This window comes from Adiantum capillus-veneris, chromosome 30, assembly GCF_014529385.1.
Source record: "Adiantum capillus-veneris isolate H3 chromosome 30, ASM1452938v2, whole genome shotgun sequence".
Lineage (NCBI taxonomy): Eukaryota > Viridiplantae > Streptophyta > Polypodiopsida > Polypodiales > Pteridaceae > Adiantum > Adiantum capillus-veneris.
In genome coordinates, this window is record NC_140960.1 from 66,930,043 (window position 1) to 67,002,131 (window position 72,089).

Consider the following 72,089-nt stretch of genomic DNA (forward strand, 5'->3'; position numbering starts at 1 on the left):
TGCCCCACATTTGGAGCAAACAAAATCTAAGCTTCCGAAGTCGTGCAACACACACTTTTTGGATAGAACTGGTGCCATAGACTTGTGACGTAAAAGGAGAGAAGTTGGATATACAAAGCGGATGGACAAACAATGCTTTTCTACTTTAGAATAGTTTCCCTCTCCAAAGATAATAATAGGCTCTATAGTCTCTTGATTACATTGCAATGCTATGTTCATTGTTGTCCCAACATCAATGGCTTCAGAGTTTCCTTCATGTACATCATGCATACTCTGTCTTTCATTGCACTCTGACAAAGTTCTAATAGTACTTTGTAGTGAATGCCTTGTTCTCTCTCGTGTTATTTGGCATCTCGCCTTTTGGGAATCATCACACAGTCGGCTACGTCGTGTATGACCAGGTGCTAATATACATGGTCCAGATACCATCTATGAAATCAGGTGCAAAAAGATCTCATATAAATATAATATACTTGCTATAATTTTCATCAGTCACTAAAAGGACATTCTTATGCATAATAAAAATCAATATAAACTGGGACATCTAATTATATTCTATAAACTAAATATTTGACACATTGATAGTGACTCAACTAAAAAGTACAGTTTGATGAAGATACAACATAGCATTACACAATTCTTCCATTAGTAGGATTAGGTTGTTGAGAAACTTGACGATGCTTTGGTCGAACTAATCTAGCCAAAGCACTTAATTTATTTGAGGTAGCTTGGATATCTGAAAGTCTTGAACTTTGAACCTTGAACCTTTGTCAAAGCACCCAGCTTGTTGATGATACTTCTCAATCCTGGCATGATTTGTCGTAAGAGTATTGTCTTGAATTCATCCTTTTGATTCGCGTTGATTCCGTGAAGCCTCTTTTTGAAGATTCTCAATAGATGCCAATATCATCTTTTGAGAATCCTTAACTTTGGAAAGTTTCTCTCTCATGTATGCATCACTCTCTTCTCACAATTTCCATAGTATCTCACTTTCAATCTCCAAAGCAGAGCTTAAAGTTTCAACCACATCGGAGACATTGGTTTGGATTGTCTCCATCCTATTGCAAGAGGCTTTGATCTCTAGCAAGGTCTCAATAATTTTCTTTTTAGAATTCCTCTCGACATTTTGAGCTACTCTCTTTGCCGCATGCACATTGCGAGTACGAAGAGATGAAAGTATCTCCGTTCATTAGCTGATGCACTATTCCTCCCGACATTTTGAGCCGCTCTCTTTGCTGCACGCACATTGCGAATAGGAAGAGATGAGAGTATCTCCTCTTCACCCGCTAATGCACTTACAGCTATTCCAGAAGATATCAAGCCATTGGTTGCAATAGCGAGTGGAATGGCATGACTAATCTCCATTTTACTGTACACAAAAAACTACAGTGGTTGCAAAGAGAAACCAAAGAGAAAGGTTTGAATGCTTGTAAATTAAAAAATAACCCTCCCATAATATTCACTTTTTAAGTGCTTGCTATTTTAGAATCAACAAAGTACATAATCTCTATCTCGATGTGAAAAACAACAAAGGATTGCATGAGAAGTGGAAAACAAACCAAGATGCTCATGAATCACTTTTGTTAGGAGATAAAAGTTTTGCTCAATACATGATCAACCCCATCTACATTTGAAAATGGGAAAAGAGAGTTTAGCGCTAGGACGCTTGAAAATAGGCTCCTTATGATTCTCTATCTTATCAGGTCCTACAATTCTCTTTAAAGCATTAATTTTGCTATAAACTTCAGATATAGAACAACAACCTAGCTCAGAATCAAGGTAGAGGGTATCTGAATATCCCAACTTTACTCGAATTTGCAAAAGACGTAGGTTGTGAAACTATTGACTGGGATCATTATGGATTCTAACAAACACTTGGTGAAAGGGTACCCCATCTCGAGTCATGGAAGTGGGATCATAGGTTCTCCAAGCTTCTTCTATAGTAACACCCGGAAAGAAACCTCGAACAATGTTTTGAAAGAAGTTAGCTTTGTCTTCTGGAGAGTAGTGGATCATTATATGATCCAATACTATCTCCATCGCTTCCAATCCATGACCAAAACATTCAGCAGATACCCTAGGTGCCATAAAGTTCCTAAGAAAAAAATAAGAGACACTGTAAGTGTAGTTGCTCTTGGACTTCATCCACAACACTTGACTTTACAGCATGTCTCTTTAGATAAGTGCTCGAAGCAGTATAGATTTCTAGATTTGTTTCCCATCCCCCCCTCCCCCTCTCTCTCTCTCTCTCTCTTTCACTATGTATCTAAAATTTGTAGGGTTCGAAAGCAACACTGTATCTTTCGATCACACGTGTTATTCTCTCTATCTAACCCTTTTTGAAATCTATCTTGGTTTTATGTGCTCGACTATCCATGTGGTCACCTTTTGGTGATCAGACTATGGTTTATTTTGAAATGTAATGCATATGTAACTGCATCAGGAGAGATGCCCTAACTTCGCATCATATGAAATACAGACCAATCCTTGTCTCTTTGGGACATGTTCCACTGTCATCTCCTCCCATAATTATCAAGCACGGCATGATGTATAGAATAATCAAGTGTATTATCTTATTGTTAAGAATAAGATGTTGATTGTTCAAATTCCCTCTTGAAGTTCATGCCTACATTTAAAAACTCGTCAGAGTTCTTTATGAATAATAGTAGATAAATGCTAGTGTCATGGCACTTACATCCTTGGGATCTTCCAGTGACAAACTGGATTATGTTAATTATCACTGGAATAACATAGCTAGATTTGGAGCCCTATCATTAGATAGATCTTTCAATACTTCCATAGACAGGACCCTAAAACCTCTTTCTTATTAGGGTGAAGACAAATATCCCATCTCGGTACATTATCAAGGCTCTCTTGGGATTGCATTTTGAGTATCATGCCTTGATTTTCAAGACTACGCAAGAATTTATGAGTTCTACTGGAATTGCTCTAGGCATTTACATCAAGCCCGAGATCTATGGAAACCCTCTCTATGACAATAAAATCTACATCTTTGGATGGAATTGTCACTCACATTAAACTCTCCCTACGTCTCTCTCTCTCTCTCTCTCTCTCTCTCTCTCTCTCTCTCTCTCTCTCTCTCTTAAGAGCTACGAAGATCCAGGCGCCCACAATTGAGGAGTGGAGCTACATAGCATTGACAGAGAGTACAGAAGAGGATTCGAGTCATACTCTCGATATCTAGAGTGCAAATGAGGATGGATTCTAGTAGTAGTAGTATTTTTTGTTCTAGTCTTTTAGCACCCAGACATGGTATCAAATTCACAATTTTGTAACAATTTGGTCTCATAGGTCATTTTGGCCTTTTAAAGATGCTAATATAACATTTCATCTCTCTCTCTCTCTCTCTCTCTCTCTCTCTCTCTCTCTCTCTCTCTCTCTCTCTCTCTCTTTCCCCCCCCCCCCTTCCTCTTCTAGTCTCATAGACCATTGTCGTCTCTCTCTTTTTGAAAGAAGTTAAGTGATTGATTAAATCAAAACTTAAATTAAATAAACAAAATATCTAAACTACATATGACCCCCAAACATATATCCATTTCATTTCATTGTCATCTCTCTCTCTCTCTCTCTCTCTCTCTCTCTCTCCCCCCATTTTTTCATACTCTTTGGTCTTTTTCTTCTTCTCCTCTCTCTCTCTCTCTCTCTCTCTCTCTCTCTCTCTCTCTCTCTCTCTCTCTCTCCCCCCCCCCCCCCCCCCCCATTTTTTCATACTCTTTGGTCTTTTTCTTCTTCTTCTTCTCTCTCTCTCTCTCTCTCCGTCTCTCTCTCCCCCTTCTATGTGTATCTCTATAATTTTTTTTGAATAAGGTTAATCTCTCTCCCTCTCTCCCTCTCCCCCCATTTTTTTTCATTCTCTTTGGTCTCTCTCTCTCTCTCTCTCTCTCTCTCTCTCTCCTATGTGTATCTTTATGCATTTTTTTGAGGTCAAGGGTTTTTAATAAATAAATAAACAAATGATTAAATTTTAAAAAGTTACCTGGAACTTGTGTGTGCCTCGAACCTGTGTGTGCCTGCACTTGCCACAAAAAATATATAACATTTCAGTTCTTGTGTTATATAGCTAGTATAATAAAAGCCTCTCAAATCGTGAGTTCAAATATGCAGTGAGCAAAAACAGGTGCTCGGTGCGTGTATGCATGAGACGAAGGAAGCGGCGGGGGCGTGCAGGAGATGCAGGCAAGGTTCAAGCGACACCACAGGCAGCTCAAGCGATAGCACGGGCACGCGGCTTATGCGACAGGTGGCGTTTAGCTCGACACGTGGAATTAGGCGGTGGGTGGATAGCACAAGGGAGGAGGAGTCCACGAAGTTGAGGAAGGCAAAGCAGGAGGGCCCGTGAAGTAGCAATGACGATGGCGATGACGGGCAGTGCCTGCTCGATAGTGCCGTAGGAACCCAACCGGCAACCAGCTATGTCGACGCCCTTGAATCTGTCGGCAGCGCAAGACTGCAGCGGAGACACCGGCGTAGTCTTGACGGTGGAGACCCTTCAGTAGGCTAGTCCATCGTGACTGCTGTGGGAGGGGAGATTCAAAGGCAGCTGGACGAGCAATGAGCAGCATCAGTAATGCAACAGACGTGAAGGCGACACCATGGGCAGTGAGCAAGGCTGGCTACTCACAACACACAGAGAATATGAGCAAAAGAGAAAGGATACCTGCAGACCGAGTCTCGCGCTCTCTCTCTCTCTGTGTATCTGGGAGCACGAAATATGAGTGAGCAAGGAGCTATATGAGCACGAAATATGAGCGAGCAAGGAGACACAACTAAAAAACATTCAAAGCCTTGCAGAGCCGCCACCAAGTTGCCTGGAGAAAATTCATTCGCTTTTTTTGGATGTAGCCTTCATTTCGCAAAAGTCGACAAGTGGGAAGTAGAAGTTTGGCCGCCATATTATGTTAGTAGATGTGTGTGTGTGTATCTAAATGCCACAATTGATAAGGCTTCTCTATTTGTCGTCAAGTTAGATGCACATCTCTTTTGCTTTCTATTCTTCCCCCCCGCCCCCGGAAAGATTGAGACTTCAACTTCTTCCAAAAAATAAAAATAAAAATACATATTTTCCAGTGGACTGGATATAGTGTGAGCAATTATCATTCTCCTTCGAGAAGATGGCCATGGTGTACTCAACGGCCGCGTCTACTCTTGTCAGAGCTTCGCTCTCCCCTCCAATAGCGGGAGCTGCATTACAGCAGCAGCAGCAACAACAACAGCCGCAGCAGGATGCAGCAGAGCCGCGTCTCTCGCCCCCTCGGAGAGGCCCCCGCCAACGCTGGCAATGGTCCAAAGGCGATGGCCCTGGTGAGTATGGCGGCCCTCCCCTCGACTTCCGCATTCGAAAAACGTGGGGTGAAGCCATCCCTGACCCCATCACTTCCTCCGATGGCTTCATTTGGAACAAAGATTGGCAATCCCACCTCCCTTCTCTTGATGAGGAGCCTTCCATTACGCCTCCATCATCGGTCAGTAGAGCTCTCTTCTTCTTGCGTATCAATGACGCACACATGCAGGTCCACCCATACCCCTATCCTTCCCACCGAGAGACAGCTCTCTCTCTCTCTCTCTCACACACACACACACACACACACACACACACACACACACACACACACACAGCGCCCAGAAAGCTGCTCACACAAAAAAATCAGAGAATTGTGCAAGAGAAGAAGCATTCTCCCCTCTCAGCTGCAATCTGAGGTTTCTGAAGCATGTGGATGCTTTTTCGAGAACAGAAATAAAGAGTAAATCTTTTTAGAGAGAAATTACTCTGCTTTAGAGTGAAAACCTGCCAATAGTTTTGGATGGAGAAAATTTGTTAGAGAGAGAATATACTGGTAGAAGAAGAAGAAGAAGAGGATTTTATCGTCGTAGGAAACTATCCTAGGAGACCTCAAAGATCTGAAAATGAGAGAGAGAGAGAGAGAGAGAGAGAGAGAGAGAGAGAGAGAGAGAGAGAGAGCGATCTGGGAAAGGCTCTCCATGCTGATAACAAGTGACCAAGGGTGGTCCAGCATAGAATTGACATGCCCAATGGATAGACCGGAGGCACTCACAACTGCGACTGCTACTGACACTACCAATTGCTCGAGACCACTGACACGGCCTCGGCATGTGCATCACCTCCAACATGCTCTGAGAGCATAAATCTACTGCATAGATCTTGGTCAAGGAAACGTGCTTACAGAATGGCCAGCTAGCCTATGGAAGGCTGCCCTGAGAGGTGGTAGTGCACCGTAGAGCTGATGACGTGGCAACCGTATGGACAGCCCGGAAATTGCGCTGACATGTTGACGTGGCAGCCTGTAAGGATTTTCGCGATTTGCGTTGCTGATGTGGCAATTGTACGGATTTTCGCAAATCACGCTGGCATCTTTTGGACATTGCTTTTGGACCAGATGCTTTTGAGTTTGAAGGCTTTTCTGCTTTTGGGCCTAAGGCCTTTAAATATGAGGCCATGGGCTCATTCTTTGGCATGCTTCTGGACGAAGGTGCAGAGCGTGGAGTACGGGCTTGTACTGTGTTGATGCAATATAAAGAAATACCGAAAGGGGCGCCAAGGTTTGGGGCCAATACTCTCTAGCGTAAAATTCTGCCACTGCGTGTCGCGTGTCGTCTCTCTCTCTCTCTCTCTCTCTCTCTCTCAGAGTTCAGTTGTTATTGATGTGCTAAAAGTCTGTTGAGTCTATTCTTTTCTATTGGCACTGGTGCTTGTCTTGTGACATGTATACCATCCAAGCGCGACCCTCGAAAGACGTCTGGGAAGGATAATGTTGTCTACTCAAAGTAAATCCATCTCTATCAGGAACCTCCTCAAGCCTACCGATTGTGAGAGTGTGCGTGTGCGGAAGCGTTATATATATATATATATATATATATATATATATACATATAGAGAGAGAGAGAGAGAGAGAGAGAGAGAGAGAGAGAGAGAGAGAGAGAGAGAGAGAGACCACAAACGCTAGATGTAGGAAGAGGGGGCGATCAGCCCCCATGATTATCATAGCAAAAGACCCTGCAATACAACGTATCAGATGTGTGTGCCTATGACTCTCTCTCTCTCTCTCTCTCTCTCTCTCTCTCACGCTTTTGCACACGCTCTCTCTCACATGGTATGAATCGCCAGTATACATGGTATCAAGAGCTTTAGCTTTCCATGGTCTCGAACCGGGCGCACCACCTTCTGCATCAGGTTCTTCTCCTCCCAAGGGCTGGATTAGCGAGGCAAGCGATGGAAACTGGAGCTTTTCTGTCGCGGAGAAACCCTTCTCCACTTGCGTTTTTTCTCTTGCACATGGCGATCACCTTCACCCAACTCTCGTATAGGGTGGTATGGGACGCTGCTAGTGAGAGAGGAGGGCAAGGGGGGACACATGCCAGCCGGTGGTGAGAATCTGGTAAGTCTTTCCTCATGGAATCTCGTGTGTGGAATGTTGATTGTCAATGGAAGTCACATGGATGCTTGGTAAGTCATTTTGGCCTCTCTGACGGCTAAATGTGCTTGAGGGTGTCATCGAGAGCTGCCACTTTGGGGACATGGCAGCACCCCTCCGTAGGCACACCACGACGAGAGTGTTTTTTTTCCCTTTTGGAGTACATTTTGCGCATAATGGAGATGGAGTTTACTTTTTGAGATGAAGGAGCTTTCGAGAACTAGCGCTTAATACAATTTGAGAGTAGGCGAGCACCCTCCAGGGTGGTTGCAGCAACATGTACCAATAGCTACTATGACAATGCTACAGGTGTGACGATATGGCAACAATGCAAGGGCGGCGTTGCTTGGTCAGCTAGCTACAAAGCGGTTGTTCTCAGCGGGTCAATGCCATTGCAGGTGCGCAAGAAACCAGCCAGCTCGGCGTGCAGGGTTAAGTTAGGGCGGCGCACAGGTGGTGCCCAAGGCGGTACAGAGGTATATAGGACTAGGGCGGCGATACAGAGGGCAGTGCTGAGGGTGGCTCCAATCGAGTTGGCACATCGATGAACGAGGGTGGCACCACGCACAAATCAGTTTGCAGAAACGGCCTGTATGTGTGGCCTGTAACACGTTAACATTAAAGGTTTGTTTTTAATCTCTTCCCACTTGAGTGGACGCCCAACATTTTTTAAGTGTGGCCCGTAACATGTTAACAACGCCCAACATTTTTTAAGTAAAGGGCCACCCACATTTGTTTAAAAAAAGAGTATGAACTCTTGTAAAAACAGTTGGGCAAACCAAGTCTTAACACTCCGGGTTAAACCTATGGTGGTTAACCCGCTCTCCTCTATATAAACCACACTGATACGTGTGGGCGTGCCACTTATGTCACAAACTGCTGACGTGTCAAGCCACTGAACGGAGCCAACCTGCAGATTCCGACCGAGGGGCCTAAACCCTAAGAAGAAGCAGTAGAAGAAGAAGAAGTCCTACCAACTTATGGGACCCCATTCGATGGGGCCCTAGTGACCTAAAGAGATCAAATAAAGTGGGACCTCTACACACATATACACACAAAGCGATGACGTGATAGTTGTACGGACGCCCGCATTTTGTTCTGACTTGCTGACATGGCAGCCTATATGGAATTCTACGTTTCACACTAACTGCACTGACGTGGCATCCTATACGAATTTTCGTGATTTACACTGGGCAGTTTTCAACGCCGGCTTTTGAGGCCAGATGCTTTTGAGTTTGATGCTTTTCATAGGCCAAGGGCCTTTAAATATGTGCCATGGGCTAATTCTCTGCCACGCTCCTGCATGGAGGTGCAGAGTCTGGAGTACCGAAAGGGGCGCCAAGGTTTGGGCCCAGTGCTCTCTTGGGGTGGAATTTTGCCACTCCCTGTCTCGTGTGTTGTGCATCTCTTTCTGTTCAGTTGTTATTGAAGTGCTAAAAGTCTGTTGAGTCTGTTCTTTTCCGTTGGCACGTGGTGCCTGTCTCATGACAACTTACATCGCCACCATCCTATTTTGCACGTGAAAGCAATCTCTTTCTCCCCCTGTGTCTCCTATACTCTCTCCATCTCTCTCACTTACTACTACCTACTTATTCTACTAATCCTTGGGCGCATTTTTCAAGCGAGCTCCTGCTAAGCGCCATCCCATCACACAATGCTGCTTTGCACGAGAATGGCGCTGCTAGCACGCATCAACCCATGGAGGAGGTGCCTCTTTCTCCTCCTGATTCCACACACTTGCATGGGCTTCGTCTCGAGAGTTCTTCTTTCCCACCATCTACCTCTAACACATCTCTCGTAACTATGTTGCAACAACAGTTAGTAGAGATGCAGAGGCAACTGTGGAGCTATGCTCTACACGTCCCGTTTTCGCCCGTCACCATGGTTACTTTGCCTCTTCAACTTTATCCTGACCCCTTCAACGGGGAAATGAAAGAGTGTGAAGAGACCGCTATAGACTTGTGGTTGGCGAAATGGACAACCTTCTTCGTTATGCATCGTTTTACAGACGCCCAATGTCTTGGGCAACTTCCGTTCATGCTAAAGGGGAAGGCCTATTCTTGGTGGGCTGCGTTACGACCGCAAACACAACTTGGGTAGAGTTCCAACCGATCTTTCGAACCTGCTTTGCGCAGGTCGATAGGATCTAATGCTTTAATAAGCTTTTTCGTTGCAAGATGGGAAAACGAACTTTAGACGCTTACTCTCACAGGCCTTCAAGGATCTTCTCCACAATATGAAGGCTCTTGATGATCCTAAGGTCATTGTGCACATGTTGTACTTTTTTGGATTGCGGCCAACACATTATAATGTAGTATTACGCAATCCGATAACATCTATTGAGGACATCTATAAGTTCGACAAGAATTATGATAATACCTTGGCGGCTTCCGAAGGTGGCCCGACGTACGGGGAAACTCCTCGCCGTGGTCCCTCCACGTCAAAGTACAAGCATTCAAATGCTTTAGCAACCACAAGTTAGTCATCGGACCCTCGCAGAAGAAATCAAAGAATGAAGGCAAATCAAAGGCAGCTCGTATAGAGGATCAGAAGAAGAACCGTTGTTTTGATTGCCATCAGACTGGCCACTTCCGCGGCGACGAGGCGTGTCCTATGCAAAAGAGGAAGCGATCTACCTCCGCACCGACGACTACTTTGGTAAACGTCGTTGACAATCCAGGTACTTTGTCTTTTTTTGATTCAGAGATTTTTCATGTAAATGCACGTAGCTGCCCGAGTTGTCGCTCTAATAAGGCTGTATTTGGCCCGCACGATCTCCTCCGCATTAAAGTAGAGATCAATGGCCACGTTGTGATAGTCTTATTCGACAACGGCTCCGCTCATAATTTTATTTCTTCTCGTGTGGTACAGGCACTTGAGCTCAACATGTCACCCACAAACCATCCGTTTGTGGTCCGTTATGCGGAATGTAGGAGCGACCAATGGACCGAGTTTGTGCCACGACTCGACCTCCGAATCCAACGTTACCACGAAGTCTTGGACTTCTGCATCATGGGCCTTGAGCATATATATGTTATTTTAGGCATGCCATGGTTTTACGATAAGACAACTTCTCTGTCTATCGAGTATGTCCCTACAATCTTTTTTCCATTAGTTTTGATAATATCTCAGCGGATGCAATTTGAAAAACTAAAAGAAAAGGATTAGAGTGGAAAGGGAAAGGAAGGCTTTTGAGTAGAAAAGGGCGAGGAGGGCACATGGAGGAGAGGGAAAGAGAGACAGAGAGATTGTTTTAGATCTTTTTTAGGGGCAAAAAAAATCTCTTTGCAAAATTGCGAGAGCCTCTCGCTCTCTCTCTCTCTCTCTCTCTCTCTCTCTTCAACTGTGCATGCACATGCGACTCCTCTCTCTCTCTCTCTTCAACTGTGCATGCACATGCGACTCCTCTCTCTCTCTCTTCAATTGTGCATGCACATGCGACTTCTCTCTCTCTCTCTCTCTCTCTTTGTTTCAATTGTGCATGCACATGCGACTCCTTGAGGCAGGTGAGGAGGAGAATGTCATCTGTGTTGTTGGGTGATGGCGATCATGTGAAGTAGAGCAAGACATAGAGAGAGAGTTGGGCGGGCCCATGAGTTAGAGGCTGGTGATGCTGCCCTAGCCAGAGGTGGAGGAAAGTGCGGAGATTTGGGGACGGCGAAGAGTGGAGAGGATGGACGCGCAGGCCGAAAGTGCCTAGAGGTGGAGGAAAGTGCCGAGAGCTAGGGAGGTGCAGAGTTGGGAACGAAGGGGGTGAGAGAGCGAACATAGGCAGCAAGTGAGAGTAGTGACATAGTCATGCGTAGGCTTTGGCTGGCCATCTACTGCCCATATCTCATCTTTGCTTTCAGGCTCAATCCGGGATGGCAAGGGAGATAGAGGAAACCGAAGAGGGTGATGGGGAGGGAGATGGTGTCGAGGAAGGCGTTGTTGAAGGAGAAGAATGTAGCGACTACTCAGCACCAATGAGGTTACCGTGTGTCCGACCTCCTTGGGATTGTCCTGGTTTTTGAACCTTAGAGATAGAGAGAATCTTAGAGACAAATTAATGAAGAACTTTAGAATGGACCAGTATGGCCCATTAGATTGCATTGCATGCAGTTTTCTTTGAACTTGATGGTGTGTACCATGTGGTAGAGGGATCTCCTGTTTCCTGACCGCGGATTATAATGTAAATTTGCTTTCAGCTACTGAATTCAATGTGTTGTCTCATGATTCCAGTGTCCAACTTGCAGTTTATTGGGTTAAAGATTCTGTCGTTAATTTTCCGTCTCAATGTCATTCTCTTCTTTCAAAAAGTGAGATTATTGCACTGAAAACTTCTGAGTCTTTGTTTGATCATGATGTAATTGTTAAATGTTATTTGGATTTTGTTTTGGTTGAATTTGCGGATGTCTTTTTGCCGGATTTACCAAATGGCTTCCATCGTCTCGTGGGCCTGATCTTGATCATAAGATAAAGCTTTTGCCTGGTAGCCATCCCGTCTCTCGGCAACCTTATAGGTTCAGCCTGACAGAGGAAGACGAGATAGCTAGGCAGCTTCAAGCTTATCTTGTCAAAGGTTGGCATGATAAAATCATCAACAATGGGCTGCTGTACATCATTTTCAGCATTGTTTTGTGGCTGCAAATGCCCTTCAGGAGCCTCAATTTGCTGCCCAACATCTTCTGGCTCAAACACCACTGGATCATCTACATTTTCAGCCATATGTGGTGCATCCTGAGGGTCAAGAATAGGCCTAACAGGTGGCTGGTCATGCTGAAATTTGACCCTTTTATGGTCATGCTTTGAGGCACAATTGTTTTGAAGCAACCTTGCCTCATTAAAAACAACATCCTGGTTGCGTACAACCCTTTTGAGCTGAGGTAACCAAATCCTGTAACCCATTTCACCTTCTTCACCATATCCCATGAAGAGGCCTTTAATGGACTTGGCATCTGTTCGCTTCTCAACTCAGGTGTAATATGCACAAAAGCTTCGTAACCAAAAATGCATAAGTGATCATATGAAGCAGGCTTGCCAGACCAAACCTCTTCAGGGATGTCACCTTTCAAAGACATGTGAGGGGACCGATTGCATATATGCATTACAGTTTTCAAAGCTTCTCCCCAAAATCCATGAGAGAGATTAGCTGTGGACAACATGCATCTCACCCTCTCACAAAGTGTCCTATTGAATCTTTCAGCCACACCATTAGAAGAGGGGCTGTATGGCACAGTAAGCTCCCTCTTAATGGCCAAATTTTCACAAAATTTGTTAAATTCAGCACTTGTGAACTCCCCCCATTGTCCGTACGCAAGCATTTCAGCTTTCTACCTGTTTGGGTGGTCACAAATGTATGAAATTTCTTAAACGCAGCAAAGGCTTCATCCTTAGATTTAAGCAAATAAACCCAAATTTTCCTAGAATGATCATCAACAAAGGAGACAAAATAGCATGCACCTCCCATGGACTTAGTAGGCATGCTACATACATCAGAATGTACAAGATCAAGCACACAAGATTTACGAGACACCGGAGTAATAAGAACGCTTTACTTGCTTGCCATATTGACATTCATTACAAAGTCAAGCTTTGTGCCTTTAGCATCAAGCTTGTTCAAAGTACAAAGCTTAGAAAGGCCCTTTTGGCTCATATGACCGGCTTAAGCCTCTTGTGCCATAACTCCATGTGAGAGTTAATTTCAGCCAATGCAATAAACTTGCCCAACACGGCCTTTCCATGCATGCAGTAAAGTGTCCCTTTCTTTGTGCCCTTTACAATCAGCCTTGAGCTTTTAGTCATTTTCCATGATCCTCTCTAAAACAAGATGCTGTAACCATGCATATCCATCTGACCAATAGAAAGCAGACTCTTCTTGATTCTCGGCACATATCTAACATCATGCAAGACAAGCTCATTTGTGCCCTCTATGGAGAGATGTACTGTGCCAATACCCTCAATGGAACGTGCATGATTGTTTCCAAGGTATACATGGCCATGCTTGCCCGCATCATCAGTAGAGAAACACTTCTTGATAGGAGTCACATGAAATGAAGCACCGGAATCAACTATCCAAGTATGGGATAATGCATCATTGACAGTCAACAAAGCATCAATAAGATCACTCTTGGTGATCGGCATGTCCTGTGAATGAACATTAAGAGAGGCATCAAGGTCATAAGCATCATCATTTGACAAAGTGGCACACAAGATGTCCTCTACATCTGACAGCTCCTCAATCACGACACTAGAAGCCACATTGGCCTTCTCTTTGTCCTTTGAGCTATCCTGTGCATCGGTCTTGACTTCCTTCTTCTCTTTCTTTTTGTCTCTGCCATTCTTTTTCCGTTCTAACTCGGCTTTGTAGTACCTGCAAATCAGGTTTCTTGTGACCTTTCCTACCACATTGATAGCAAGTCACATCACCCTTGCCTTTGTTGGCGTTTCCCCTTTCCTTACTCTTACTCTTACTCCTTTGTGCATAGACATTCTTCTTCTTTGTCGTGCCTCTAATCATGTTGGCAGAGCTGCCTCCCTCTCCACCTGCTTTCCTCCTGATTTCCTCATTCAAGATAGAACCCCTAACACCATCAAAGATAAAATTGGGGTTATTCGACAATGAAACCACCAATGTTTCCCATGAATCAGGTAAGGTCATAAGCAAGAAGATAGCTTTCAGCTTATCATCAAAAGGAAGCAAACTTGAATCTTGTAATTGCGACAAAGTACCTGTAAACAACGACAAGTGCTTTGCGGCACTCTTGGACTCATCTAGCTGCATGCCAACAAGTTTTCGCATCAAATGCACTTGGTTGACGGGCGTTGTATTCTCATACATCGCCTTTAACTTCTCCCACACATCAAAAGCATTTGTGAGACCTTTCAAATCAATGACTGTCTCATCAGTCATGGCCATTTTAATGTATGTAACTGCCTTCCTATTCCGGCTAACCCATGCTTCATCCGACATGTTCTGTCGCTTTACCTGTTCAAGTGCCCCTTCACAATCTTCAAGAAATAGGATTCCGTGGATTCTGTCTTTCCAAAGGTCGAAACCTGTTCCATTGAACCTCCAAATCTCGAAGAGATTCTTCACTTCCGAAGAAGATGAGGCCATAGTTGCACGAATAAGAGGGCTAATACGCTGAATTTTTGGGCAAAATGTACCAAAACCGGAGTATAGCCTCAAAGAAGTGTGCACTACAGCTCCAAATGGTCACAGGAGCAATTTGGGGCAAAATGGGTCAATTTAGGCGCAAAAAAACAATTTCTGAAATTTATGCGTAGGAAATTTCAGCGAGTGAATTTGTGCTAAAAAACAACAATTTTAGTTGTTTTTAGTCTCACAGGACATACATAAAGCTAATGCACAGCCTTTAGAAGCATGTATGAGCAAAAGCCCCAATTTATAGTATCAAATTGCAAAAATTGAGCCACAAATGGTCATACATAGCCAAAACTTGTCAAATGTGCATAAATTGCATCGATTTGCACTTTCCTCAATGTAGATGCATTAAAAATACACTTGCAAAAACTTTCGTAAATCTGAATTTTACTGAAAACGCCTGTTTTAGGACCTGTTTTCCGGCAATTTTTTTGTTTTCGGGTAGCAGGGACCTAGTAAAGATGTTTCCATACCTTAATACATGATTTGCAAAACCTGTATTTTCCTGTCATAACTTGTAATTTGCTGATTTTGACCTAATTTCAGCTTGTTTTAGGTCAATTTGACTAGCCGGGAGCCCTCTAGTGTTTGGGGACGAGTCCTTTGGCGATAAAATTGCAAAATTTCGCGTAAAAGTTGACCTCCTTGGTTGAAAATCAGCGTTTGCAGGTTTGGAAGCAAACCCTAATTTTGCTCTGATACCAGTTGATGAGCACGCAACAATGGGTGCCAGTGATAGAGCACGAGAGGTGTGCAAGTCTTGAGGCTTGGAGAGGTGGCAATGACCTGCAGAAATGGGGCGCTAGGAATCGAAGAAGGAGAGAGAGAGAGAGCTGCACGATACGTAAGGGGAATAGTTGAGAGAATAAGTTTGGCTCTCATTCCCTTTATTAAAGTATAGGACCATTTTTAAGTTAGTGGCCAAGTTCAATGTGAACTTGGCCAAAGGTTAGTAACCTTTAAAAATATACACTAAAGGGGTCATTTGGGCCTTTAATCCAACAGTCAGCATGCCAGTATAAAAGCAGGAAATCCGTACTGTCCTGCCACTTCTGTAGCCAGTCAACGTAAAATTAGGAAATTTGTACTGTCCTGTCATGTCAGCAGTCAACGCAAAATCACGGAATCCATATTGTCGGCCACGTCATCCGCGTGTGTGTGTCCGAGCACTGCCACGTCATCAGTTTGTGACATCGTGTCAGATTCCCGACTTGGGGTGTCCAAGTCTATAACCGAGAAGATACATTCTGTGCTGGATTGGCCCATTCTTCGCTCGATTAGGCAAGTAAAATCCTTTTTGGGTTTTACTCGCTTCTTTCGGAAGTTTATCAAGGACTACGCTCGTATTGTCGAACCCTTTACTCGTCTGCTAAAGGGCATCCAAAGCAAAAAGTGTAGTGTTAGTTTGTTGATTCGATAGATCGATGAGCTCGAGCAATTTTTCCAAACTTTGAAGCAGCTTGTTACTACTACACAGATGTTGCAGATAGTGGATCCGAACGGCGAACAAACCCTTTGTGGTGGAAACGGATGCCAACGATTATGCAATTGGCACTCTAGAAATATCCTTGGTTATAAAACCGGGGAAACGATTGCTTAACGATCTAACTGACTCCCAAGTGGCTTGGGATCCAGGACGACACCTCTAGTTAATCAAATACTCAAGATACAGGACTTGTGGACCCTTTGAACGAGAACCGATTCCGGTTCAAGTGGAACGTAACGGGTGGTATCTTGCAAGTTCGAGACTTGCTCATGAGGAATTACTAAGTCATCCCTCCCCAACCGTTCTTTCAGATGGGTCACGTGGAACACGGGATTAACAGCAATGCTTGAAGGCAAGTCCAGCTTGTAAGAAACCCCACTTATCCTCTATGTGATCTGAAACGGACCACAATAGCGAGAAGATAATTTCGAGCATGGATCAGTTCGGATCGTGTCGAAATCCTTCGACACTCTAAGGTATACCCACATGCCCTCCTAGAGTTCGTGGGGTTGTCGATGTGGCACGATCTTGTGCTGTCTTTATGCTCTCTTTCGCGATCTGGAGCATTTCTTGCATATCATGTAAGAAATTGGCTACCGATCGCATCTTGATCCCCTTGAATCCGGTGGCAATTGGTGGTTTCGGCTCTTAACCATACATAAGCATAAACGGGCTATAGCCAGTAGCCGAGTGCTTTGTACTGCCATAAGCAAACTCATTGTGTGGAAGATAGTGTTCCCAAGTAGATTGGCGACGAGAGACATACGCTCGGAGCATGGAAGTCCATCAGTTTTAGGATGATCTGAGGACGACATGCACAAATAGGTCTCCAATTTTTTGAAGACCGTCTGTCAAAATTTACCTGTGAATTTTGGATCACAGTCGCTTACAATTGCGTAGGGCAAACCATATAATTTGTATAAATGTTCCACAAAGAGCTGAGCTAATTTGTGGCTCTTTACGATGGAGCGTGTATAAATAAATCGCGCCATCTTCGTGAATCGATCAACGATGACCCAAATGGCATCGTGACCACAGTTGGTTCGAGGTAATCCAACTACAAAGTCCATAGAAATGCTTGCTTATTTATTATGGAGAATTTGCAAAGGATGTAGCAACCTAGCGCACTTTTGATGTTCAGCTTTGTTGAGTTGACATTGTACGCATTCCTGCACATACTTTTTTACAAAAGCTTTCATGTGCGCAATTAAAAAATAAGGGGGTAAGTGTTACGTCCCCAGACATCAGGATGGGCGCTTGCAGTTATGTCCGTCCAGTGTGAACTTGGCCCTTTGGTTATGAAGTCCTATTCGAGTCTCATTTGTGAGACATCTTGTGTGATCACCACACTTGGACTCTTGGCCCTTGGCAGCTCTGCCCGCACACCCGTACTGGTGTGGGTTTGGTGGTATGGGACACCGGCCCTTGTGGTAGAGGCTAGCTCGCTTGGCTGCAGGCTCCTAGGCTTGGGGGTGAGCCTGTATTGCTCTATGGCTGGGAGGTGAGCCGGATGTCCGCCCACTATGTGTGTCTAGTTGTGAGTTTGGCTTGTGTCATGTCATGTTTGCACAATGGATTCGGCGTGGGACTTAGAGAGAGAGAGAGAGAGAGAGAGAGAGAGAGAGAGAGAGAGAGAGAGAGAGAGAGAGAGAGAGAGAGAGAGAGAGAGAGAGAGAGAGAGAGAGCTTTATTAACGTCTACTAGAGGCTGAACTCGACCTATGAGACAAAATCGATGTACAACTGTCAATGCCCTCTGGGTGACCAGAAAAAGGACAAAATATAACATGAAATAAAATAAAATAGGATTGAACTAGTAGGATAGGAGTGATGAGTGGAGTGGGGTGGGAGATGGAGCACTAACACTAAGGGTATGTGAAATATATGCGTAGGGGTGTACAAGAATGCAATGGAAACTAGCTAGCTCCATCCAGTCCCATAATGAGGATGTAATATGTGATACATAGGCGATGGCGAAGTAAAATCCCCTGTAGCATGATCTCTAGATGTAGATGTAAATGAGCGATCTGCTCCTGGATACGGCGCTGATGACGAGCCGGAATCTCTGTAATCTCCCTCTCATGTAGTACAGGTGTCTGGTAACCAGATGCTCTCGGTCTCCGTCTGGCTCGGAGGTCCTCAGGTCGTTGGAGGGTAACCCTGTCACAAAGTGATGACGTGGCGGACAATAGAAACCCTAATTTCTGCCAGAATCCCTAAAATTCCTGCAAACCCTAATTTTTGCCAAAAACCCTAAATTTCGGAAATCGCGGAGGCGGATTATTATTTAAAAAAAAATTAAAAAATTGGAAAATGATGAGCGACGCGAATTTTGCTTTTGCTTTTTTTTTTTATAAAAAAGAGAAAAGACTCTCTAAGAGAGAGAGAGAACTGATGCTTTTGATTTTAAAAGCTTTTGGGGCTCTGCTTTTGGGCATCCCTTGTAACCTTTAAATTAGTGGTGAGGGCCTCACTTCTCAGAGCATCTAGACGCAGAGTCTGAGAGTGAAACCCTAACCGCTCTCTTGTACTTTGATGATTGATTAATACAAAAAGAAATACCGAAAGGGGCGCCAGTCTTTGGGGCCAATATCTCTAGGCACGGAACTCCGCCGGGCCAGTGCAAATCTATTGTGATCTGTGAATTGTTTTGAAGTGGTTATTTGGTGCTGTCGCGGTTGATTCTTGACTTGGAGTGTCCAAGTTTGTTACAGTGGTATTAGAGCACGGCCGATTTCTCTTTTACGGGAAATCCGATCCCCGAATTTTTTTTTTCCGCGGCACCTATGGCTTCAGGCAATGATCAGTCGACTCCCTCTGCATCTGGAGATGCGGGCTGGGATCACAACGAAGATTCAGACAGAGAGTATGGCCCGCCTCGGCCTACTCAGGCGGAGCAAAGAGAGATGGAGCGTTGTCAATTGATTGGTGATGCAACAAAGATGATGCTCAATTTTGCCAAGGACCCGAAGATGGCAAAATATATGAACCAGACCTCTTTGAAAGAGGTACAGATGGAGTGGCAGAGAACCACAACACCACTCCAAGAAACCTTCTGCCTCCAAGAAATATACGGAGAAGGAACTGGAGAACGTGGTTGATGCACGGATTGCTCATCTTTTCGACGTGCAAAAGAAAGGCAAAAAGCACGGCAAAAAGCAGAACAAAGGTACTGACTTCCCGGGATATTTGGGTCATCAGTCGACATTCGACAAAGCAAAGAAACGGAAGAAGCGTGTTCGATTTGAAGGAGTGCCCAGTTCTTCTTCTTCTTCTTCTGACAGTTCTTCTAGCTCCTCGGATTAGAGCGAAGAAGACAGAAAAAAAGCAAAAAGCGAAGCAAGACACAAAGCTTCGGAACGGGTAAGAAAAAGGCAAAGAAGGCTACATCTCGCCCAGAGACTGACAGTTCTACTGAGGACTCGTCTACAGACAGCTCAGATTTCGATGATGGAAACTTTTATGCGAACAAGAAGAACTTTTTACAAAGCCAACCAGTATGACTTTCTCGAAGATGAAAGCAAGAAAGTCCGAGAGTTTAAGGAAGGTGGCCACTCGATCAAGTTTGATACTTTTTCAGGATACTCAGATGCTTCGAAGGCTTTGTCTTTTATACAGCAGTTTGACATCCCTTTCGCGGGAGGACGCTATTCAGAGCACTCCAAGATTCGGAGAGCTACCTCTTACTTTAAGGGGAATGCTCGTACTTGGTGGTCCACGCTTCTATTAAGCAAGACTGTGCCAGTTACATGGCTGAAATTCAAGAGGCTTTTTATTTCTTCTTGGTTGACTCAAGAGTTTGAGCGAGATATACGAGCTGCTTGGAACCATCTCTGGCTGACCAAGAGCGATACAGTGAATTCTTATTGTGAAAGATTCTGGAGCTCTTTTCTACCCGCCTCTTATTCAAGAAGATCTCGTTCAGAGAACAGATTGAGCGGTTTACCTTGGGTCTACCTACAGAGATCCGAGATCACTGCTTGGAACAGAAGTCAGCTTCTATTCAGGAGTTGATGAGTCATGCGAAGCGGGGGCTTTGCCATTCACTCTGGCAGTCTGACCTACCCCACAGATGAGGCCATGACACAACGAGCCGAACAGACTTCTGGGAATGAAAGTAGAATGAAAAAGAGCAACCCAGAGAAAAAAAAAAGGATGCACGACCCAAGCTTACTCCTGAGGAGAGAGCTCGCTTCATCAGAGAGGGGAAGTGCTTTGGATGCGGGGAACATGGACATATTTCCGCAAAGTGCCTTGATAAGGCACAGAAAGAACAGAATGATAAAGACGACGACAGGTCTGAGAGTTCGAGAGCAGCTGAGGAATGTGGCAGAAAAGGCAGATAGAAAAGCAGAACTGGTACCACATGGCGTGGGACCTGCACCGAATCTAATGAATGAAAGTACAAACTTTGCCGCTTTCGGGGCAAAGTGAAGGATCAGGAAGCTCTTTTGAAGGAACCAAGGCCAACTTCTTTTCACTTGGAATTGGCGGCTCGATTTGGAACTACGCCCGACAGACTGACGCCACAGGCGGAGGTAGTTCGACTGGCACCCGGATGGGATGTTGCCATTACACTGAGCATTGGCAAACTTCATTTGCAATGACAGGGGTGTTCAGGGCACGCGAGTGACGTTCTACTCGGGATCCCTTGGTACCACAAGAACTACGCCGTGGTTGACTACCGGGCCGAGAAAGCGACTTTGATAAATGAAGGGCTTAGAGATTGTACTTGATGAACTTCAGTTTTCTTACTCATTCTTTTGGGAGAACTGAACGATGGATAAAGGTTGAATATGTTTTGACCTAAAGAAAAGAACGCCAAGATTTTTTTTTCTCCACGCTCATGCCGATTGCTTTTGAGAGGGCTTGAAGATCATACCATTGATTTGATATCTGGAAGCACGTCACCGAATCGGCCACCTTATCGTGTGAGCCGAGTACAGAATGAAAAGATTATGAACTCAGTGAAAGACCTCTTGGAAAAGGGTCTTGTCCAACCTAGTACTTCACCGTATTGCTCTCCAGTGTTGTTGGTTTTGAAGAAAGACGGATCTTGGAGAATGTGCATCGATTATAGCACTCTCAACGAAATCACCATCACGAACAAATTTCCGATTCCTAGGATCGATGATATACTTGACAGGTTACAGGGATCCTCGTGCTTTAGCAAGATTGACTTGAAGAGTGGATATCATCAGATCAGGATAGCACCAGGAGATGTCTACAAGACAGCTTTTCGGACGACTTTTGGGTTATTTGAGTTTTTGGTGATGCCTTTTGGCTTAACCAATGCTCCAGCGACATTTAACCGGATGATGAACAGGGTTTTTCGAGAGTACAGGCTATTTGTTGGCACTTTCTTTAACGACATCATTGTTTTCTCCAAGAATGAGGCAGAACACAGAGATCATCTGCTTCAAGTCTTTCAGGCATTACGAGATCACAAGTTAGTGATTAATGCAAAGAAAAGTGAATTTTTCCTACCAGAGATACACTTTTTGGGACACATTGTGTCAGCTGCAGGAGTGCAAATGGATCCGGCCAAGATAGAGACTATCCGTAATTGGCCCGACTTGAAGAATGTCCATGAAGTTAAAAGCTTCTTGGGACTGTGTTCGTACTACAGGCGGTTCATACGAAAGTTTGTAGAGGTTGCTTCCCCTTTGCATATCTTGACACAGAAAGGAGTACCTTTTTCGTGGGGACCCACAGAGGTGACTGCCTTTCAGACGTTGAAAGAGAAATTGACTACGGGACCTATTTTGACTTTGCCGGACTTGCAGAAGTCATTTGAAGTATTTTGTGATGCTTGTGGTCGTAGTCTGGGTGCGGTCTTGATGCAAGAAGGCCATGTCATATCTTACGAGAGTCGTTTGTTCTCTAGGCCGGAGATGACAGCACAAATTTATGAGAAAGAGCTTTTGGCGGTTATCCATGCTCTTACTCAGTGGCGGCATTACCTACTCGGAGCGGATTTTATTGTCTTTGCAGACCATTAGAGTTTGCGCCACTTCTTGTCACAGAAGCAACTTTCGGAAAAGCAGATGCGGTGGGTGAACATCTTGTCACAGTTCCACTTCCAGATTGTCCATGTGCAGGGTCAAAAGAATGTGGTGGCAGATGCTTTGTCTCGGAAACCGTTGGTTCTGGCTATTTCCGCGATACATCATAGGAGCTTCGAGGATATGGTCGATCAGTGTGCCACAGATACAGATTTTGCAGATATTTTCACACGGATACGGGATGGGGAGACAGTAGCTGGATACTTCCTTCGGGAAGGCTACTTGATGAAAAAGACTATGTTGTGCGTTACACAGCCGTTGAGGGAAAAGGTTATGACTGATTGCCACTGTCCACCTTTTACGGGGCACCGCGGCATTGCTACCACCATGAAAGGGGTAGAGAGAGATTTCTTTTGGCGGAGACTGAAGAAGGATGTGGAAGAGTTTGTGCGCAGTTGCTTGGTATGCCAGAAGGTCAAGTTTGACAGGCATAAGGCACAGGGATTGTTACAGCCTTTACCCATACCCACCCGCCCCTGGGAAAATATTGAAATGGATTTCATTTTTTTTGATCTCCCGAGAATACAGAATGATCACGATGATTTTCCGATTACATGGCACGTCTGAGACGATTCTCTCTGACATAGACCCCAGATTTATGAGTTGGTTTTGGAAGGCAATTTGGGAGAACATTGGCACGTAGTTGCAGTCCTCGTCATCGTTCCACTTGCAGACTGACGGGCAATTTGAGATTGCCAATTCAGTGATTTTAGATTTATTGAAGTCTTGTATCTCGCATTAGGAGACTCAATGGGAAAAGAACTTACCTTTGGTGGAATTTGCCTACAATAACACGATACACTCTTCGACGGGGAAGACGCCATGAGAGATTGTTGAAACTGCTGCGAAGGTTCCATCCTTCCTGAGCACGAAAGATTAGAAATTTGAAGCGGATGAATATTCGCGAGATTTGGATACGGCTTTTGCCAAGGTTCGCGAGACTTTACAGAAGTCTCAAGAACGACAGAAAAAGGCAGCGGATCGCCATCGTCGCGACTGGAAACTGAAGGAGGATGATTGGGTGCTCTTACTTTTGAGAAGGCACGCCTAAGAAAGAAAAAGGGAAAGGAGAGGCTTTTTCCAAAGCTTAGTATGTGATACTACGGACCTTTCCAGATTACTGACAAGATAAATGATGTCTCCTTCCGATTGGAACTGCCAGATACTTGGAGGATTCATAATGCATTGCATGTGAGTCTCTTGAACCCTGTTAAGGGTGATGTGCCTGATGATGGGGAGCCTGATGAGCAACCCGAAGTGGAAGAAAACGAGGAGATCCTTGTTCCTGAACAGATTTTGGCACATAAGGATACGAAGAATAAGGGTAAAGTCCGAAGGCGGTTCTTGGTTAAGTTCAAGAATTATCCTGCACTTGATGCGAAGTGGATGGAGGAGGAGGACCTAGCAGATACTCCTCAGATTGTGAAACTTTACCTCGATGCTTTTGGTTTAGCATAGTCTACTCCAAATGGAACCCAGAATTCAGCTTGGCCGAAGATCTGGTGCAGTGGGATGCACAAGAGGGGAGTTACTCCACTCCTTTGTCAACAGATGCCTCGATTTTGATACTAAAGTCACTGATGTCTCTTTGAGCTTCAGGGATACTGAGAGCTGACAGTATTCTGCTGGATGACTTTATGAAATGGAATTCCTGATTATGATACTGATTTGTTCTTGACTTCTTGTGAGTGCAGGAACTGATAGACGAAATGACTGCAGCATTTTGGTCTACTTGATCTCAAATAGACATGGTTGCAATAGGGGTTAGTCAATCGGACATCGATGAGGTCCCGATTGGACCTAGATGTGATTGCTAGCTACATTGCCGATAAATCATGGTCTAAGATCCGAATGAATGTTGAATGTCATGTGATGTCCTGTGATGTCTGGTGATGTCCTGTGATGTCGTGTGATGTGACTGTCGATTTTGTACATGTGCTAGATGTGTGTTCCTAGTACGTAGGTACTAACAGTCAGTGTCTGCTAAGACGGTTTATGGCTTTTGTCGGTTTTGCAGGCGTAATCGCGGTCGATTACAATGCTTTCAAGAGGGGGGTATGTCACAAAGTGATGACATGGCGGACAAGAGAAACCCTAATTTTTGCAAGAAACCCTAAAATTCCTGCAAACCCTAATTTTTGCCAAAAACCCTAAATTCCGGAAATCGCGGAGGCGGATTATTATTAAAAAAAAAAAAAAAATTTTGGAAAATGATGAGCGACACGAATTTTGCTTTTGCTTTTTTTTTTTAATAAAAAAGAGAAAAGACTCTCTAAGAGAGAGAGAGAACTGATGCTTTTGATTTTAAAAGCTTTTGGGGCTCTACTTTTCGGCATCCCTTGTAACCTTTAAATTAGTGGTGAGGGCCTCACTTCTCAGAGCATCTGGACGCAGAGTCTGAGAGTGAAACCCTAACCGCTCTCTTGTACTTTGATGATTGATTAATACAAAAAGAAATACCGAAAGGGGCGCCAGTCTTTGGGGCCAATATCTCTAGGCACGGAACTCCGCCGGGCCAGTGCAAATCTATTGTGATCTGTGAATTGTTTTGAAGTGGTTATTTGGTGCTGTCGCGGTTGATTCTTGACTTGGAGTGTCCAAGTTTGTTACAAACCCCCTCCTGTGTCGGCATATGCACTGTAGTAGATCTCTGAAAGAAGTCAGTGAGCTGGAGCTGCCGTCTCTCCCTCCCTGTAATAGGATCCTGTAGTAGCATCTCCCTATGACGCTGTATCTCCGTCAAGAACTGGCCAAATCGGCGCTGGACTGTAGACTCCATGATCTGGCGTAGTGTGGGGTGTCCACTGAACAAGGAAGTGTATCTGTCTCTGATGTCACTGTATGCTCTGCACCTGCATACGTAATGCTTCTCGCTCTCAACCTCCTCCTGACATAGTCTGTAGATCCTCTCTGCTCTAATGACCTGTGCCGCTCTGCCTGCCTCAATCTCAAGCTGGTGTGATGATACTCTGACCTGGCCAATCGCCACTCGGGCTCTGTGGGGCATGTATACATCCATATATCTGGGCCTCTGGATAAACCCATCCTCGGAGATGCTAAAAAAGGAGTCTTTGTAGTATAGCATCTTCGTGGGCAGGGGCTGGTGGGGTGTGATCCAGGTCCGTGTCGTGTATCGCTGTAATAGGTCCTATCTCATAACTCTGTTCCTCTCACTATGTGAGAGCTGTATATGTGGGGCATCTGGATCGTACTGAAGAGGTGGTAAGTGGTCTATGTCCCACCCACATCGAGTCAATAACTATATCATCTGTGCATACCATGATCCTGTGTCACCATCCTCCGCTAGCTGTCTAGATGCCTCAAAAGCTCTGCGAGAGTCTATCAGGGTCCATATCTCGTACTCGGTGAATAAAGCAGACCACTTGGAAGAGAGCCTCTACTAGCATGGGCGGGGCAGAAAACTCTGCTCTGATAATGTCATGTGGTACTGAAGGTTTACTGCGAATCACCCGTGAGAACATCAAGATCTGTGGTCTCTCAATCTGTGTCCAAAAGGAAGTAGAGAGCCCAGGTGCCCAAACTGCCGCTGCATACATCAATGCTGGTGTGACCAAAGTATCAAAAAGCCACCCCTTTGTGCGGGGTTCCTGAAAGTGTGCCTGATGACACTGTCGCTCAAGCATGGCCAGAGCAGCATATCCTCGTGTCAATCTATCCCTCGCTGCTCTTGTCATAGAGAAGCGTCTCGCTGTGCTAGCAAATGTGATACTCAAGTATACATATGAATCCACCACCTCAATCTGGCCTCCTCTAAGGGAAGATCGCTTGTCGTCTAATGTGTCCAGATGTGTGAAATATCATAACCTTGGTTTTCCCAAGGTTCACTGACAGCCCTCTCTGTGTACAGAAATCATTTAGAGCCTGTAGGTGTAACTGGAGTCCTGCCTGTGACTCAGACACTAGAACGATGCCATCAGCATATAGCATAACATGGACAAGTGTACCTGAGGTGTCAACTCCTCCTCCTTCTCTGTGTATGATGAAGTCAGCTACCTCGTCGATGAAGAGCCCAAAGAGAGTGGGAGATAGTGGGCATCCTTGCTTCACACCAATAGTGCTAGCAAGGGTCTCAGATAGACCTCCTGGACAGCGTACTCGACCCAGTACCTTCTCATACAATGCATATATGCCCCATATCATCTCCGTGGGTATCCCTAAAGACTGAAGCCGATGAAAGAGGCGCTCTCGTGGTACTGTGTCAAAGGCTTTGCGAAAATCCACAAAGCAGCAATATAGCCTCTTCTTCCTCGCCTTTGCCTGGTCAATCAGACAACGGAGAGTGAAGATATGATCAATAGTAGATAAAGCCCGTCTGAAACCTGCCTGCCCTGGAGTGCGTAGTCCCTCCGTCTCTGCAAGTGTACTCAGCTCTGCCTCTAGAGAGAGAGAGAGAGAGAGAGAGAGAGAGAGAGAGAGAGAGAGAGAGAGAGAGAGAGAAAAGAAGAAGAAGAAGAGAATTTTAACGTCGTCGGAGGAGAAGAAGAAGAAGAGGATTTTAACGTCGTCGGAAGCTATCCCAAGAGACCTCAAAGATCTATCCAATGAGAGTTGAACTCAAGACCTGTTATTCAAGAGGGAAATGGCATAACCAATCTACCACACTTGGGTGATAGAAAGGTTATACCATTTTCCTCTTCTTATTAACACACTCACACCCACACACACACACCCGAGAAGAAGAGAATTTTAACGTTGTAGGAAGCTATCCCAAGAGACCTCAAAGATCTATCCGACGAGAGTTGAACTCAAGAGGGAAATGGCATAACGTCTTCAAAAGGCCAAAATGACCTTTGAGACCAAACCGTTACAAACTGGACGGGACCGCCCCAACTCTATGGCCCGATATATAATATATATATATATATATATATATATATAAAAGAGCTAAGAGAGAGAGAGAGAGAGAGAGAGAGAGAGAGAGAGAGAGAGAGAGAGAGAGAGAGAGAGAGAGAGAGAGAGAGAGAGAGATTTGGCATTGCAGCGAAAGCAGCCTGAAGCTGGATTTTTGAGCTTGAACAGGTCACTTGCATTAGACAGGTATTTTCTTCACCAGTTTTTATTTTGCTTAGCTTACTGTGCAGTTTGTAAACCACTTCTTTCACTTCCTTTTAGCCTTGAAACGGACTTAACAAAGGAGCTTGTGACACCTCCAAAGTCTGTGCTTGCATTGCAAGTGGAAGCGCTTCGGGAAGGAAATCCTACTGATGAGGTTTTGGACATGTTTAGTTTTTAGGTTAACGGTTAAAACTGTTGCTTTGTGTCTAGAAGGGTCTTGTAGAAAGTTCAAGAAACAACTTGCTTTAGTTTCCTTATAGTAATTGCTCTCATTTGCCTGACTCTACCCCAGTCGCTTTGGCTTGCCTTACTCTACTTATGTCGCTTTTGATTCGAGCATAAATCGTCAATTTTCAATGTCTTGCTGTATTCTGAGTGCTTGATTTCCCCCCCTTTATTTTTGACAAAAATGCAGGCCACTCAACAAGACAAGCCAAGGTGGAGACTGGCACCTACACGCCGGGAACAGAAACAATGGGCACGAGCTCGGAAGAAGGCAGGGGGCATGGTAAAAGCTTTTTGCACTTACCTCTGTGAGCACATGAAGCCTTTTTTCTTATAATTGACTTCCAGCATGGGGAACACAAAAAGGGAGAGCTTACAATGGAAGCTATCTGCTACAAATTGCTATTTGGATTGGCCTATTTTCTCCTATTATTTTTGCAAAACAAACACAGCATGCAATCTTAAAACTTTGCGTTGTAATTTTTAGTGTTTCTATGTTAGGCTATGCTGATATCAGAAAGTGAGGATGGCTTGAGCCCTGCCAGAAGCAAAGAACCGGTTAAGCAGGATTACGCTAAGGTAAGGTTGTGGACATTTAGAGTCGCATGATGATATAGAGCTTTTAGAAGGACGTCATTTTGTTGTGTGTACAAATATTATGTCTCATAAATTGGAGTACCTTATCTGCATGAGCAGTTGAAGGGTGATTTGCAAACCCTTACAGCAATCTTTGGAGGTGCTGGTTTAGCTGTCTGTTATACATCGTATTCATCTGAAGTTGCTCTAAGGTACGGTTGCAGGTGCTTGGCATTGCAGGCAGTATAGCTGCTCTTGTCGATTGTAATCTGTGATTACATATATGTGCAGCTATGGAGTTGGATTACTTGGAGCTCTTGCGTACATTCGAATGCTAGGGAACAGTGTGGATTCAATGGGGCAGACCAACAGGCAGGGTGCGGTTAGGTAATTGCTAAGCGTCTATGTCTGTTCATTTCTATGAATCAAATGCTATCACTCTTGTTTTGGTCAAGCTTCCAGCTTGTACAATGACTTTGTCATTTTCTGCTTTCTTGCATTATGCTCTTTTGGAGGAGTGAAAGCTAACCAAAGTGGCAACACGTGCTGATGGGGAAGTTTCTAAAACAGGGTTTTTCTCCTGCCGATGAGATTTGGAGTTCTCTTTGCAGAACTTGGGGAATATGGAGAACTTAGATGTTGTTTTGGAGGTTTTTGTAAGTCTTTTTTGGAGAGCTGACCGTTGCATCTGGGCTTTTACCCTCGATTTATCTATGTATATACATTCATAAGAATGTGAATACACCTTTTTCGGAAATTCTATATGCTTGCACTGTGTAAGTGTGGGTTTCCTTTTTTACTTAATTGGAATTTAATCAGTACTAACTCCAAGGGAAAGTAAGCTAATGGTTAATCGCGCCTAGGAGTAGAAATGCCCCAGCAAAAGTGTCTCGGCCTTGAGGGTTGTTAAGAAGTCGCGTCAAGCAGCAGGCTAGCGAGTCCTTTCACAATACTTGTCTAGGGCAATTTATGAATCTCTTCTCCATTCATCAAGTGTCCTAGGTTAGGAACACTGTAACCAGTTCACTGGTAGCATTGGCCCATAATGTCTGGAGATGTAAGTTGTAACATATACAATTCTAAGTCGTAACATGCACATTCTGTCCTTTCCTCTTCTTGCATATTGAATTAGCCCAGTGGTCATGCCTCAGGGGTCTTAGCCCAGAGAGCTCGGTTTTAATTCTTACTTTGTTTCATGTTAGCCCACATCATGATGAGCCTGGGAAGTGTGCTCTTCACTTTCTGGCCTCATTCTCTCAATCCCTCCAGCTGAGCAATAGCTGCATTCCTTAGTGGCACACCAGAAGCGTTGGAGGAGACAGCCAAGACCTGTGCTACTGGAATGAGCTAGATCGCTTGACAGCCATTCCAGAGTTAGACTCAGAGGAACTGGCCAAGTTCAGATGACCAGATGGGAACTTCAGACTTAAGATGATCAGATGACATAGTCAAACATCAGATGATCAGATGACAGATTCAACTTCAGATGACTTGACATCAGAGCAGATGAACAAATGAAGTGAACCAAAATAAAAGACTTCAGATTACAAGACATGGAATGAGACAACTGAAAATGTGTGTTGAGATTCACAATGAGGTTCATATTACAATGTTTCTGACTCAGAACTGCGGAATGTTTGACTGGAAGATACAATTGATGCAGCGACTTGCACAAAGTGCTCCTGAGCTCTCCTAGGCTCTCAAGTACATAGTCGCATGAAACTGGAAATGGGAACGTGAACGGGAGATGGCATGAATTGCCATTCCTTGTGACTATATAGTCACATGGAACTAGGAATTGAACGGGAAATGGGTACGACAAACCCAAAAATGGCCATCCTTGTGGCTATGCTCAAGCACAAGATACAAATGAGTAGAGTAGCCTCGTGTAGCCTCAAAATAGGATTAGTGGGTCCTATTTATAGGTATTAGCACTGAACTCTGACTGGTCGGCACAATTGTACAGTATAGCATAACTGATTGTAACTCTGCCAGGTAATTCTAACAACTTCTTGTGCAAGGCTTCTCTCTAAGGGCCGATTCCCACCTTACTTGTCAGGTGCAGCGGAATTGAAATGGTTGACAAGATCTAGACTTTATGTCACAAAATGATGACATGGAAGTATTGCCTGGACACACACACACAACAGCAGCAAATGACGTGGCAGACTGTATGATGACGTGTTAGATTGTACGGACTGTCCGAAAATTGCGCTGATTGGCTGATGACGTGGCAACCTTACTGACGCTCGCAATTCGCGTTGACATGCTGATGTGGCAGCTGTACGGAATTTCGTAATTTGCCCTGGCTGCTTTTTGCAAGTTTTTGAGGGCTAGTTGCTGTTGGGACAATTCGCTTTTGAGTTTATTGCTTTTGGTAACCCTTTATAAGAATAAAAGAAACCCAAGGGCCTCACTTTGGAGAGCATCTGGACACAGAGTCTGAGAGCGAGCACCTGCGGGAGTTGGACTTTGCTCAAAGGTTAATATAAAAGATATATCGAAAGGGGCGCCAGTCTTTGGGGCCAATCTCTCTTGGCACGGAACTACACTGGGCCGTGTCGACTCTCTCTTGAATCATGAATTGTTTTGAAGTGAATCTCTGTTGTGTCGTGATAGAATTTAGACTTGGGGTGTCCAAGTTTGTGGCAGTGGTATTAGAGCATCAGGCGTGTGCTTTTCTCAAAGCATATCGGTCCTATCAAAGAGCAGACATGGCACTTGGGCACTTTGTAAATTGATATTGAAGAATCTTCGTGTCTCGACTGCGGACTTATTAGTCACTCCTACCCTTACTTCATCATGCATCGCGCACGCTCCCGTCTTCATCGCTCTGTCTTACAGGGCATAAAGCCATAAAGAGTCCCAGATTACACATGAGTTCTCGTGGAGAATCTGACAGAGATAACACCTCCCAGTTGAAATCAGGCGAAGAAGTTTGCCAAAGCGAAGTCCAAGCGTCAATTGCAGGTTGACAAGGGTGTGAAAAGGTCGATCAAGTACTGCAGAGATCCGAGATTTGCCAAACACTTGAAGGATCACCCGACTGATGAGATGCACTGAGATGGCGTGAGGTCATTGATTCTCCTCTCAAGACGCGAGGAACGCTGAAAGGACAGACGAATGCAGAAAAGCAAAAGTTTTACTCTCAGAACGAGCTGGACAGAGCTGTTGACCAAAAGATGAACCAGATATTGGAAAGGAAACTGAAAGGGATACTGATGAACTGACAATCTGGTTGTTTGTGACAGATAATCGAAAATAGGAGCGAGGAACTCATATCTATATGGATTGGGTAGCATGGAGCTGGACATCCACTCTTTTGTAATGAGGTGAGCCCATCTCCTTGCCTGTTTTGCAGGTGAAATCGAGGATGAGATGGTGACATTGAGAGCGACGGAAGCTCATGAACGAATCGGATATCCTTTCGATTCGAGATAAGAATGATGAATGTGAATGAACGAGTGATGATGATGTATGTTGAATGATTCTAGTGCATCAAGGTCCCCATATGAATGAGATGATTGGAGGATGAGATGGCTACACAGGGATCTAGGTGCATCAAGACTTCTTGATGGATGAGATGACCAGCTGATTGAAACACTGTTCAGTATGAACTAAGTGTGTGAATGAAGAACTTTGAAATAGGAATTTCTAAGATGATTCTGATTTATGTATGAGATTAATGTTGTCTGGAGAACTTGCTAGTTGTGTGCAGATAACATGTGAAATCAATGATGATAAATGCAATGGGGAGCAATGACCGCTCCAGAATGAATCTGATAGAAACTAATATGGAAGAATCTTCTATTTGTGAACAGATAAAGGATTGAGAATGAGATGATGATGATGATTTTGGAGCAGTGACAACTCCCGAATGAACCTGATAACGAATCATGGATCACGACTAATTCAATTGAAGGCTTCTTGATGGATGAGATGACCAGCTGATTGAAACACTGTTCAATATGAACTAAGTATGTGAATGAAGAACTTTGAAATATGAATTTTTGAAGATGATTTTGATTTATGTATGAGATTAATGTTGTCTGGAGAACTTGCTAGTTGTGTGCAGATAACATGTGAAATCAATGATGATGAATGCAATGGGGAGCAATGACCGCTCCAGAATGAATCAGATAGAAACTAATATGGAAGAATCTTCTATTTGTGAACAGATAATAGGATTGAGAATGAGATGATGATGATGATTTTGGAGCTGTGACGGCTCCCGAATGAACCTGATAACGAATCATGGATCACGACCGATTTAATTGAATGAATGATTAAACCACTCTGTTCAGTATGAACTTGATGATGGATTGGGACCCTCAGAAAAGATTTCTCGCACACGACAGTGCTTGAGGCGACAGATTCTCGCACACGACAGTGCTTGAGGCGAGAGATACTCGCACATGACAGTGCTTGAGGCGAACGATTCTCGCACATGATAGTGCTTGAGGCGAATGACTACTTGCACACGACAGTGCTTGAGTTGAAAATCTCTATAGACATGATCGCAATATGGAATTAGTTAATTCGACATCAGTGAGGTCCAAGATGGATCTAGATGCGATTACTAAATACGTTGCTTGCAGTCATGGTCTGAGATTTGGAATGAATTTCTATGTGATGTGCTCTGAATGAGATGTGATGTGACTCGTCTTTGTACAAGTGCTGGATTTGTGTCGTCTAGTGCGTCGGTACTTAGAGTTAGTGTCTACTGAACTGGTTTATGGCTTATGTCATATTTTGCAGGCGTAATCGAGGGCGATTACAATTCTTTCAAGAGGAGGGTATGTCACAAAATGATGACATGGTAGTATTGCGTGGACACACACACACAATAGCAGTAGATGACGTGGCAGATGTATGATGATGTCAGATTGTACGGATTGTCCGGAAATTGCGCTGACTGGGTGATGATTTCGCAATTGTACGGACGCCCGCAGTTCGCGTTGACATGTTGACGTGGCAGTTGTACAAAATTTAGTAATTTGCCCTGGCTGCTTTTTGCAAGTTTTTGAGGACTAGTTGCTTTTGGGACAACCTGCTTTTGAGTTTAATTGCTTTTGGGGCTCTGCTTTTGGCAACCCTTTGTAAGAATAAAAGAAACCCAAGGGCCTCACTTTGGAGAGCATCTAGACGCAGAGTCTGAGAGCGAACAGTCGTGGGAGTTGTACTTTTCTCAAAGGTTAATATAAAAGAAATACCGAAAGGGGCACCAGTCTTTGGGGCCAATCTCTCTTGGCATGGAACTACGTTGGGCTGTGTCGACTCTCTCTTGACTCGTGAATTGTTTTGAAATGAATCTCTGTTGTGTCGTGACAGAATTTAGACTTGGGGTGTCCAAGTTTGTGATAGTTCTTTCCTTGGTTGAATGTGTGCTACTTAGCACAAATAATGGCTCCTTTTAGAGAAAGAATGATAGAGAGAGGTAGAGATGTATAGAGTGGGAGAGAGAGATGAGGAGAATGACACCCGATGGGGTCCCAATTAACCGTCTCAACTTTCAAGGCCCGCACACCATTGTCGATGTGGTATTTGCTTTCGATTGTGTAAATGGAATGTACATTGTACACACATGCAATACCTCAGTACAGACTCTACTAACTTGAATGGGGAATGTCTCCATGGTATCTCTTCAAAATGAAGGACCTCCGGGGCTGATTTGATGCACCTTTGGATCCGCCTTGATGAGGGGTTACTAATGGCCACCAAGGGGTAGATGTGCACTCCCGATGTGAGAGGAATGAAGGGCTGAAAGCTGGCTGCAAAAATGCAGCCGATCCGGCACGCAAAGTGCTGAAAACGCAGATGATGATGGAGCCGATGACGGATAGCAATGGGAGCACTCGATGTGGCGAGGGAATGGCCGAGAAGAGGCTCAATGGATTGCCGAAGGTCCGGGCTGCCGCAGATAGCGTTAGCAGATCCACCGCATTCTCAGCGAGGAAAAGGGATGAAAACTGAAAACGCTGGGCTGATTTGCTGATCCGGCGCTTGTTCGCGCGGTGAAGGACTAAAAATGCCAAGTGATGCAGATGCAAAACGCTATGGCTGATGTCACAAACTGATGACGTGGCTGCCTTGCCCGCTGACGTGGAGAGCAGTATGGATTTCTACAGATGACGTGGAGAGCAGTACGAAATCTTGTGAATTGCGTTGACATGCTGACGTGGCAAGTGTATGGACCTCCGCATTTTGGGTTGACATGCCACATGGCAGGCTGTACGGAATTCCGTGAATCACACTGGTTGCTTTTGGGCCAGCAGCTTTTGAGTTAGAAGCTTTTCATGTAAACTAGGTTTTGATTTTGAGGCCAAGAGCCTTTAAATAGAACCCAAGTCCCCTCTTTCCCTCAGTGGTGCTGACGAGCAACTGAGCAGAGAGGGTCCGCGGGAGGTGTAACTTTGCTCAAGCGTTAATATAAATATAAATACCGAAAGGGGCGCTAGATTTTGGGGCCAATACATTTGGGCACGGAACTACGCCGGGCCGTGTCAACTCTGTTTTAAAAGTGTGATAAAGTGGTGAAGTATTTTAAGTGATTCTCTGATAGCGGGTGAAACTCTCGGCCAACGACCGTTTCACACTGGCCATGCAATGTCCGGGCATTTGTGATTTTAACAAGAGGGTCCCAAAAATTAAATAAAAATCAAGGGAAAGAAACTAGCAAATATATATAGTGGTTGTCATAGTCTCGTGACAAACCCTCCTCTTAAAATCGCAAACGTCCTCGATTGCATGCCATACATACATGCCATAGATGATTTAGTGTGGTTAGCACCCTTTTATCTCGCATGTATCCGCAAGAAAGGTCATGGCACATAGATACAAATGACTTAATGAGACCTTCATACTTTTATCATTTCTACCCATCATAGAAGTGAGCATTGTACCTTTAACACCTGTCAAGCAATGTACACTTCTATAGCACTAAATCCGTGTGTACATTTGATGTGCTAGATCTATCATCACCCCTCCTTTGAACACATTGAGTTGGGGCATACGTAGGTTGTAACCTGAAGGTCTCAGGGTAAAGCTGCAATACATTTGGTGACACTAGCAATTCACTCTTTCATCCACTTTGCATCCATAGGTGGATAGTTCCTGAACTTCACCAACTACCGTCGTGCAACTTTTTCCTTAACTTTTCTTTAATTTGGCCTGTGCTCCAGAAGACTTGACTGAATCTTCGGCTTTCTCTTCTCTTTCAAACTCCTAGGAAGCTTTAGGAGCCGCTTTTGCAAAGGACCTCTTTACTGGTCTTTTCTTTGTTGTACCCCTTTCACGTTGCCCTGAAATCCACTATCTTCTCCCTTTAACAAGGTATGACCAGTGTTGGCAACTTCCATAAACTGAGTAAGGGAAGCCACTCTGCTCTATATTTTGAAATATATTGGTTTCCATGCTGAAGCACCATCAGACTTGAGACTTGATACCATACCTACTTTTATACTAATTTTCTTGATTATCTAATTTTTAATGCTGGAATCTAAATATTTACCTCCTGGATCCCATTCTCATAGATGGAATGCATTGGCTGTTTCTGGCAATCCAGTTTCGTTCCCGTTTATAAACAATTCATACTCAAATGATCACTTTCTACCGAGTTTGCCACGAGACAACGACAAACACTAACTTTATTTGTTGGTTTCCTTCCCTTGTTTTTTATTTAATTTTTGGGACCCTCTTGTTGAAATCACAAATGCTCGGACATTGCATTGCCAGTGTGAAACGGCTGTTGGCCAAACAAGAGTTTCACCCGCAAGAGTCAAGATCAGGCAGCCACGAGATGGTTGGGCCGATCAACACTAGAATCAGACTAGTAGAAAAGTGGCTAGGCTCAGGCCTTTGGCAGGATTTTATAAGCTGGTGGGTACTAGGAAATTAAACCAAAAGGGAACGCATGGCAGTAGGAGAGAAATCTGCAGGGCAACACACATCCAGAAGCTCTCATCCCAAGAGGGGGCGCCTAAAATTGAGAGGGGGCTGTTTTGGAGCTCATTAAGTAAGTACATTGTGTGTGTGAGTAGTGGGTGTAGGTGATCATGGCTTGAATGGAAAGCTTGCCTTCTCCCTTGTCTCATGTAGCGCGACGATCTGCTCTCGTGCATCTCCTCTCCCCTTTGCACATATGGTAATGCACCACTAGTAGGTGTGGCAGTAGGAGAGAAATCTGCAGGGCAACACACATCCAGAAGCTCTCATCCCAAGAGGGGGCGCCTAAAATTGAGAGGGGGCTGTTTTGGAGCTCATTAAGTAAGTACATTGTGTGTGTGAGTAGTGGGTGTAGGTGATCATGGCTTGAATGGAAAGCTTGCCTTCTCCCTTGTCTCATGTAGCGCGACGATCCGCTCTCGTGCATCTCCTCTCCCCTTTGCACATATGGTAATGCACCACTAGTAGGTGTCACAAACTGATGACGTGGCAGTACTGTGCGGACAATACAACGGGTGATGTGGCAGAGACTGTACGGATTGTCCGCATATCGCACTGACAGGTTGCTGACGTTGCAGTACAAACCTCCGTAAAACGCGTTGTTGACATGGCAGATTGTACGGATTTTCGTAATTTGAGCTTATTGCTTTTTTGATAGTTTTTGGGATTAGTAGCTTTTGGAACTTATTGCTTTTGAGTTTAGAAGCTTTTGGGACTCTGCTTTTGGCATCCCTTGTAAGAATAAAAGGACCTGTCATCACAAGACGGGCACCGCGTGCCAATAGAAAAGAACAGACTGAACAGACTTTTAGCACTTAAATAATAACTGTTCAATAACAACTGAACTGAGAGAGACAGACGACACGCGACACGGAGTGGTGGAATTCCACCCCAGAGAGTATTGGCCCCAAACCTTGGCGCCCGTTTCGGTATTTCTTTATATTACTGTTGATTCGCAAAGTAGGACAATCAGAAGATTGGCCAGAGAGCTCTAGAGCAGCGCTGTCACAAATTGATGACGTGGCAAGTTCTGCCCGGACACTCACCCGGACAGCAGTATGGACCCCGTGATTCTCCCGTGATTCTCGCTGGCAGATGACATGGCAGAGAGCTGTACGGACATGCTGACAATAGTACGGATTTTCGCAATTTGCGTTGATGGTTTTTGGCAGTTTTTCAAGACCTGTTGCTTTTGGAACAATTTGCTTTTGAGTTTAACTGATTTTGGGGCTCTGCTTTTGGGCATTCAGACTTGGGCTGTCCAAGTTTGTTACAGTGGTATCAAAGCATCAGGCATGTGCTAAAGAGCACTGGTCCTACTAAAGAGCAGACAGATCACTTGGGCACAATTTTGGAAATTGTTATTGAAGAATCTTCGTGCCCTGACCCCGGACTTATTAGCCACTCCCACCCTTACTTCATCGCGCATCAAACGCGCTCCCGTCTTCATCGCTCTATCTTACAGGGCATAAAGCCATTAAGAATCCCAGATTACACATGGGTTCTCGTGAAGAATCTGATGGAGATAACACCTCTCAACGGGAAGGCAAAGAAAAGTTGAAATCCGACGCAGGAACTAAAGAAAAGAATGAAGATTTGGGCAAATTTTTTGGTAAAGTTTCCGAGAGCAGAATACAAGCGTCCACTGCAGGTTGACAAGGGTGTGAAAAGGTTGATCAAGTACTCCAAAGACTCGAGATTTGCGAAACACCTGAAGAATTACTTGATTGATGAGATTCACTCGAGATGGTGTGAGGCCATTGATTCTCCTCTCAGGACAAGACGAAAGTTGAAAAGACACACGAATGCAGAAAAGCGGAAGCTTTACTTGATAGAAGAGCTGGACCAAAACTGTCGACCAAGAGATGAACCCGATACTGGAAACGACACTGAAAGAGATATTGATGTACTAACAATTTGGTTGTTTGTGATAGATAACGAAAAATAGGAGCGAGGAACTATCACAAATGGGTGATGTGGCAGCAGACCCGGACACACATTGAAATGCGGCGACAGGTTGACGTGGTAGCCAACGGAAAACCCGTCGCAAAACGCACTGTCATGCTGACGTGGCAGGCCGTATGGACAGCTGTACGGATCTCCGCTTTTTACGTTGGCAGCTGTACGCATTTCCGGAAATTGCGCTGAGATGCTTCTGGGGCTTGAATGCTTTAATTTCTAAAAGCTTTTGGGCCCAATGATTTTGAGGAAGAAGCTTTTGAGTTTAATGCTTTTGGGCATCCCTTGTACTAATAAATAAGTGGGCTAGGTCTCACTTCTCAGGGACATCTGCACGTAGAGTCTGAGAGTGAGCACCTACCCGCTCTCTTGTACTTTGAACACAGATTAATACAAAAAGAAATACCGAAAGGGGCGCCAGTCTTTGGGGCCAATACCTCTTGGCACGGAACTACGCCGGACCGTGTCAACCTAATTGTGAATTGTGAACTGTTTTGAGGTGAATCTTTGCTGTGTCGCGGTAGAATCTTGACTTGGGGTGTCCAAGTTTGTTACAGAAACTCGCTTCTGTATGGATCGGGAAGCATGGAGTTGGACATCCACTCTTTTGCAGCGAGGTGAGCCGTCTCCTTGCCTGTTTTGCAGGTGAAATCAAGGATGAGATGGTGAGATCGAGAGCGACGACAACTCATGAATGAATCGGATATCTTTTGATTCAAGATAACAAGGATGAATTTGGATGAATGATTGATGACGCATGTTGAATGATTCTAGTGCATCAAGGTTCCTATATGAATGAGATGACTAGATGCTGTGGTGAGCGCATTAAGAGTTCCTGCGGGATGAGATGGCTACACAAGGATCTAGGTGCATCAAGACTTTTGGACGGATGAGATGACAAGATGAATTAAACACTGGGTTCAGTATGAATGTTAGGTGCATCGGAATGAATGTTGTATTTTCTCAAGATTAGTGATCTTTATTGCTCAAGGTTCCTTTTAGTTCTTAGGGAAAGAGAGAGAGATTTCCGTCTTATGGAGAGTGCTATGATCACAAACAAAGTGAGTGGATTGTGCGTGCAAGTGAATGAGACCGAGAGAAGGAGAGAGAAGAGATACGACACCGAGAGGTTGTAAAACCCTCCTCCGAAGGCCCCACTCTTGTCGGCGAGAGTGGTCTAACTTGATTGCACAAATGTGTACAATGCGTATGCAATGGACTGATGCAAGGGGACCATGGCGACGACGACGACAGAGATGACGACGACGACTTGATGGCTGAAATCTGAGATCTTCTAATTGCTGAATTTCGGGACTGTTTCGGTGGCTGAAAATGCCTGTTTTGGCTGCGTTTTCTTGGGCTAAAGATGGGGGAACGTCTGCAACCAATCTGGGATGTATCTGCTACCTTGCTAAAGGCTGAAAATGCTGTGTATCTGCGGCAGGTTGGGGCCGAAAGTCAAAACGCTGCCGCAACGCAAAAACGCCAGCAAAAAACGCTAGCTTGGCTGAAATTGCTGATGTCAAAACGCTGATTCTGCTGATGCTTTGCAATCCCAAAAACGCTGGGCTTTGGGGGCTGCCTGAAGGGGGAACAAACGCTAGAAAGGGTTGGACTTGATGGCGATGATTGATGCTGAGAAACGCTGAGGATGGGAACTTGCCCGGCGAGGATGGGGATCCAAAACGCTGGGGGTGCTGGGGGGTACTGCTTAGAATTTGCCTGTTGAGCGGGAAGCTCCTGCTGCCTCTTCTGACATTTAGTGCTAACTTGGGTTTGCTTATATATTAACTTAGCAAAATTGCCCTACCTACTTTTGTTGGAAAGTCACTTAAAAATAATAATTGAAAATACCAATAAATAGGAAAATAGGCTAAATGCACTGGAAAATTCCCCTAAGTGATGCTAATGGATTCTGATGGGAATTCCGATGATCATGCTGTGTGCAACCGGAGGATATGCATCTATGCTAAGTGACTGGGCATGCACGGTCTATGGATAGACTCACAAAAGTGCCAGATCACTGCTAATCTAAACTGACTGAACCCTGCTGTGGTGTAGCTTGTCCACGGACACATAGGGTTGGGATGTGTCACGTGACATCCCCTCCTTTTCAAAGTGAGGTACTGGTACCGAACTGTATGGCGTCGAGGGAGATCGCCATCAGCATCCGGAATCCTTGAAGGGACTCTTCCCCGGCCCACTCTGATGTGTGGGTCGTGCGGTACTTGAACTTCACAAAGGTCTGCAATGCTTGCTTCTTTGGGCCGCGCCGAAAGCGACACAAAGTCTTCTGAATCTCCTTTCGTGCTTCAACTTCGTCTAGAGACCTGCTTCTTTCGTCTTCAAGAATCCCCATGGCTGAAAATTCCTGAAACCATCTCCAACACAAAACCATGAACATACCTATTCCATGTACAGTGAAGGAAAAAAATCTTGTCTTCTCTAAAGACTGTGTATGCAATGTAGATGAACATAGAGACGGAGTGACAACCCGTTCATCAAACACATGCAAACAATGAGGTCGAATCTTTTCTGTTTGATCGAAATCAATCAACTGTGGCAAATCACAATGGAAATGCCCATGCGTGGTGCTCAAACTATCATGTGCTCTTTCGGAAACTGTGTCATGCCAAGGAAGAAACATGGATTGCGACTTCCTTACATACAAACTTTTCAACTTTTCACGAAAAATCCGCATACATTCGTGCTCATCCATGAGAGAAACGTGCTCAACATACAATATGTCATGCCTAGGAAAAGGGATCACATAACGATGTTGACTAAAATACAGGAAACCTTCACGAATGAAACACTCGAACAATGCGTGCGTATCAATCATGCGAACACATAATGCTTCTTGTGATGGTTCCTTGGACCAAGGCTCGAGAGTCAAGATCGCTTCTTCGAGATCTAGCGAATCTTCTTGTGGGGGATCTGTGGAGCTCGACTGGAAAGCCAAGATCGATTCTTGGTGAGTGATCGAATCTACAACGAGGTTAGCTTCGCTAGAAAAAGAATCAACTAACACATCATCCTTGTGAACAATCACATCATCTTCATGCAACTCATCATGCTTGTGAGAAATCACATCTTGATCATGCAAATCATTATGGTTGTGAAAAATCACATTTTGATCATGCAAATCATCATGCTTGTCATTGTCATCCAAATCATCATGCTTAGCAATATCATTCAAATCATCATGCTTATCTTTGTCATCCAAATCATTGTGCTTATCATTGTCAATCAAAACATCATCATGCTTTACACAATCATGCAAATCCTGTGTGTCATGCTTTGGAGAACAAGAGACTGAGAGTCTCCGTCTCTTGAATTTCTTGCATCTGTGTTGGCACGGGATACAAGAGTCGCAAGAACTCTTGCATGTGTCGGTCGCGCCGCTCTTGTCTTGCCTTTCTTTCGGCTTCTCTTTCTGCTTTTTCTTCTGCGTGTCTGCGTTTCATTTCTGCCATTCTTTCCATAAACATCTGCTTTAACTCCTCCATAGGAGTTAGTGCAATCTTTGTCGTAGATGGGGAAGGGTCGGAAAAACCTCCTGGTGGGGAAAATTCTTCTTCGCCTCTCTCATGCTCATCACCTCCAAGCGAAGTATCCATTCCGCTTCGAGTGATGATCATTCTGAAGTCGTGGGTTCTTGTAGGTTCTTGTGGGTCCTTGATTTGTGAGAATCTTGGGTTCTTGAGGTTCTTGGGGTTCTTGAGGTTTTCTTTCGCTTGCAAAGCGCGTTGGAGAAGGATCTTCTCTTCACCCGAGTTATACCCTTTTCTGCGGGCGCACCCCTTGGCGGCCTTGCGCTCACACCAAGGTTGCTTTTTCCCACCTCACGTCGATTGGCCGGCGGCTAAGTGCACGGTCCGCTCTCAATGAGTGAAAAGAGACACAAGGGGAGGCTGGACAAGCCCTTCTTTCTTGAGATTCCTGTCACTCTTCAACAAAACACGATTAGGAATCGCCACGCCCAAGTAAACTTGGGTTCGTGTGATCACAACAAGCAAAAAAATTCTTGTGGTTCTTGTGGTTCTTTCCTTGAGTAATGCAGAACACTTCCAAAGCTCTGATACCAATGTTAGGTGCATCGGAATGAATGTTGTATTTTCTCAAGATTAGTGATCTTTATTGCTCAAGGTTCCTTTTAGTTCTTAGGGAAAGAGAGAGAGCTTTCCGTCTTATGGAGAGTGCTATGATCACGAACAAAGTGAGTGGATTGTGCGTGCAAGTGAATGAGACTGAGAGAAGGAGAGAGAAGAGATACGACACCAAGAGGTTGTAAAACCCTCCTCCGAAGGCCCCACTCTCGTAGGCGAGAGTGGTCTAACTTGATTGCACAAATGTGTACAATGCGTATGCAATGGACTGATGCAAGGGGACTATGCCGCCGCCGCCGACGACTTGATGGCTGAAATCTGAGATCTCCTAATTGCTGAATTTCGGGACTGTTTCGGTGGCTGAAAATGCCTGTTTTGGCTGCGTTTTCTTGGGCTAAAGATGGGGAACTTCTGCAACCAATCTGGGATGTATCTGCTACCTTGCTAAAGGCTGAAAATGCTGTGTATCTGCGGCAGGTTGGGGCTGAAAGTCAAAACGTTGCAGCAATGCAAAAATGCCAGCAAAAAACGCTAGCTTGGCTGAAATTGCTGATGTCAAAACGCTGATTCTGCTGATGCTTTGCAATCCCAAAAACGCTGGGCTTTGGGGGCTGCCTGAAGGGGGAACAAACTCTAGAAAGGGTTGGACTTGATGGTGATGGCTGATGCTGAGAAACGCTGAGGATGGGAACTTGCCCGGCGAGGATGGGGATCCAAAACGCTGGGGGTGCTGGGGGGTACTGCTGAGAAGTTGCCTGTTGAGCGGGAAGCTCCTGCTGCCTCTTCTGCCATTTAGTGCTAACTTGGGTTTGCTTATATATTAACTTAGCAAAATTGCCCTACCTACTTTTGTTGGAAAGTCACTTAAAAATAATAATTGAAAATACCAATAAATAGGAAAATAGGCTAAATGCACTGGAAAATTCCCCTAAGTGATGCTAATGGATTCTGATGGGAATTCCGATGATCATGCTGTGTGCAACCGGAGGATATGCATCTATGCTAAGTGACTGGGCATGCACGGTCTACGAATAGACTCACAAAAGTGCCAGATCACTGCTAATCTAAACTGAGTGAACCTTGCTGTGGTGTAGCTTGTCCACGGACACATAGGTTTGGGATGTGTCACGTGACAATAAACTAAGTGTGTTAATGAAGAACTTTGAAATAGGAATTTTTGAAGATGATTATTGATTTATGATGTCTGGAAGAACTTGCTAGTTGTGTGCAGATAACAGGGGAAATCGATGATGATGAATGCAATGGGGAGCAATGACGGCTCCAGAATGAATCCGATAAGTATCATGAATTTTGAATGAAACTAATATGGAAGAACCTTCTATCTGTGAACAGACAATAGGATTGAGAATGAGATGATGATGATGAGTTTGGAGCAGTGACAGCTCTCGAATGAACCTGATAACGAATCATGGATCATGATTGATTCAATCGAATGATTCATTAAACCACTCTATTCAGTGTGAACGTGGTGATGGATTGGGGTTTCCGAAAAAGATTTCTGGCACACGACAATGCTTGAGGTGGCAAATTCTTGCACACAACAGTGCTTGAGGCGACAGATTCTTGCACACGATAGTGCTTGAGGCGAATGACTAATTGCACACGACAATGCTTGAGTCGAAATGTCATGTGCACATCTAACCCTATGTGCATGTGGATAAGCTATCTCAGGTCTAAGGTAGGTCAGCTTAGGAAGTGTTCTGGCACCTTTGTGAGCGTGTGAGCAGGCAGTGCATGTCCAAGCACTTAAGAGTAGTTGCATATCCTCTGGTTGCACACAGCATGATCATTAGCATGACATTCAATACCCATCATGAGCATTTTACAGTACATAGAACCCATTTTCCCAATTTACTCATTTTTCACTTACTATTTAATAAGTGACTTTGTTGGAAAAGTGAGGAGGGCAAATTTGCTAAGTCTCTATAAAAGAAACCTAGGGCTAGCACTTTCTGGTGGAAGAGGCAGAAGAAGTTCTAGCAACTTGCAGTGCACCTTCTCAGCAAGACCGGCAGGAGGCCTAGCGTTTCCAGCCAACAGAGTAGATAGCGTTTTTGGCTACTGATCAAGCCTAGCGTTTTTGCTACAGATCAAGCCTAGTGTTTTTGCTACAGATCAGCCTGGCGTTTTTAGTTTGAAGATTCAGCCTAGCGTTTGCAGATTCTGGCGTCAGATCAGCCCAGCACATCAATGTTTTTAGTTTTCAGCACTTAGCCATAGCAGATTCAGCCCCTAGCCTCGTAGTTCTCACCTACCCGCAACAGATCCTCGCCGTACCATTGAGTCGGCCAGAGTTTTCAGATTCAGCCCGCTGTCCGCAGATTTCAGCATCTCCGTTTTCAGCGCATTGTCGTCGCGTTGTCATCGCCGTCCTCGCTGACAGAGTGTCAGTATTCAGCAAAAAGTCAAAAGATTGCAGAGTCCAGCTTTTCATCCCTAGCGTTTTCAGACTTCAGCCCGTCCTTGTCATCGTATCATTGTCGTTGACATCATCGGCAAGTCCATTGCATCTAGACCATTGTACCAGATTTGTGCAATCAATAGCATAGACCTCTCTCGCCATAGAGAGGGGGCCCCTTGGAGGAGGGTTTGAGAACCGTCTGGTGTTGTATTCTTCTCTCTCTCTCTCTCTCTCTCTCTCTCTCTCTCTCTCTCTCTCTCTCTCTCTCTCTCTCTCTCTCTCTGTGCTGCTGCTTTGCACCCGCCCTTGCCCCTGCTCGTGCGCGCTGCACCCCCTCGCCCCTCGCCCTCCCCCTCCCCCTATCTCCTCGCCCTCGCCCTTGCCCCTCCCCTCGCCCTTGCCCTATCTCCTCGCCCCTCACCCTTGAACCTACCCTCGCCCTCGCCCTCGCCTCTCGCCCTCCCCTATCTCCTCGCCCTCACCCTCTTCCCATTGCCTTCGCCCGTGGCCTCCACCGTGACTAAAGCAAACGTTAAAGCACAAATTAAATTGCTTTGCCTTGCTTTAATTTTCCCTGCGGAAAGCATTGCCCACCGAAAAGCAAAAAGAAAAATCACAAAAATAAAAAAGGCCGATTCTCCTACACGTGCTAGAATAGGAACAGACCAAGGGCTGCTTTGGTTGTGTGGGACAGCTTGGACAGGTTCGGATTTGTGGTGTATGCAGGACAGCGTTACACAGGTTTGGGTTCAGGACATTGGGCGCAAGGCCCCTCCATTATTTTGGGTTTAAGGCTGACGCCCAAGTGGGCTGTGGTTGTACCTTTACCCGCCGTGGAATGCTTGATGCGGATGTATGCTTGATGCGGGAGACAATGTATGCATAGTGTGGATGTATATGTGCGCTTAGTGGCTCTTTTCTGGACATTGATTAAGCATGAGGAAACTAAGTGATAAAGCAGACCCCCTCGAGGATGCCATTCAAAAGTGCAAAGAGGAAATGATGGAGACTATTACCAAGATGAAACGCAATCTATTGGGCACAATAAAAATGCTCGAAGGACGCGTCCTGATCCAAGAAAGCAAGATAAACGCACTGGAAGACCGAGTGATGACTCAAGACGAAGAGATTGCGTCACTCAAGAAAGATCTCGCCGAAGCACGATCAAGCAACACACTTGAAGAGGGCGAATTGCAACCCTCAGTAATCGAAGAAATCAACACTATCAAGGAGCAAGTACGGGCAATCAAAGAGGGAGAAGAGCAACACAAAGAGATGACGACTTCTTGGGTGGATGTTCTTACAAAAACTCAGCAGAAGGCGGATGAAGCCGAGAAATGGATCGAGGTGGCCAAGAAAGGAAAAGGCAAGGAGATAACGTCCACGTCCACATCCACTATCATTAATCAGACACTAGAGGAGGAGCAAAGAAGACGTGTGCGCGCTTTACATGTGAGAATTTGTGGTCTTAAAGACAAAGGCAATGTGGACGAAGAGGTAAAAGAACTAATGGCCTTGATGGGGGTTCACGAGCCGACGCGCACAAGAGCCTGGAGATAAAGAAAAATGGAAGCAGTGGGGAAACCTCAAAAGAAAGGGCACTCATCCTCCGTTTTCCCTCCAGGGAAGCGAAGAAGTCCTTGAATTAAAGGCCAACTCTTTAAGAGACGGGCATTTTTCTCGGGGATGATCTTACCCTCTCGCAGATCGCTCATATGCAGGAAGTAATGCCGGAGATTAGAGCGGCAAGGGGAAAAGGCAAGATTGCCTTTTACCGAGATGGAAGAGTAGTAATACTGGAGCGACGCTCCACATGACGGTGCGAGACTTATGGGACCACACTCAAAGTGGCGGCCTGGAACTATAATGGATCCATGCGTCTGGATGTGGGTGCTTTTGAGGATAGCTTTACTGGAAGAGACATCATCTTTTACTCTGAGACACACTAGCCCCCTGGGCAATCCATGCCTCACATCAGTGGATACAGATGGGAGACAACTTACAGACAGGAGACACGCTCAGAGCACAGAGGACGGGGCGGGGGGAGTGGCAGTGTTATTTAGAGAGGATTTGCAGCCATTGATACATATAGCCCGCAGGGATGAGCAGGCTAGGTACATGTGGGTGAGATTGAAAGCAGAGACAAGTAGATATCTCTACATTGCTATTACTTTCCCCCTAGTACGTCGGTCTATGCATCACCCAGAGGACAGTCCCCCTTTTCTATTTTGGATGATGATATATGGGAGGTCTCTAGAGATGGTGACATTATCATTCTAGGGGACTTCAATGCTAGGACTAGCCATCACCAGACAGTGTTTTATGATACTTCAGAGGAGATGCTGAGAGAGCTAGATGTTGTAGAGACGGGCCTGTCCAGACTATCACACGATGCGGAATATACTGAGTATGGACGACACTTGATAGACATGGGCACCGCACATGGACTGGCCATCTTGAATGGCCTGCAGAGGTTTCCTGCTTCGGGAGGCTTCACATGCTTCCCACACAGACATGAAGCCAGCACAGTGGACTATGTCATGGCACAACCAAGCCTCATCTCTAGTATCCAGGACCTCACGGTTGGACCCAGACCTGTTGGTGTGGCAGCGGATCATGCTCTTGTATCATTGACCATTTCTTTTCAGTTTAGTGTAGCACACAGGCTTCGGGCAGCAGCCCCTACTCGCTACACCTTCACGCGGGAGACGGACTCTGTATACATAGATGGGATCTATAGACGCCTGTGCATAGAGGAGCCAGGGCGACCTCTGGAGGAGCTTACTACTATACTGACACAGACACTACATGACGTAGCAGCAGAGGCATACCCACATACCCAGCTTGAGCAGAGACGCCGTTCAGGGAGCATGCCCTAGAACAGTTGGTATGATGAGGAATGCCGGGACACTAGAGCTAGACTTCAGAGGGAGGTGCTTTTGGGGAACATCACTCATAGGCAGTCACAGATTGACTTCCGACGCCTAGTGCGGCGGAAGAAGAGGGCATTTTTGGCTCGCCTAGAGTAGGATCTATACCAGCTATTCTTGAGTTAGCACTCACGTGAGGCGTGGAGGCTCTTTCATGAGCATTCCCCCCCCCCCCGCCATCACTTCTATAGAGGCCTGGGGCCAATATGCATCATCTTTGTATACAGTTCCTGAGCAGCCCCCCCTTCCCGACCCCCCCGATCCATGCCTGCACACATGTGTTTTTTTCACCTCCGCTGAGATGGTGAGGAAGGCCATTGACAGGATGAAGACTGGGAGAGCATATGATCATGTTGGCTTAGTGGCTGAGCATTTCATGCATGCCAGAGATTTACTAGCAGAGCTTCTAGCAGTTATGTTTAATCGTGCCATGTGTGAGGGCTTGCCTGATACCTGGAGCCTATCTACTATTGTACCTATCTTCAAGTCGGGAGACCCTATGGAGCCTGGGAACTATCGCACTATCATGATTGGACACACATTGGCACGGTTGTACGCATCTATTCTTGAGCAGCAGCAGCTGAGTAGATGGGCAAAGAGAGAGGATATGTGTGCAGCCGGGCAGACAGGTTTTAGGAGGGGTTTTTCTACTCTTGACCATATCTTGATACTCAGAGCCATCATTGAGGAGGGCAGATCGCGTGGAAGACGGATCTATTGCAGCTTTGTGGATTTCCGTAAAGCATTTGACACAGTGCCCAGAGCGAGATTGATGCGCAGATTACAGTAGATGGGAGTACCCACAGAGCTTATCTGGGGGGTCATGGCATTATACAGGTCAGTAGTGGGGCATGTACGCACCCCAGAGGGTCTATCCACACCGGTTTACTCCACTATTGGGGTGAAGCAGGGCTGCCCTCTCTCTCCTACTCTATTTGGTATGTATGTAGATGAGGTTTCTGACTACATTGAGAGAGATGGTGATAGAGGTGCACAGCTGGCGGGGACATGGATTCCACCATTGTTATATGATGATGGTATTGTTTTGATTTCTGACTCTCCGGAGGGGATGCAACGTCACCTCGATGCTTTGCATAGGTTTGCCCAAGAAAGTGGTTTGTCCGTCAACCTTGGTAAAACCAAGGTCATGGTATTTAATACCACCCCACAGTGGATCAGGAGGTCAGCGCCCGCCTTCACATACGGAGAGGAGAAGGTGGGAGTATACAGATGCTTACACTTACCTTGGAGTGGTTTTTAGTGGGCCAGCATTTTCATTGAGGAGGGTAGCAGAAACTAGATTGACCAGAGCCCATGCAACATTGGGTAAATTGGAAAGGATGTGTTCATAGCTTCAGTTTCAGGAGCCTCGGACGAAGCTCTGGCTCTTTGACACTTTGGTGGCTTTTGTATTGCTCTATGGAGCTGAGATTTGGGGACCTTCACTGGACCATCACGGGAGGACAGGCCACAGTGATGGATGGGGGGACATGGAGAAGCCTCTGGTCTCTATGATCTCGCGGCTCATTAGGGCCAAGACTTCAGTACCATGTGCTATTATACGAGCAGAGCTAGCTGCCTCCCCACTGGTGGTTGAGGCGCTCACCAGATCTGTCTCCTTCATACACCACATGTGGGAACTTCCCAGAGACAGATATGCACGCCTTGCACTTGAGTCTTCTCGACAGTTAGCCGTGCAGGGAGATAAGCATGCTGGTATGGGAGATGATGTCATGATTTCAGGCGCATGGGTTTAGCAGAGACAGATTGCCTCCTTTCCAGTACTCACTGGATGCGCCCTCTTTGACTCTTACACAGTCCGAGATCACCAGGCTCATTCGCCAGGACTTGACTCAGCTAGACACCAAGAGGACATGGATACAGCGAGTACAGGAGCTAGGCACGAAGATGGCTTTCTAAAGAGAGCGTCTCCTCCAGCTTACGGAGGATGGTTTTGTGACGAGGCCCAGATACATGGACACTCACCTGTCTCATGGGATACGATGTGCTATTGGCCAGATACACACATCTTCACACCAACTGCGGATCGAGACTGGGAGATACAGCGGAGTACCAGCAGAGGCCAAGACATGCCCCCTGTGTGACATCGAGCCTGAGACAGAGTTGCACTACACATGCCACTGCCCCGTCTACTACGAGATACGAGGCCGCTTCCATTGCTTGTTCAGAGAGGGCTTTGAACCATTCTCTAGAGTCATGCAGTACGAGGATCAGAGATGCTTGTGTTTGTTTTTGCTCGAGCTGCGCAGACACAGAGAGAGTTTGATGAGAGGAAAGACTAGCCAGTCTTAGAGACAGATCACAGACTTCTTTAGAGTTGCCACTGGACACCCGGAGGAGTTACTACCACAACAGAGCTCGTCGCTTTACACCAGAGGCATACTGATCGACCGAGCGACTGAGCTGGGGAGATCCAGACGCCCACGACTGCAGAGGACTACACAACATAGACAGAGGCTGCATCAGAGGATCCGGGTCACTTTGGCTCGACATGCACAACGCCTGGTTAGACTACTGACCATGGAGGATATTGATGAGATCCGCCAGCGACCGATGCTGGATCTCCTGTGATCTAGCTATCCCATCTAGCTGTTTTAGCTGCTTAGTCTACACCCAGCAGTCTAGGATTCTTTCTGGTCTCATAGGTCACTTTGGCCTTTTGAAGACGTTAATATAACATTTCATTTCATTTCATTTCTCTCAGTCTCAGCACCTTCATTCATAGTAGCATTCACTTTGTTTGTGATCAATGCATTCTCTCTAAGAAACGGAAGGCTCTCCCTTCCGTAAGTAAAAGGAACCCTTGAGCACAATTCGGAGCACTCATCTTGAGCAAAAGCAAAATTCACTTCCGCTGCACCTTACATGAAAAATCTCTATAGACATGATCGCAATATGGGATTAGTTAACCCGACATCAATGAGGTCCAGAATGGATCTAGATGTGGTTACTAAATATGTTGCTGGCAACCATAGTCTGAGATTTCGAATGAATTTTTCTGTGATTGATTTGTCATGTGATGTCATGTGCAGTGATGTGACTGTTGTCTTTGTACAAGTGCTAGAGGTGTCGTGTCTAGTGCGTCAGTACTTAGAGTAAGTGTCTATTGAACTGGTTTATGCATAGTTACAGGGGACGGGGGGGACGGGCCCCAGGGCCGGGGAACGGCCGTAACCGGACCGGGAACGGCTGGGAACGCCGAGGGACGGACGGAAAACGGGCTGGACGGGCGGGTCGCAGGGGGGCCGGACCGGGGTCGGACGGACCGGACGGGGACGGCAAGGGTCGGCCGGGGTCGGATTCAAAAAAGTGACCGTTTTTGACCGTTTGCAACGGCTCTGTGCAGCCCCAACTGCCATATTTTTTAAGCCTTGGCCCTTGGGAGGCTATAAAAGGCTCCCTTGGGCCTCTTAATACTCATAGTCTCAATGCTCAATGCTCATTCCATTTCCCTCAAGCTCAAGGCTCAAGCTCATTCCATTTCCCTCAAGCTCAAGGCTCAAGTTTGAACTTTGAAGCTCTCCTCTCCCTCTTCTACCCACTTTAAAGCTCTCCTTTACTCTCTCTCCACACAAGCTCTCCTCTAACCCTTCTAACTTCTAAGCTCTACTCTCTCGAGTCTCTCCACCATCATGTCATCTCAAGCCAACTCCACTTCTCAAGCCGCTTCTTCTCGAAGGAGGCCCGCCGTGCAAACGTGGTCGTGGTGGGATGAAGTCGACTTTAGCTCGCGTGGCAAAGGTGGCGGTGCAAGACCATGGACGTGCAAGCTATGTCCATACAAGAGATCGGGTGGTTCAAACAAAGTGCGAGCCCATCTTCTTCATGAACCCGGTCACGAGGTGAAGTTTTGCCCTCATGTAGCTCCCGAGAAGAGGTTGGATCTTCTTGAGAAACTCACGGTGTATGAGGTTGCGGAAGCGGCCAAGAGGGGCCGTTTTGTTGCCGTTGATCCCTCCGCCACAGCGACACCGCGAGAGCAAAGGGAAGCCAACCTTGACGACATCTCTCGAACCTTCAAGAGCCATGGATCTACACCGTCCTCTTCCCTTCCGCATCGCCAAACCACTCTCAACGAAAATTGGAATCCTAAATTGAAGGAAGAGGTAGATAGGTCGGTTGCCCGATTCTTCTTCCACGACCACATTGCCTTCCATGCTTCGCGGTGAGTTTCCCTTGGCATATGCACATTGCAATCTTCCATTTTGTATTCATAATGGGTTATAATTTCTCGACTCTCCATACTAATGCAACATGCTCTATTTTGTGTGGATAGGTCTCGATACTTTCGAACCATGGTTACGAAAATAGGGGAATATGGCTCCTCTTATGTGCCACCTTCATCGGAGAGGCTTCGCACCACCCTTCTTGACAAAGAGAAGCTTGCCGTGGAGCAAGCGGCCCAAGCAACAAAGGATTTGTGGGAGACCAATGGCGTCTCTCTTCTTGTAGATGGATGGAGCGACACCCGCAAGCGGTCCATCCACGGGGTGGTGGCCTACTCTCGGGGGGAGATGTACTTTGTGGAGTCACATGATGCATCCGATAGTGGCAAGGCCGCCGAGATGCTTGCTGCGGAGTGGACAAGCACCATAGAGATCACCGGCCCGGAGAATGTCCTTTGTATGGTTGCAGATGGAGAGGCGTCAAATAGGGCAGCCGGAGCTATCATTGAGGGCATGTATCCCAGCATCCATGTCACATTTTGCATGGCGCATTGCCTCAATAACCTCCTCAAGGACATAGGGAACTTGTCATGGATTTCACCCACCATTGGTGACGCCTCTCGAATTGTCTCCTTTGTGCTCAACCATCAAAAAGTGCGCCATGAATTCTCAAAGAGGAGCCAATTGTCTTTGCTCAAATATTCAGAGACAAGATTTGCATTCAATTGGCTTATGCTAGGCTGCTTGTCTACATGTGGCGGAGCCTTAAGGGGCCTCTTTCTCAGTGATGAGTTCCAAGCCATGCCGGAGTCTACATCAGCAATAGGATTGAAATGCCGAGAATGGACCGACGACGCCGCTTGGTGGGAGGAGGTGAAGACTCTTGACGCCATGGTCAAGCCTATTCTACACCTACTTCGAGTGGTGGATGGCTTGCAGCCATGCATTGGCAAAGTCTACGAAGCCATGGATCGGATGATAGAGGCACTTGAGAAGCTTGTGCCTGACCCTGTTCAGTATGCGGAGATTCATGGCTTGTGTGAGTCGAGGTGGAATGGATACTACTCTCCACTTCATGCGGCAGCTTATGTGCTTGACCCTGAGTTTCAAGGAAGGCGTCAAGAGACCGACAAGGAGGTGAGCAAAGGTTGGCGGCTTGCATTGGAGCGCCTTGAGCCTAGCAGTGACATTAGGCGCAAGATTAGAGACGAGCTACTCAACTACAGGCAAAAGAAGGGCTCCTATGGATGTGTAGATGCACAGCTTGATCGCAACAAGATTGGCTCGGTTTTGTGGTGGGAGGACTATGGAGGAGATGGCCCACATTTGCAGCGCTTGGCTGTTCGTGTCCTTAGCCAAGCATGTACCACTAGTTGCTTGGAGCAACTATTGAGTGTGTACAACCACATTGCCTCTAAGAAGAGGAATCGCCTTGGCGTTCAGAGGGCCAATGATTTGGTGTTTGTGAGCGCTAACTTGCGCATGCTTGCCAAGAGCATCACACACAAGGCAGATCCTTTCACTGAGTGGGAGATGGCACAAGAGAATCCATCTATGGCCGATACTCTTTTGGAGGAGCTAGAGGAGGATTTCGAGCCTCAATGCGAACCTCCCGAGCCGGAGCCCTCATACGTTGCTGACGACCTCGACTACGACGACGATGTGGAGATTCAGCAGGCGAGCACTTCTTGAGTTTGATGATCATTGATCACTCGACTCTCGAGTCTAGACTCTTGAGTCTACGACTCTACCTACTACATAGCCCTTTGTACTTTTTGTTATCCTTGAGGCCTCAGGCTTGTCCTAAGTCCTTTAGGCTTTTTGACTCGAGCCCTTGTGGCATGCACTTCTCATTTTGTATCCATCGATCATCGATGTTTTATTAGCACATTTCAGCCTATATGACTCGTGTTCTTTGGTCTATTTAGTGTAAATTTATGGTCAAAGTGATGCTCTATGTGTGTGGCATGTGTGTAGGTCAAAAAATGCCAAAAAAACTCTCTTTTTTTTTTTGCCGTTCCGACCCCCGTCTTAGTTTCCTGACTTTTGCCGTCCCGACCCCGTTCCCGACCCTGTTCCCGACCCCGACCCGCCGTCCCATGTAACTATGGGTTTATGGCATCTGTCTATTTTGCAGGCGTAATCGAGGGCGATTACAATTCTTTCAAGAGGGGGGTATGTCACAAATTGATGACGTGGTAGTTCTGCCTGGACACACACATGGACAGCAATTAGACCCCGTGATTCGCGCTGGCAGATGACGTGGCAGAGAGCTTTACGGACAGGCTGGCAGCAATACAGATTTTCGCAATTTGCGCTGATGCTTTTTGGCAGTTTTTCAAGACCAGTTGCTTTTGGAACAATTTGCCTTTGGGTTTAACTGCTTTTGGGGCGCTGCTTTTGGCATCCCTTGTAAGAATAAAAGAGCCCTTAGGGCCTCACTTTGCAAAGCATCTGGACGTAGAGTCTGAGAGCAGAGGTCCCGCGGGTAGTTGTACTTTGCTCATAGATTTAATATAAAAAGAAATACCGAAAGGGACGCGAGTCTTTGGGGCCCATCTCTCTGGGCACGGAACTACGCCGCGCCGTGTCGACCAAATTGAACTGTGATTTTAAAGTTGTGAAGTATTTTAAGTGATTCTCTCTTGTGTCGAGACAAATTCTAGACTTGGGGTGTCCAAGTTTGTTACAAGCGGAAGAACGTGGCAGAAAAGGAAAGACGAAAGCAGGACTTGTACTAGATTGTATGGGGATTGACCCGAATCAGATAGACAAAAGCACAGATTTTTGCCGCACATGGGGCAAAGTAAGAGATTAGGAAGGCCTTATCTTCTTTGATGGAGGAGCCAAGGCCAACTTCATTCTTCAGAATTGGCGGCTTAACTTGGAATGATGCCCGATAGGATGGGGCCACAGGCGGAGGCAGTTCTAGCAGTATCCGGACGGGATGTTTCCATTACACCTGTCATTGGCAAACTTCGTTTGCATTGTCAGGACGAGTCAGTGAGCAGAGACGACCCAAGGGCACCTATTTTTGCTCAATTATTAATACAAAAAGAAATATCGAAAGAGACACCAGTCTTTGGGGCCAATCTCTTTGGGCACGGAACTACGGCGGGCCGTGTCGATTGGAATTGTACTGTGATTTTATTGTGAAGTGTTTGAAGTGATTCTCGCTCTCGTGTTGCAATAGATTCAAGGGTGTCCAAGTTTGTTATATCGGGGGGGCATTTGGTTGTAAAAGGCCTCTATATCTCATGGCTTGGACCTTTTTAGGTTATTTGCGGTAGGAGTGATGAGGGAGTTGTTGAACAGCTCATGGCCCGGACCAAGATGGTTATTTGCGGAGGAAGTGTTCACCGGAAGCCTTATGTTTCTATGTCTTGTAACATGCATATGTGAGCATTTGTGTTGCATTGTGATGTATCAACCATTGAATATTCCTTATTGGATCAGATACTTCTGGGAAGTCAACGACCCAAGATATCAAGAGTTCCGATTTGGAATGAGACTCCTTATTGAATGAGATACTTCTGGGAAACCAACGATCCAGGATATCAAGAGTTCCAATCTAAAATGAGACTCCTTATTGGATGAGATACTTCTAAGAAACCAACCACCCAGGATATCAAGAGTTCTGATTTGGAATGAGAAAACTGATTGTCCCTCGGAAATTTTTGAGCTAACTTGAGTTGTTTTGCAGATATGTTGTAATTGCTGACGATTACTTTCTTTCAAAAAGGGGGGATGTCACAAATTGCTGACGTGTCAAGCCACCGAAGAACGGAGCCAACCTGCAGATTTCGGTCGAAGGGCCTAAACCTTAAGACGAAGAAAAAGAAGAAGAATAAGAAGAAGTCCTACCAACTTATGGGACCCTGTTCGATGGGGCCCAGGGGACCTAAAGGTAAAGCGGGGCCAACACACACAAAGCGTAGAAGATGATGACGTGGTTGCTGTACGAATCTCTCGTAAAGCGCACTGACAGTGCCACATGGCAGGTGTACGGATTTTTGCAAAACGCGCTGACAACTTTTGGCCACCCGCTTTTGGACCAGATGCTTTTGAGTTTATAGCTTTTCCTGTGGGCTGCTTTTCATAGGCCGAGGGTCTTTAAATATGAGCCAAGGACTCATTCTCTGGCATGCTCTGCATGAGGTGCAGAGGATGGAGTACCTGCAATGTATTGAGTTCAAGACGAATAAAGAAATAGTGAAAGGGGTGCCGAGGTTTGGGGCTAGTGCACTCTAAGGTGGAACTCCGCCACTCCCCGTCTCTTGTGTCATGCATCTCTTTCAGTTCAGTTGTTATTGAAGTGCTAAAAGTCTGTTCAGTCTGTTCTTTTCGGTTGGCACGTGGTGCTCGTCTCGTGACATCACTAGTGTCACAACAGTAGAGCTTGTTGAAGATCATGGACAGGTCCCAAATGTGACCCAACAGGATAAGGAGAGTTTGCATGTTGCGGAGTCACTTGAGGCTCCAAGGAAAACTTTTTCTGTCCATGAACAAGTGGCTAGGATGCCAATTTCTCAGGCTATATCAGTTCTGCCAGCCACCTTTGAGCCTCCAAATGTTGGTCTAAACGAACAAGGAACTACCTTCCATGCTATGCATCAGGTTTTTCCACCACCTTACATCCTGGGTATTTTGGGGGTATATCTGTGTATCAAAACATGGGTGGTTATGCGGCTGGAAATCAGCAATACATGCCAGGAACATTGTTTGGGGGTATGCAAGAAATGATGCCAAACCCCATGTATGGTAATATCGGCTTACAGCCAGGGTTTCAGAGTACTTAGGGTCAGTTTGGGGTGCCACAGGGCAAGTTTGGTATGGCTGATTTTCCCAATCAGCAGGCAAATATGGCACTAGGAAGATATAATGCTAATGGCCAAGGAACACAAATGATCCCAACCACTGCACCCATGTTACAGAGACTTCCCTATGACAACTTGACAGTGCTTAACAAGCCAAAACCATACAAAGATGAAGTTTGACACTTTCAATGGTTTTGAAGACAAGACGAAGGCTCTTTACCTTTTTCCAACAGTTTGATATTGCTTATGCATGGGGGAATTTTAGAGAGGCTTCGAAGGTCCGGAAGGCTTCCACTATCTTAAGAGGAAATGCGTGTTCATGGTGGCCGACTTTATTGATGCAAGGATAGGCACCCAGCACATGGGTTTACTTCAAACAGATGTTTTCATTTGCATGGCTGTCAAATGAGTTTGAAGTTGATGTTATGACAGATTGGCACCAACCAGCCAATCCCTTCCTTGAAATGTTGCATTCGGATTTCAGAGTTGGTCCATAAATGACTGAACGCTCTGCAGTACGTACACGGACAACACTCGTCAAACTGATGTCTTTGGATTTGCATTTTGCACACCATGTCTCTACTTTCCTAATTGGAGGTCCAGTCCTTGAGATCTCAGAGATCTGTTTGGATGACAACTCGATTCTCCTTAGCCACACTCCCTTCTTCTTGCTCTTGGATGTGTATTCTGGTTCCTTGTTTGAAGAACTCCAGCTGGTTGACGAATCTTCAATAGAAGATTCACAGGAGTTGGAACTTGATTTCCCTCTCCGGCCCTTCTCCTTCTCGGTCTGCTGCGCCTGTTTTAGAGCTCTCGGCTACCTTTGAATGTAGGAAATCCTATTTTCAGATCATGGGACCTCTCGCCATGTCTGGTTTTTGTATGATGATCTGATCCACTCGTCGATCATCTGAATTTTTCATGACGTTCGGTTTCTTTCTCTTGTCGTCTGGGCTTTTCCTCATAGTTGGTATCTACCTCCCACTTCTCAGGTCTGACTTAGTAGTCTCATCAGTTTTTGTGACTGTGACAACTTCTTTTCCTCGACCAGTTTTTTGTCTGAGATTCTGATCGTCTATGCTTGCATCTTCCGGCATCATTAGTGTGAGTAGAGACTCTGGCTTTGCCCTTTCCAGCTGAGTGACGGGAACCATGTGACTTAGAGCGTGTTTCAGCTCTTTCTAAATGTCGTCTGCAAGAATGCGTTGAGTGTTCAGAGGTTTGACGTTTCTCACCACCTCCGATGCCTAGATTTCCTTCAGTTTCTTTGCCATGAGAGCGTAGCTGCTCATTATCGTAGCCCTGCTCTAATTCCTTTGCCATTGTACTGGTGTGATCCTGATTTTCGGTAAACGTTGTGGCAACTCTCCCGTCTCTTGTTGAGCGTTGAACAGAATGCATCGTGAAAGATTGACTGATTCTGAGTTCTAACTGGGAGGTTGGTTCTTGTCAAGAGTTTTAGGTCACCATCGTGATTGCCAAAATGGAATGAGCTGGATTGTTTGACAGCGATTCTAGAGTTAAACTTAGAGTAACTTGCCAAGTTCAGATGATCAGATGACCAGATGGGAACTTCAAACTTCAGATGACTAGATGCTAGAGTCAGACATCAAATGACAAATTTAGACTTCAGATTTCTTGACATCAAACCAAATGAACAAATGAACTGAAGTAAGATGAAAGACCTAAGATTATAAGACATGGAATAAGACAACTGAGAATGTGTATTGAAATTCACAGTAAGGTTCATATTACAATGTTTCAAACTCAAAACTGTGGTATGATTGACTGAAAGATACAATTGATACGACTTGCACAAAGTGCTCCTGAGCTCTCCTAGGCTCTCTTGTACAAGATAGAAATGAGTAGAGTAGCCCTGCCTAGCCTCAAAATAGGATTAGTGGGTCCTATTTATAGGGTTCTGCATTAGACTCTGAGGGGTCGGCATAGTCTTACAGTATAACGTAACTGATGGTAATTCCACCAGGTTATTGGAACAACTTCCAGGTAAACTCCTATGCAAGGCATCTCTCTAAGGGTTGGTTCCCACTTTCTATAGCTATCGTAGCCATTTAAACACGACAATGAGAGGAGATAGAGAGTGACAGAAGAGAAACGAAACACTGCTGGAGAGCAACGAACCAATGCTTACGGAAATGGTGGTACAAAGCCTGAGGGCTGCCTCCATTGAGAGGAATGGCCTCCTGAGTAGGCCATCTACAAGCCCAGGGATAAGACACCGTACATTGGTGATGGCAAGGGACCAGGGGGACTGCCATATGCATGGCCAAACCCAATGCCCTAGAGATGCATCCCCATGGGCCTGAGAAAGAGTGTTAAAGTGCTTCGTCTCTCTGATTAGGAGGGGCATCACACCCCGAATGATTGACTGGTGGAGATTTGCCTAAAGGACCAAAGAACACCCGGTGAGGATGACACAAACTAGCCATACAAGATGCCAGGTTTTTTTCCTCCTCTCTCTGTGAAAAAGTACTTTGGAATGGCCTTTATTTATTTCAGTAATGAACCTTCTTATATTTTCAATAAGGGAGTTTGCTAGGTTATTTCAGACTTCAAGCTAGTAAGATAAAGGTTTTTCTTACTTCTACTCTTTTCTCGATTGTTATCTTTGCTTGTGCCAGTGCTGCAATAGGACAACCACGGCTTTTGGTGCCTGTAGTTCTTGTAATGGTCTTTAACCGATGGAACGGGTGAGTTTCTAACCTCTTCATGATACATATACGTATAGAGATACACACATACATACATACATACGTTTGGATGTACGAATGACATGCATTTTCTTTTTACTAAGGACCCATGTTATTTTTGGCAGTGTCATTGCCCCAGAATACAATCTGTTGCATCTGCAATTGATACCTATATTGGTTGGATTCTTTACCTACAAAGCAGCTACAGTGGTGGAGGTATTTAGAGATGCTTTTCAAAGTTCCTCTCAAGAGGACCTGTCATAGCCCTTAGTCAGGAATAATATTTTCTTCATTCCAGAAAAGCGCTTATGTGAGAAGAAAACTCTCAAATTGATTGATAAATAGAGTCATACATCCAAATGTCTCTCTAGTAAAGAATGTCTTGACAGTCTGTTAGACATGATTTTTTCAGAAAAGCTGTATATCAAGATTGACTGTTGTCGAATAAGCCTATATTGGAACTCGTGGCAATATTGTAGAATTCGTTCTTTCAGTAAAAGCTGTAAGGCAAGATTTCTTGTCATTGATTGCTATATAAGGTGATATTTTTGGGTGTTGTCATGTTAAAGACTATGTTGAAATCATTGTTTGACAAAAGCTGTCCTTTTTGTCTAGATTTTGTCTACACACTAACATACAACTGAATTACTCAGTACAAGTAGATCCGTGGGATGCTAACAAGAGCTTTCCACTAGGGAATCATAAATAGTCTATAAAGCCACCAAAAGGCATGTCACAAGGTATGGACATCAAGGTGACATGTCAAAAGAGTGCAAGATAAACTACTCCTTATTTCAGTTTTTTTGGCCTGCTGATCTTGGAGGCAATGTATCAAAGGCGTGCATTTATACGAGCCGTCCACGTGGATAGCCAAGATTTAAGCAAGTTTTTGAAATGAAGAGTCGGCAGGACGGGGCTCTGCTGAATCTGCTCCTTGAACTGATGAGTGATCTCTCATCGTCTATGCACTGTCTGCACTAAATGGGCATCCTCTCTCTCTCTCTCTCTCTCTCTCTCTCATAACAGGTCTTGAGTTCAACTCTCGTCGGATAGATCTTTGAGGTCTCTTGGGATAGCTTCCTACGACGTTAAAATTCTCTTCTTCTTGTTCTTCTTCTTCTTCTCTCTCTTGTTTCAAGTGTGGTAGATTGGTTCTGAGTTCCCTCTGGAGAATCAGGTCTTGAGCTCAAGAATTGTAGTTTAGATCTCTTGGGATTGTTGCTGCAACATAAAAAATCTCTCTTCTTCCTCTGTCTGGGTAAGTCTGTGCATGTCTGCCTGTCTGGTAACTGATCCTGGTATTGCTTGCTTAGACTTGTCCCACTTCATTAAACATAAAGCCTTTGAATACCTTGCTCTATGACACATTCTTGTCTAAGATCTCTGACTTTTGGAATGCCTGGGCTAACTCCAAGGAACATCGTGCCCTCCGTGTTTGTGGGAGTTAGGGAATAGCTAAGCTACATAGCATACCCGAGCTTTAGGAAAGGCATAAGCTTGTAGGCTCATCTTGGGGTGCACCTAGCTGAGTGCAAACACAAAAGGTTTCCCTTATAGTAACTTCAATGGCCTCTCACATGAATCAATTACCTACATTATGCACAATTACAGATAATTTGTAAAAGCATTCAGCAGACATTATGTACATTTTCGAGCTAATCAATAATCTCATAAAGACAACTTCCATTTTTGGTAGAACCTCTCTCTCTCTCTCTCTCTCTCATATCCTACACAATCCCATTCATATCCTACACAATCCCAGCTAGCTGCTTAGTTCACATCTAGCAGCTTAGGATTCCATAGTATTTTTATTTTGTTAAGTCTTTGTATCAGATCCACCACAATGTAACTTTTTGGTCTCATAGGTCACTTTGGCCTCTTGAAGATGTTAATATAACATTTCATTTCATTTTCATCTCCCTCTCTCTCTCTCTCTCTCTCTCTCTCTCTCTCTCTCTCACACACACACACACACACACACACACACACACACACACACACACACACACACACAAGGAGGATGTACTAGCTTGGCTAACCAAAGTCCCAAGCTTTAGGGCCAAAAATGCAGTCTTAAGTCCACCAAACCATAAAGTCCTCAATGTGATCTAGGTATGAACACGAGGCCACAAACTGATCATCAAGCAAGATGAGCCATGGGGGCACACCCTTGAGGAATGCCAGAGACTCGGGGTTTGGAGAGAGCATCAAACTCAATCGAAAATGTGATCCACACTACCAAGCCTTGTGCCCACTAGTAATTGTCCCAACACTCACATGAAAAAGATCATCCCATGGGGGTTGATAAGAAGTCTTTGAATGGAAGCCCCCAAAATTGAGAGAAAAGTAAATGTCTTGTCAATGGTTTGGCAAGTGGGTTTGTGACATTCGTGACACAGGAGTATACATTCACAAGAAGATTTAGAAATATTCTCATGTAGGAAAACGGAGTCTTTTTCAGTGTTCTTCATACCATGCATAACATCATGAGCTTCTGCTCGAGAGGCACCACATACCTAGCTAGGTACGATTGGGGCAGGGGACCACCGGCCCGGCAGTCCCCTGCCCCCAATCGTACCTACCTAGGTATGTGGTGCCTCCCTCACAGAAGCTCATGATGTTGAGGTAAGTCAAAATGTGGGAATTATTGTGAGAATTTATCTAAAACTTCTTGTGATTGAGCAAGACTAACTACGTGCTTACAGAACGAGACCAACAATTTTGATGCATTTGTCAAAGGCCAACACCACTGCTTTTGGTCTCATGTGAGTTGAGAGATTGGAAGTTGCTCGCACAACATTTTTAGAGGGGAATGTTGGATCCACACAAGAATGCTTGACTAAGGATTCTACTATCTAAATAGGCTTCCAAGCATCTGGGGATGTGATTGATAGTGGGTACATTCTAGAGTCATTGTAGAGAGGATGTGGCCATGTCGAGCTCACAACGGACTAACATGATCAGGCAATTGATGTTATTTACTTGGTTAGCCCAGCATTGCTTTGTTCAATAGTGTCTAGCTCAGATTCTCTCTTAAATTTTGTAAGAGCAGATTGCACATGATTTATCATAGCACTTGGATAGATTTTGGTAGCTATGTAAAGTGACATTTGCAACAAATCTCAACAATAGATGATCTTTTATGCAAAAAGGTTGGCAATGACATCAGGGCTAGAAAAATACATTTTTCCTAACCGATCAAAATAAGGGGAAACTTGAAATTCTCCCGGTTTTTAGGTCAAAATTTGAAGCTTGTGTAAATTTGTTGGTTTTCTTAAAGGCAAACTCAAAATATAACCGGGATTTTTAATTTCAGCTGGTTAAAATACACTAGACCCCGGTTTTTTTCTAACACTGGTTGGCATGACGAGCTAATGCGGCATAAGCAGCATGTGTATTTTAAGGAGAAGGTATATTAGAGAGGACCAAAGTACAAGAAACTTGGCAATTATAGGGAAGACCTTGATTGTGTTTGCCAGGCGTTATTGAATCTATTTAAAAACTAATGGTGGTCTTCTTCACTTGAGAAATACCACTCTTATCTTATTGTTAAAGCTTTTTTGTACGTTCTTTAATCAAACCAGCGTGCACATTTTTTGTTCCTGTGAGTGTTGGTTATGATTTATATTTCCATACTTGAAGTATCTTGAATTGTCACACTACAGATAAACACTAACACCATAAATCATGACTTATAAGAACGTGTGTTGTTCGTGGTCACTCCCCAACTAGGTAACATAATGGTAATGCGTTGGACTTACAGTCCTAGAATGATGGTTCACATTTTACAAAGAGCGCTTGTTGGGCATCTAGCTAGCAGATTCCCAAAAGATGCTCCCCCCCCCCCCCCCCCCCCCCCCCCCCCCCCCCCCAATACATCCTCATTGCCATAGCAAGCATCCTTCTCTCCCTAGGGCCATTACAATAGCCACTAATAAACGAACTATTGGGGCGCTTACAAAGGTTTGTAAGACAAACACAATGAGATAAAAGGTTGACGAGAAAAGAGGGGGGGGGGGGGGGGGTGTCTCTGTTCTAGACCACAAATCTTTGTCAAGCCTAGATATTGGTGGATGTTGTCTACTGCCTTGCAAACTCCATCCTCCTTGCATTATGCAACGCTTATTAGGTTGTTGTCTTGATAGTGTCTTGATAAAATTTGTGGCCCACCACTAACATGTATGCTGCACTACACTGAAATCGCTTTAAAACAAACAAAATTAAGACATAGTGTGTTGTACCACCACCACCACCACCACCACCAATCATTTGAAAACGTCAAGCACAAGAAATAAGAGATAATATGACATAACTGACTTAAGTACCAAAAAAATAAAGCAAAACCCCCATGCTTGTGGAGAAAAGTAGTGATAGGTAGGCTGTGAAGGCGCTAGGATGTAGGTGACCCATGAATGGAGGGGGAATGGTTACGGTAGTAGTATGTGAACACATTTAGGACAGTCGAGATACTGTCTTCCACTATCATCTTTTTTTCCACCGGCTTGTATATGCATCCATAAGTCTAGCTAGGGCAAGCCTTACCTTTGTATTAGAACACTCAGTAATATGGCTTCCTATTTTGTGTGCTCTTGTGCTGGATAATCAAGTGCACACCATTATGAGATTTATCCCTTAAACCATGCATCACTTTAGTGGTCGAGATGTGGTGGACACAATAATTCTATATATTGGAACTCTCCTTTTTTCTTATTGCTCGTATGTAGTTTTCCTTCTTCAACTCGTCCTATGCTCTCCTTCACCCTTCTCTCTTATTCCTCATCTCCTTGGGATATGCTCCCCTAACATGGTATCAGAGCAAGGTGATGATTAGGAGTTCTTTTAAAAAAGATAGACCGATAGTAGGAAGGAAAATGTTACTCTGCACATTTTTGCATCTCATGTGCACAATTAAATTTGCACGTTTGAGAGATATTTTTTTCTTCTCTCAAAGTTGGCATCACGACTTCAAGCTTCTACAATCCTATGGCATATTCAATGCAAATCCTCTCGTTAAAATACAATTGAATGAGGTCAATACAACCTACTCATGTTATCAATACATTTAACTATGGTCAAGGTAAAAATCAAGTCAAGTGTTTGATATGTAGCAAAGCTAACCATTTTGAAGAAAGTGTTTTTACAAGAACAAACAGAAAACCAATTGGGTTAGAGATGAACATGATGATGAACCAGATGCTTCACTACTTGGTGTTGTTGTAGATCTTGATTATGTTGAAGAATGGAGTTTTTAGATCCTTTCTTTTTTTGGCACAATAAACTGTAAAAGGGTAGACACCCACTCCATGATGATGGCCTTAGACCCTCTTCACTGCATAGCACAACACATTAGTAAATGTTTGATCCATCTGTATAGTGTACTCCAATCTAGTAAAGCCTTCATAGAAGGACAAAATCCAAGAATGGAGAGATATCAATAACTCTACGGGGGGACAAATGTCAATTTCTAAAACTTGAAAATCTACAAACTACTTAAAACTTGTGGCAACCACTAAATCAAAAGTGGATAACACTTGATAGGGGGATTTTTGGATAATCAAGTGCACACCACCATGGGATTTATCCTTTAAACTACGCGGTTAAGATTACATGCGGGTTAAAGTCGTTGGACACCATAATTCTTTATAAATATAACTTGGGGATTGATATAAAATCTCTTCTTGTGGTTAGTTTGTCAGCTTGTACCCTTCTCTCCTCTTCTCCATCTTCCTAGGATATGCTACCTTGACATCTTGGGCTTCTCCTTCATCTTCTCCATCTTGGCGTGCTTTCCTACAACCATTGATATTAGAGTAGGCTTCGCCATATTGGGTAGCGTCGCCAGTTGCCTATTGAGTGACGTTCTCAGATTGAGGTGATTTTAGGCAAGTGTTTGTGTGACGACATAACCTTCAAGTAAGCTCATAGAGCTTGGTATCGCCTGATGTGAGCTCATTTTGGCTTCCATTTCCACTACGTGCAATACTACACATACAATGTCGTCCCTGTGTACATGTTTTTTGACAATCCAAAATTTCCACAAAAAAGCACTTTGCTATATGTTGTGGGTTGTGATATAGCACATGTTAGTTTTGTGTAGTTTTTCCTATATGAAGGCAACTTTTATATCAAATGTAACCATCAATCATGGCTGACAACAATGATTGTTTTTGCATGATGTCTCCTAAGGACAAATTGGATGGTGAAAGCTACTCACTTTGTGCATACATGATGTAAACCATAGAGCCAGTATCCATAGAGTATGTTATGTGGATACAAGCTCTATGGATGATGGTGCACGCTCTAGCAGTTCAACAGTTGAAGTTGGTTTGCCTTTTGTTGGGTAGGCACTTTGGGATGCTAAGGATGTGCAAGCTCATGCATTGATTATGCTTTCTATCAAGGGTTCAATTACTCCACACATTTGCTCGATACAAATAGCAAAATAGGCATGGGGTACAATAACTTCTTTGTATGCACATCCTAATTTGATAAAATTTTTTAAGCTATATAATGAGCTAGAGTCCAAGGTTATGCATGAGGAGGATGATATGGATGCATTTCTTGTCAAAATTAATTATCACAAATCATTGTTGAGGTAATTCCTTAGTACACTTGTCCAAATAGCTCTTTTGATGCTTTGCTAGTTTCTTATTAGATTTTTGCCACAATCTTTTGGCTTGTGTAAGAGAATTGACATGATGATGTGAAGTTTGATGGTCTTGTCTTTGTATTGCTGCTACAAGAGGCCGAATCTAGAAAAAACAGGGCTAAGTAGTGTACAATTGAATAGGCATTTGTGCTTGCACAATGAAGAAGAGTACCTATGTTCCCACCTCCAATGCTTTTGTAGGCAGGAGGCCTTCCTTCGTAGTGGCATTTCTTCAAACAATAATAGGTTTGAGAAGTCAAGCAATAAAGGAAAGACGATGATAAAATATCATTACTATAGAGAGAATTATAATCTCATCAAGAAAGTTCCTAAGCTTAAGGCTAAAGAGACTCATAAGAAAGATGCAAATGCAGCCATTGCATGGGCTTCTTTAAATGAAAATTTAGCAAATGTTGTGTAGGATACATAATGGGCTTTTATTGCATAGTATTAATACGGCCTATCTATTCATGATGCATGTATTGCAAATTTTATGGATCATATGGCATACTTTGATAGTGGGTGAAACTAAGCACAATACATCGTATCATGATTTGTGCAGTTCTCTTAAGAATGTTTCTAATGAGAATACTCTCACATGTGCTACCAATGCCTCTTATCTAGGGAGTTGAAAAATATTGTGCTTATTATCACAAGTGGTAGCTCTTTCACAATCTTGGATTCTTTGTATGCAGTACTGGGGATCAAGAAGAACCTTTTATTTGTATCTGCACTTGCAAAAATAGTTTTGTAGTCAAGTTTGTGGATGACAAATGTATTGTGCATAATCTTGATTTTGGCGATACCATTGTGGCATATGGCACTTATTTTTGTGGCCTAAATAAGCTCAATGATTACAAGAAGTGTGTGGAAGAGTTAGCATAAACAGTTGTAAAAATATGATATGGTTGCTTCTTTGCTCCCTCATAGGTAATTATAGAAATATGTATGTATTGGTTGTATTTTGGGAAAATGCAATGTTTCAAGTTTCCTAAGGATGGTTACATGTGGACTATTTGCAAATTGTAGCTTATCCATAGTGATGTTTTAGTCTGATGATGCATACTGCATCTTTTGGGGTAAAAACTTGCTTTGTTATTTTTATGGATGATTCCTCCAGGCATGAGTGGGTGTATTTTCCTAAGGCAAATTTTGAAGTATTTATGTACTTCAAACAATTTCCGTTCATGACTAAAAATGTATAGGATTGTACTATGGGCACCCTGTGTTCCGAATTGAGAGGGAAAGTATATGTCTAAAAAATTCAATGCATTTGGCTAGTCACAAGATTAAAACCCATGTAAATTGTCATAAAACCCTCAGAAAAATTGGATTGCCAACTGGGAAATAGGTCACTTGTGGAGGTGGCACAATGTATGTTCAAAATCCAAGCTTCTCTACATGTGCTTTGGTTTGAGGTTGTCATGTGTGTTGCATATGTACTAAATAGGCATCCACATGTGTTGCAATAGGACGTATATTTTTGCTCCTACCATTAAATAGAGGCAACAATAGATCATGTACATTTTGTGAGCTCATATTTGTCTCCATGGTACATGCTAACAAGGGCTAAACTACATCTTCCATAAAAACAACCTCTAGACTAATCAAGATATGCTTTGGTAGTGGATGATACAACCTGTAACCTTTGCTTTCTAGAATATAACCAACAAAAATACATTTCATAGACTTATCATTCAATTTTATTATTGTTACTCAAACACCAAAGCATAAGCTAAGCAATCAAAGACACATAAGTGACCATATGAAAATGAGCAAGCTAGAGGTATGCCACAATAGTGCAAACCTTTTGTGATAGTAAATTGGGTGCACCTTTATTTGGTTGTGCTTGTTTAGGTTCTCTATATGTCCCTTTTACATTAGATTGTTATGTTTTGGTTGAGTAGCCTAGTATGTATGATAAGGAGAAACCTTTTTCATATGATGAAGAGAAAAATTAAAAATGAAGCTGGATGTAATGCGATCTGATTATGATGTTGTTGTGAAGAATGACACATGGTCTTTGTGAGACTTTCCTCCTAGAAAAAAGACAAGTTCTACTAGGTGGGTTTTCAAGTTGAAATGTAAGCCTAATGGTAGTGTTGATTGCTAAGGATAGACTCCTAAAAAAAGGATATGCTCAAGAGAAGGGCATTGATTTTGAGGATACTTTCTCTCTTACCTATTGTATGAATACCATTCATAGCATTTCTGCATAAACAACTCATAATGGTTGAAATGCACATCAATTGGGCTTAGAGGCTGTGTTTTTAGATGGTGATTTGCATGAGGAAGTTTATATAGTGTTGCATAGTGGTTTGTTAAAAAAGGGATAAGGTGTGCAAGCTTAAAAAGGCTTTGTATTGTTTGAAGCAATCTCCAATGCTTAGTATGAGAATTACCTGTTTACTTTGTTGCACATTGCTTTTGGGATAGTCCAATTGAGAGAACTTTATACATCGAATGTTCAGATTATGTATTCTTGGTAATTGTGATTTAGGTTGGTGACATGCTACTCATTGAACCAAATGAGGAACAAATTCCTGATGCATCAATATTTGGGCATATAGTTAAAGCATGTTGATAGAGGTATTTCTATGTGTCATACAAAAATTTGAAGCTTAGTCTTCATGATTGTGGAGATTACTTTGATGTCACTTTCTATTAGCAGGTTGTTGGTTGCCTCAGTTATGTATACATTACGAGGCCAAATAATTAGGTGTAGTCTCACAGCTAAGCAAAAAATTATGCAAAGCCCAAGGTCTACACATTTGAAGGTGCCTTTTCAAACTCGGATTGGCATGGTTGTTATGACACAAGAGTGTCCATGAATGGTTTTTGTTTCATGCTTGGTAGATCATGCATATTTTTTTTGAGTAAAAAGCATCCAATAGTGGCCTCTTCTAGTTCTTTGGTAGAGTACAAGGAAGATTTTTGAGCTATTGTTGCGTGCGTTTGATTCAAAGGCCTTTTGATTGACTTGGGAGTTAAACATGAATGTGACACCATGAGCTTCACTGAAAATTAGCGTGCTTTGGCATTGCAAGAAACCAAGTGTTTCAGGCTCTTACACATCAAGGTGCATTATTATCATGTTAATGAGAGACTCTCTATAGGAGAGATGAGCTTGGCTTATGTGCCTATGCATAACAACCCTACTAATCTTTTCACAAAGGCTCTACCTCATAAGAAGCTCAAAGCTTTTTACAAAGATATGTGCTTACTCCCCCTTCCAGACTAAGCACATAGGGTTTACTCCCCTTTCTAGACCGATCACATAGGGTTTTTTACTTCCCTATACATGAGAGTTAGATCATGTTCATCACACCTTTCCTAGAAAGATTTGGTACCATATTGTGGTAATGATGTATGTGAACACACTAAGGCATGGTAGGGCACTTTTTTTCCCTCATTAAGAATTATTTTTTCCTCGGTTTGTATATACACCCATCATTCTAGGACAAGATGTATGTTTATATTAGTGCCGTCGATCATACTACTTCCTATATTGTGTGCTCTTGAGCTTCTCCTTCTTTTTCTCTATCTTTGCATGCATTCTTGTAGCCATATTTTCACAAGGGCGGTGTAGGTGGAAAAAGGAGCCTGGCCAAAATAGGGCGTTGGAAGGTGGAAGGAAGGCTAGCTAAATGAAAGGGTCAATATAATGGGCTTTAGTCTTAGGTGCGATTTTTGACCTCCATTTTCAGGCAGCAAAATATAGGGTCAACCACTCTTCGTAGGGATGCTTATTCACATGCATTTGGCTTGGAGTAAGTGTACTACACTTTGTACTATCCATGCACAAAGCCTAGCTCATGGCTATAAAGAAAGTCCCTTTTTTCTCTCTTCTTGCTAGTTCAATAATGAAGTTCTACTGTGATTTTCACTCTCTTGTTGTGTGTGATTACAATTATGTTAATTATGAATGCTATTTTTTTTAATCCTCAAAACATGTGGTGTCAAAGCATGATGTGGGTTTTTGCATTGCTAACCTATCAAGACTAATTAGCCCTTTTGCTAGTGTAATTCTCTAATCAATTATGGCATTATCCAAATGCAATTATGTTCTTGGGTATTGAATCCCTTGAGCCACTAGTGGGTAATTAAGCATTAATTAGACAAGATTAGGGCATTCCCTTTGTGTGTGTAGGCTCTACTCAATTTCCATCAAAAAATGATGGAATTTGTTCATTGATGGAATTTAGAATCATTGAACAGATTCCATCAAAAAATGATGGAATTTGTTCATTGATGAGATTTGGAATCATTTTTATTTTTTATGCTCATTCTATCTGTGTGTAGCTGTTTTAATTTTAATAAATACACACCAAGGAAGAAGACATTCAAAAGACGACCGGCTAAAGATGTTTAGGCAAAGATTAGCACAGAAACAACTCAGTCTTTGATTCATAACTGTACAACATAATAAGAATGAAGTATCATTCTAAATGAGTTTATACAAGGGTATCAGAACTATCCCAGTTGAATCATCAAGTGTTTTCAAAGTCGGCAGACTGCAGCAAGCTAAAACTTTTTAGGCCAAGATAGAGGTCTCACCTACATCCATATAGTCAAGACAACAAATATGTTAGACTTGGCTACATATGGCAGGCTTCAAAGAACCTATCAGTTGTTATCCATGTCAAACTTAAAATTTTTTAGACTAGCTACTGTCCTATACATTAAAGTAGATAATATCTCGTGGTTTTTTCTCCGTACAAAATAATCCTACCAGAATTGCTTCATATGTTATAAAAGTTCTTCTTTATAATAATCATTTACTGTGAGAAGAAGTCGACTACTGCATATCATTCTATATATTTCTTTAGCAAAACAGTGTATGAAAAAACCCGGGTTTAGGTCAGCCATCAAGAACCCGAGTTAAATGAGTACTCTTTTAATTTGCAAGAGGCATGTTTACCTATCAACATTCATTAGATACCATAAAGAGTTTTTCTTTGGTAACAAAATAGCAGCTGGATTTATCAGCCTAGGAAGTATCAGCCAGAGCCAAAACAAATGGAGCTCATTTCTTATGGTAAAAGTACACTCAAGTCACCCTTCAATTAGTGCTATAACGATCCAACAAAGGTTTTTTCTTTTTCCAAGCTTAGTGAGCAGGCCCGAAGTACAATCATGTAGATTTAAGCCGTATTTGGCGAGAAAAATTCCAACCTATTTTGTGCTGAAGCCAAATTTCAATATTTTGTTTGTGTTAAACCATAGATATCAAGTGAGAAAATGTTCCTAGATTATAAAAGAGATTATCCCAAAAATTTCAAGTAAAACTTCAACTCCTCAGTGCACCATAACCAGGTAGTAAAGTACCCAAAAGACCCAAATTAGTACCTATACGTTTTACGTATCAAAAAAACATGTCAGTATCAAAACTAGATTGGTAACAAAGCTAGAATACTTATAAAAGATTTAAGATAGCTCTAAGCTAGATCTAAGCCAGATATCCAAGTAACATGCTGTAGGTTTGATTTAGGTAGTAAAGTAACAAAAAAACCAGACCAGTGTCGGTCAGAATTCATGTCACCTAAAGTATGCATGTATAAAGTCTGCATACATTTTAAGGCAGTACCCCTAAGAGCCAAATGAATTAGAATATTTTATGTATGAAAATGGTTTTACAAAAAAGATCAAATCTTAGCCAGATATCCAATGCCAACCAGTAACCAATCCCTGGTTATAGGTAAATCAAAGCAAACAAGCACACCATCAATATGTAAGTATAAGTTACATAAAAATCCTATTTTGTGCTTCAAGTCATCAGTGAGCATGCGGTTTCACAAGTCCTATTGCAGTAGTTAATAATGCCACCAGTAGCAAAATACATTATCTCTTTGCCTTCAGCAACCAAAAGGGACAGAGAGCATCCCCCTTTTTGGAATCAAAGTTCCAAGGTAAGAACTAGAAGTTGTACTACAGTCAAAACAGTCTCCCCCATATTACAATATCAACAAAACCTAGAAGTGAAAGATCTAGTTGAGTTAGCATGACAATGATCAAAAGGCTAGAATCAACTAGGAATATCTCGAGACCAGATATAGGCCAGACATTAAGAACCAGAAGTTTTTGAGTATTCCAGTACTCTGCAACAGGTATGCACAATCATCAGCATTACATCAAATGCCATAAAAGGGTTTCCTTTTGAGTTTTAAAATAATAGTTGAACTATCAGCCCAGAGAAGTACCAGCTAGAGTCAGAGAAGCACTAGCCAGAGCCAAAGCCAGAGCCAACCATAAAGCACGCCACCTCAAACTATACCTAGATATAGCCAGATCTGCATACATATGCCGGTCGGATTCTATGTCAATTTTTCAGTAGAT

The 72,089-nt window shown here is 44.1% G+C and overlaps 1 protein-coding gene across 2 annotated transcripts; it reads left to right on the forward strand.

The window, feature by feature from the left end:
- Positions 1 to 5,085: 5,085 nt before the first annotated feature.
- LOC147418130 (ATP synthase protein I-like protein) lies at positions 5,086 to 59,665 on the forward strand. Of its 2 annotated transcripts, XM_086506510.1 has the most exons (9): positions 5,097 to 5,483; positions 27,151 to 27,206; positions 27,282 to 27,378; positions 27,640 to 27,732; positions 27,951 to 28,028; positions 28,146 to 28,237; positions 28,317 to 28,412; positions 59,036 to 59,104; positions 59,230 to 59,665. In XM_086506510.1, exons 1-9 carry the CDS (start codon positions 5,133 to 5,135, stop codon positions 59,366 to 59,368), a joined length of 1,071 nt encoding a protein of 356 aa, XP_086362636.1. In that variant the 5' UTR covers positions 5,097 to 5,132; the 3' UTR covers positions 59,369 to 59,665. The 2 variants fall into 2 exon arrangements, with proteins under 2 accessions (XP_086362637.1, XP_086362636.1); XM_086506511.1 differs by lacking the exons at positions 59,036 to 59,104; positions 59,230 to 59,665 and adding an exon at positions 28,596 to 28,719 and having other exon boundaries at positions 5,086 to 5,483.
- The last annotated feature ends 12,424 nt before the right edge of the window (positions 59,666 to 72,089 follow it).

Coding starts and splice junctions, on each gene's coding strand:
- LOC147418130 (XM_086506510.1), top strand. CDS start 5,133: ATGGCCATGGTGTACTCAACGGCCGCGTCTACTCTTGTCAGAGCTTCG. Junction 27,207..27,281: donor AGGTCACTTGCATTAGACAG/GTATTTTCTTCA, acceptor ACTTCCTTTTAG/CCTTGAAACGGACTTAACAA. Junction 59,105..59,229: donor GTCTTTAACCGATGGAACGG/GTGAGTTTCTAA, acceptor TATTTTTGGCAG/TGTCATTGCCCCAGAATACA.